The following is a 71,020-nucleotide window of genomic DNA, read 5'->3' as shown; positions in this document are numbered from 1 at the left end:
AAAAATGTACACACTTGGACTGAGGTAGAGATGGACATAGGAGACGGAAGTGTTGAGAGTCTCTGGGTTAGGCTAAAAGGGGTAAAAAACAAGGGTGATGTCATGCTAGGAGTCTACTACAGGCCACCTAACCAGGTGGAAGAGGTGGATGAGGCTTTTTTTTAAACAAAATCATCCAAAGCCCAAGATTTGGTGGTGATGGGGGACTTCAACTATCCGGATATATGTTGGGAAAATAACACAGCGGGACACAGACTATCCAACAAATTCTTGGACTGCATTGCAGACAACTTTTTATTTCAGAAGGTTGAAAAAGCTACTAGGGGGGAAGCTGTTCTAGACTTGATATTAACAAATAGGGAGGAAATCGTTGAGAATTTGAAAGTAGAAGGCAGCCTGGGTGAAAGTGATCATGAAATCATAGAGTTTGCAATTCTAAGGAAGGGTAGAAGGGAGAACAGCAAAATAGAGACAATGGATTTCAGGAAGGCAGATTTTGGTAAGCTCAGAGAGCTGATAGGTAAGGGTCCCATGGGAATCAAGACTGAGGGGGAAAACAACTGAGGAGAGTTGGCAGTTTTTCACAGAGACACTATTAAGGGCCCAAAAGCAAGCTATTCCGCTGGTTAGGAAAGATAGAAAATGTGGCAAAAGACCACCTTGGCTTAACCACGAGATCTTGCATGATCTAAAAAATAAAAAGGGGTCATATAAAAAATGGAAACTAGGACAGATTACAAAGGATGAATATAGGCAAACAACACAGGAATGCAGGGGCAAGATTAGAAAGGCAAAGGCACAAAATGAGCTCAAACTAGCTACGGGAATAAAGGGAAACAAGAAGACTTTTTTATCAATACATTAGAAGCAAGAGGAAGACCAAAGACAGGGTAGGCCCACTGCTTAGTGAAGAGGGAGAAACAGTAACAGGAAACTTGGAAATGGCAGAGATGCTTAATGACTTCTTTGTTTCGGTCTTCACCGAGAAGTCTGAAGCAATGCCTAACATAGTGAATGCTAATGGGAAGGGGGTAGGTTTAGCAGATAAAATAAAAAAAGAACAAGTTAAAAATCACTTAGAAAAGTTAGATGCCTGCAAGTCACCAGGGCCTGATGAAATGCATCCTAGAATACTCAAGGAGCTAATAGAGGAGGTATCTGAGCCTCTATCTATTATGTTTGGAAAATCATGGGAGACAGGAGAGATTCCAGAAGACTGGAAAAGGGCAAATATAGTGCCCATCTATAAAAAGGGAAATAAAAACAACCCAGGAAACTACAGACCAGTTAGTTTAACTTCTGTGCCAGGGAAGATAATGGAGCAAGTAATTAAGGAAATCATCTGCAAACACTTGGAAGGTGGTAAGGTGATAGGGAACAGCCAGCATGGATTTGTAAAGAACAAATCATGTCAAACCAATCTGATAGCTTTCTTCAATAGGATAACGAGTCTTGTGGATAAGGAAGAAGCTGTGGATGTGGTATGCCTAGACTTTAGTAAGGCATTTGATACGGTCTCGCATGATATTCTTATCGATAAACTAGGCAAATACAATTTAGATGGGGCTACTATAAGGTGGGTGCATAACTGGCTGGATAACCCTACTCAGAGAGTTGTTATTAATGGTTCCCAATCCTGCTGGAAAGGCATAATGAGTGGGGTTCCGCAGGGGTCTGTTTTGGGACCGGCTCTGTTCAATATCTTCATTAACAACTTAGATATTGGCATAGAAAGTATGCTTATTAAGTTTGCGGATGATACCAAACTGGGAGGGATTGCAACTGCTTTGGAGGACAGGGTCATAATTCAAAATGATCTGGACAAATTGGAGAAATGGTCTGAGTTAAACAGGATGAAGTTTAACAAAGACAAATGCAAAGTGCTCCACTTAGGAAGAAAAAATCAGTTTCACACATACAGAATGGGAAGAGACTGTCTAGGAAGGAGTACGGCAGAAAGGGATCTAGGGGTTATAGTGGACCACAAGCTAAATATGAGTCAACAGTGTGATGCTGTTGCAAAAAAAGCAAACATGATTCTGGGATTTATTAACAGGTGTGTTGTGAGCAAGACACGAGAAGTCATTCTTCCGCTCTACTCTGCTCTGGTTAGGCCTCAGCTGGAGTATTGTGTCCAGGTCTGGGCACCGCATTTCAAGAAAGATGTGGAGAAATTGGAGAGGGTCCAGAGAAGAGCAACAAGAATGATTAAAGGTCTTGAGAACATGATCTATGAAGGAAAGCTGAAAGAATTGGGTTTGTTTAGTTTGGAAAAGAGAAGACTGAGAGGGGACATGATAGCAGTTTTCAGGTATCTAAAAGGGTGTCATAAGGAGGAGGGAGAAAACTTGTTCACCTTAGCCTCTAAGGATAGAACAAGAAGCAATGGGCTTAAACTGCAGCAAGGGAGGTCTAGGTTGGACATTAGGAAAAAGTTCCTAACTGTCAGGGTGGTTAAACACTGGAATAAATTGCCTACGGAGGTTGTGGAATCTCCATCTCTGGAGATATTTAAGAGTAGGTTAGATAAATGTCTATCAGGGATGGTCTAGACAGTATTTGGTCCTGCCATGAGGGCAGGGGACTGGACTCGATGACCTCTCGAGGTCCCTTCCAGTCCTAGAATCTATGAATTTATGAATCAGCAATAGGATTGCTGTACTCTTTTCTCAGAACCTGCTTGTGGAGAGCAGCAGCAAGACTGCATTTTCTTTGGTTGCTTTCAGTCCCAAAGCTAAGCTGACAGCCCTCCATTGGCCAAGAATTTCTTGTTTAATTAGTACTAAATCATGAGAGAAATGGCACAAGCTTTAATTGCAGCAGCTGGCTCAGGTAAAAGCCATGAGCATCCTGCTCTTAGCAACTGCAGTGCCTATGCACTGTCCTGAGGGGTACGAAATAATGTCCCTCACAGGGCTTGGTGTGCTAGGGTCAGTCTGGGTTATAAAGGGGTTAGGAGCCACACTGGGAATAGGAATAGGACAATGCTGGCTGTGTGTTTGTTATAAGGCGAGATAGCTCGGGCAGACAAGGTGGTGGGGCTAGCTGTCTGGAGGCATGACTGCCCATCCTTGGTGCTGGGGAAGGATAGCTGGTGTTTTGGGGGTACCAGGCTGGACCTCTGCTCTACAGGGAGGGAAAATAGAGTGGGATGGGTGGAGAGGACCCTAGGCGCTAACAGAGGGCAGGAGGCGAGAAGTCCAGCTGGATGAACTCTCCTTCATCTAGGCAAGATTGCACCTTATTCACAAACAGGAATGGGGGAGACAGAAGGACAATGTTACACGTGGAGTGGGGAAATCTTTTACCAGAATAGTGAGTGTCTGGGACTTTATATAGCCTTTGCGGTTCTAACAGCAGCCTTGATATCAGCTGGAATAGACCCTCTACAGTAGCTCACACACACAACTGGGGCCGGGGGAACAATAGTGGAACAAGTATCAGAGGGGTAACCATGTTAGTCTGGATCTGTAAAAAGCGACAAAGAGTCCTGTGGCACCTTATAGACTAACAGACTTATTGGAGCATGAGCTTTCGTGGGTGAATACCCACTTTGTCAGATGTGGGACAGTAATTTATTTAGCACTTCTCCCAAACAAAACTAAATGGGAAGGAAACAATGGCAATTTTAAGCTTATGTGGAATAAAGAGTGAAACTTTTCTGCTGATGTTCACCTTACTCCTGAGTTGGAACATTCTTTACTGCACCCACCTCCAGAAACATACAGGATCAGGTTTGACTGGAGGGCAGTGCAAGCAGCCTTGGCATTTAGCGAGTGTCTACATTGGCAAGCCTTTGCTCAAATTTCCCCACCACAGTGACTTCCGGTTCAGCTCCAGCCATTGCAGCCCTAATACAGACTCCAGGTGGCCACAGAGCTACCTGACACAATGCTTTAAATGCCAGCAGCCGCACTGTCTTCTCTAGCACTCTCACTGTTGCTACCACCTGTGGAATTGTGCCGCTGGGAGCAATGGAAGGAAATGTTAGCAGAAAACTTTAGCATAGAGAGAGCCAGAGATGGTTAGCTCCTTAGGGCAGGTACTGTCCTGTATGCACAGGGGCCAAGCACACCATTGGCATTTTGACAATTAAGCTGTGCAAAATAATGCGAGACAAACCATTCTTTATTGTTTCCTAGATTTTAAAGCCAGAAGAGATCAGAGTAGCTTATCATAACACAGGCAATATCAGGCAGACTTCAGATCAGCATATTTCTTGACTGGCAAAGGAGGATAAAAACATTAAACCAACAAAACAGCTTTTGAAGCTCTGACACACAAAGCTGGATGGTTCAATTAAGCAATTGGTGTAGTGGAGTCACAGTCATTTTGCTTAAAAACAATTTGCATTTCTGCATTGACACTAAGAATTGTGATTTGAGGGGCTGATAGGCCAGTGCTCATGCAGCTCCCCATGTTAGGATTTCAAGCCTTGGGATCTAGGATTTTTGTACATGTTCATGAACAAAATGTTGCTAGGTGAATAGAGACAAAAACACTAGAAATAAAGACAGAAGGGGATTTTAGGAGCCTGTTTCTCACTCTGTGACTAGGTAGCATAGATAACACAGGTATTTCTCTCAGTTCACCATGCTGCAGTGTCACTGGCCCAGAAGAGGTATTTCCAGGAAAGATGATTTCAGTGCTAGTGAATCAGAGCTTCTGATGGCAATAACAGGTCATCTACCATTCCAGAAATGATATAGAAAAAACCATTACAGAACAACCATTACTTCAGAATTAAGAGGGTCACAAACGTTTTGTTGATGTTTCTGGGTAGAAATGTTTCTTTGTCAGTAATGTTTGTATTACTGGCAAAGCTGAAATCTATTCCAGTAGCTTGCATACATGTGGTATTCTTAAATGTGTAAGATTTAGGGCATGCATGCTGAAGTGTGAAAGGCTGCTAGCCGACAATCTCCAAGCGTGATCTATATTGCATCTTATTCTTCTTGGCAGACATAAACCTAACATCGTTGAGTAGTGAAAGTCCTATGGGCCTCGGTGATGTCTTCTATGTTCGTCCTATTGTTCATTTCTATTGGGAATTGGGACATTCTTTCATTGCTGGGCCAACATAGAGGTCGAATGGAGGGTTGTAAAAGCAGCTTTTTGATCTAGACTTTGTAATGAACCACAAGAGTCTTTTGGTTTTTTGAAGAGCATTGAGTGTTATTTTTGATTTGCCTTTCATCCGCTGGCGTTTGAGACAGGGGAATCTCTGTTATCCGGCCAGCTATCTCAAAGTTTTGGCGCTCTTTTGAATTGAGAATGTTTTCAGTACGCTGAGGGAACGGTCCACATTTTACTAAAGTGATAAAACACCTGTAGAACTAAAGAAGAAGAAAAACTGAAAAACTGAAATTCAGGAGAGCGTATGCTAAGAACATAGTCTCGAGCAGCCCCTTAAGGATCACATCACACAAACCTGAGAGAGGAAGAATAAACTTCATATTATTACTAACTCCCTGCACTTTATCCTGTGCATAATAAATCAGAGGAACTGGCCGAGAAGCCTGTTAATGTAACCCACTCGTCAATGTGTGTTACAGGTCCCACTCCATGCGCCATCCACAGAGAACACAACTGTGTTACAGCCCCCACTTACATATCCCATCTTTTTAATTCAAGATTTAGAGCCCCATGATTTTAGCTCTGGACGTCCACAGTTTAATCCCTACTGTCAGCCAATATGAGGGCCATCCCCTTTTTAATCACAGCTTTGCTACCAAATCAGCTGACAGAATGTGGACTCTTTCAAAAGCAACCCCCTCCAGGGTGCAGGAGGTGATGGGGTAATGAAGCCGGCTATAAAAGGGAAGGCGGAGTCACTGTGGAGGACCAATATACCACCGCACACAATGGAAAACCAAATGCAGACCCCAAGACAATCCACCTCCCTACTAGAATTTTTCAACTTTGCTCATAGATATACAGCTTTAAAGATGGATTTCCCTTTATTTTGATTGATCTTCTGTTCAGACTTCCCTATCAAGCTAGAGCTGAGCTCCACATGAAGCACAAGGACAGAATATAGGTTGCTTGTTTTTAGGATCTACTTCCTTCAAAAGGAACTCTTCATAAACATGGACTGAACAGACCCTAATGCATCCCATTCACTAGGCTTCTGACTCTAATGCAAGGGTTGAAGATCCCTTTCAAAAGAACCTCACCCCTCTTTTAACAGCAATCCCCGTGGTCTAGGAAATGTGGCAGGCTTTGGTTGAAGTATTACATATTTGACACAGATAGAGATGATAGCAACAAGAACGGGCCATTTGCTGAAGAAAAAGAAACCCACATACAAAACCACCCAAACCGAACTAAAACCGAAGAGGCCAGTTTACATTAGTAATAGAACCTCATCACTAACACTGAATTTAGGCTACAAGTCAGGATGACAGCTCAGAATTTGGTTGACCCTTGACCAGAACTTTGTTAATGTAATCAAAGAAGGTGCCTAAAGAAAGCCCTGTATGAAAGAGAACTTTGATGTAAGGACAAGAAGAGCCAGGGGTGGGAAACGTCACCATTCCAGAGACGCACAAGTTACAAATCTATCACCGCCAACTTTTATCACTTTCAGTGTAACTGAACATTCGGCAAAACCCTCATGGCTTTCAATATTCTCATGGAATTGCTCCCTTCTACCTCTCTCTCTTGGTGTTCCCCTATAGCCGACCACATTCATCCCCATGTTAGCCATCCCTCTATTCCCTTCTCTATGATTCTTCCATTCTTTCCTTTCCTCAGATCACTGAGACACTTCCTCTCATGAAACTAAACTTGAATCTTCCTGTTGGTTTTAGCCTCTAGTTTACTCTGGGCAATGTTCAATACAGTGCATTCTTCCATCCCCACTCACTATAACTAGGATGTCAATATATATCCATGTAAGAGCACTGGGAGCTCAAGGGAAAATAATGCAAATTACCTTTCCTTAGATGGTAAGCTCTTCAGGGCATGGACTGGCCCTTCCTAAAAATTTTCATAGAATCATAGAATATCAGGGTTGAAAGGGACCTCAGAAGGTCATCTAGTCCAACCCCCTACTCAAAGCAGGACCAATCCCCAACTAAATCATCCCAGACAGGGCTTTGTCAAGCCTGACCTTAAAAATCTCTAAGGACGGACATTCCACCATCTCCCTAGGTAATCCATTCCAGTGCTTCACCGCCCTCCTAATGAATTTTTTTTCCTAATATCCAACCTAAACCTCCCCCACTGCAACTTGAGACCATTATTCCTTGTTCTGTCATCTGCTACCACTGAGAACAGTCTAGATCAGGGGTCGGCAACGTTCGGCACGCGACTCGCCAGGGTAAGCACCCTTGCAGCCGGGCCAGTTTTATTTACTTGCTGACGCGGCAGGTTCAGCTGATCGTGGCCCCCACTGGCTGCGGTTTGCCGTCCCAGGCCAATGGGGGCAGCGAGAAGTGGCGCGGGCGAGCGATGTGCTGGCCGTGGCTTCTCGCCGCCCCCATTGGCCCGGGACGGCGAGCCGCGGCCAGTGGGGGCCACAATCAGCCAAACCTGCTGCGTCAGCAGGTAAATAAAACTGGCCCGGCCCGCCAGAGTGCTTACCCTGGCGAGCCGCATGCCAAACGTTGCCGACCCCTGATCTAGATCCATCCTCTTTGGAATTCCCTTTCAGGTAGTTGAAAGCAGGATCAGGAAATCAGAAATGTGGCTTATTGCCTCCATTGCAACTCGCACGTGTAACTCGCAGGGCAACTGTGAATCAGGATTAGGGAGCTATAGACAAAGTGGAAATGGGAGGGACCATTCTATGGACCCTCTCCAAAAAAAAACTTAAAATAAGGACAGAAAGCTACTCCCCATCTGTAGTGGGAGAGCAAGTCAGCAACACAAGGACATTATTAGCCTTCTCTTGGGTTACTTTTATTGACAAGAACTATTTTTTTTAACACCAGAGCACAGTTCAATAAGAAAATGCATTTACTGTGTGTGATGCAGGACAAAGCATATTAGTTACAGATTGTTAATACATAACTGCACTGCATGCATCACTATGAGAAGGGTGATGTCACAAATAGGGGACAAAGAGACTCCGGAACAAGTCACCACTGCAATTACGTCTTATCAAACAGAGCACACACAGAATGGGCACTGGCAGTGCAAGCTACCCCAAAGTGACCCCACCACTGTGCCCTACTTCCTAATGATCACCTCCAGAGGAGTGAAAAGACGGACTATATGCCAACTCAGCTAAACCTTTGCTATTTTATCTGAAACTCACTTCTAAGGAAGCCCAGCTGTAAGACTGGGTGTTGTAACGGGACTGAGACGCCCCAACTCATTTCAGACAGGTCCCCATACAAAGTTGTTACATATATTTTAACAATAGTACTTACTGATCACAAATCTAATATGAAGGAGCAATTGTATTCCAGAATAAATAAACAAAGTGAACTTCTTACCTGTTTGTTCAAGAGCACACAGAGAACAGGATTAACAAATGTGCTAGTCTTCGCCAAAACGGATGGGACAATGCTTACTGTTGGAGTGATTATTCCTGGCTTGCCAAATGTTGCAATCAAAGATACTATCCCATACGGCATCCAACAGAGGAGGTAGCAGGTAACCATGGATACCACCATAAAAAGTATGTGGTGTTCCGTCTTCTGAACAGTTGTCATATTAAACCTAGAAACCTGCTAAAATAAAGTACTGTTTTATGAAACTCAGAAGTGGGGGGTTATTTCAGTCCTAAATTCAACAAGTTTATAGGTGCTGAAGGATTATGTGACACCTGCCAATGATTTTGTCACGTAACTATCCTGATGTTTGCAATGGCACAGCTATTCTGTCACTAATATTCCTACTCATATGGGCAACATGAAATCTTTTGTATAAAAGAAGTCCGTTTATCTGTGCCATTTTTCCTTATCGCAGGGTGTAACAAGCTGAGAACATACATCTCTAAACTTAGCACAGAATACATGTCAACAGTGACCTCTACTGGAATAGGATAAGCCTGTTTTGATGTACAACAATGCAATCTACTAGGTCCTGTGAACAGCAAGGACCTGAGCCACCCAGGACCCAGGAGCACCTGGATACTGCAGCAAGAAATGTGTTCACTATATAATAATAGTCATTATCCTCACTTTCCATAATCTGGTAGATATTTGTTGCATTCTATACAGTCTTTATTGCTAGTTCTCCAACCTATGCTCCAGAGATACACAGCAGTTTCCCCGGCCAGTTAAACTGGATTTACAGTTGCGTTGAGTCTAGGAGCAGATAGTGAATCTAGACCAATAGCTGCAAACCACAACTAAAGTAGATTGAGGCTGACTCAGACCAAGGGCTTTTTGGTGCAGGGATCACCTTTCTATTACATTTATTTACATAAAGGGGCAGGCCATTCCCTGATAGAGCCTCCCAGAACTACCACAATACATGCAGCATTTGGCATCACTCAGTGTCAAAACACCCATTGACTTCAGTGGGAGCTGGATCATAGCTAGGGTGACCAGATGTCCCAATTTTATAGGGACAGTCCCGATATTTGGGCCTCTCTCTTATATAGGCTCCTATTACCCCCCACCCCCGTCCCGATTTTTCACACTTGCTGTCTGGTCACCCTAATCATAGCTCCCCACATATTGCTTTATGGCAGATTTCATTCCTGATAGGCAGACATGGGTATCACATGTCCTGCAACAGGCAGAACTCTAAGAATATCCCCATTCAGTACAGAGAAAAGAAGAATGCAGTTACAACCATCATATGTTAGAGCAGCGAGAGAAGATACTTACCATTTTGATTGCTCTCACTATTTTCCCATAACAATAGATCATTGTCAGAAGAGGCAATATAAGGCAGAAGATAAAGAGGCATATGATGTAAGAGATATTGTTAGGAGACCTGGAGTGCCACTCTACTGAGCAAGTGGTGCCCGGGCCTTCGGGACCGTAGCTGCTCCAACCAAACAAAGGAGGCAAAGTCCAAAACAAGGAGTAGAACCAAGAGCCTGCAATAAAGAGACAGGATTTCTGGTAGCTGGACACGTTCACTTTCATGCGCCTCCTGAGCACTGTGACATAGCGTTCGTACGAGAGGATGGAAAGGGAAATCAGAGAGACAATGCCTGCAAGGAAAGAGATGGACTTGGTGTTAGTGAGTCAGAAAGATGAAAGGGGGTATTCCCAGGGAGCCAAGTCCTGCAGTCCTTACTCAGTCATGACTCCCACTGCAGGCACATGTCAACTCTTGCTGACTCTGGCCCTGCAGGATTCACCCCATGAGAGCTCAGTATAGGCTTTTCCAGATTCTCCCACTAGGAGAGAAACAAGCACGCAGGGTAAGGATAGATGGAAAGTGCACAGTCTCTGACCAGGCAGCCTGTTAAACCCCTTGGGGCCGATCCTGATGCCCTTCCTCTCGTGAGTACTCCCTTCTCAGTGAAGGGAACAGCTGCAGGATCAGGCATTTGAAATGGTCGTGCAATAAATCTGAGATTTTTAATTTCAAACAAATATCCTGCTGCAACAGCACAAAAAAAGCCAAAAAAGACCCCATCAGAATGCCTGCAGTACAATGCATCTGGATATAACAATATCAGTGCCAAGCTGCTCCTGGCAGCACCACTTTCTGCTGATCACTTGTTTATTCCTGTTGACAGACCATGGGGCTGATCCTGCCTCCACAGAGGTCAATGTGAAACTCCCACTGACTACAGACCAGCGGTTCTCAAACTGTGGGTTGGGACTCCAAAGTGGGTCGCTGGCTTAGACTTGCTGGGGTCCGGAGCCAAAGCCCAAGCCCAAGCCCAAGCCCGAGGGCTTCAGCCCTGGGTGGCAGGGCTAAGGTTTCAGGCCCCCTGCCTGGGGCTGAAGCCCTCCAGCCTGGGGCAGTGAGTGGGGCTTTGGCTTTGCCCTGCCCACACCCGGGGTGGTGGGGAGTGGGTGGGCTCAAGCTTCGGCCCCCCCTCCTGGGGTCCTGTAGTAATTTTTGTTGTCAGAAGGTGGTTGCGGTGCAATGAAATTTGAGAACCCCTGTGGTAGACCATCATCCATATTGACCATCTCTGCATTGTTCCCATGTGTTTGTCTTAGCTATAAAATCCCATATCTGTGTAACTCATAGCTACATTACTGGTCACAGTTATTATATCTTATCTATATGAGGAAATTGACCCAAATAGCTATTGCAGATAGCTCCCATGTGGATACTCTATTCCAGAATAAGTCGTTCTATTCCAGAATAATTGCTTTGCTTTGGAAGCACGCTAATTTTTCTGAAATAAAGTGATTTATTCCAGAATATAGTATCCCCTTGGGGAGCGACCACAAAACAGCCATTCTGGTCTATTTCCCCATGTAAACAAACCCTAAGTAAAGGGGGGGAAACCGTGCTAGCTTTGATACCACTAGGTGGTAGCTGTTAGCAAATGCTGCCATTTTAAATGCAGACCTCTTTCTGTAAGAGAGCTGGGTGGAGAAAAGCAATTCAGTTTCACAGAGGATTTTGATATTTGGTAGATGGCATGGAAGGACTCTTCCAACAGCTGGAGTGAATGTGAAGTATCAGGGAACTAGGTCAAAGGTGAGTGAGTCTGGGTGAAGTGATAAGGGTTAATGGGTGATTGCCTGGAGGAAAGGGGGCTGGAGTGCACAGGAGTGTGAGAGCCATGTGCTGGTCTCCCCTGTAGGCACTTATGCAATACAAATAAATATCAATAATAGTAAGTGTGATTGGCTTGTGAGCCAGTGATAACAGTAAATTACAGGCCGGAGAATCTGGTGCCTGCTTAGCCCTTCAGTTGTGCCCATAATCCATACTGACGTCAACTGACAGGATGAGTAGGCTCCAGTTGTATACATTTAGTCGAGGCGGCCCCAAAACTCCATGATCACCTAAAACTCAGAACATCTATAGATGACGTGTCTAGCAAAGCATTGCCGGGATAAGGGGGGGGGGGAGATACATGATAGAATTTTTTGTTAAAGCAAAGAGCATTCTTCCTGCTTGTTTCAAGTTCAAAAGGCACAGGTCTTCAAACTTCCCAGAAACAACTCCTCTTTGAGCAAGACCAGGCATATGCAGTTTCATCCCATAAGGAACTCTACTGGGCAAGTGACAAATGAGCGGAAAGAGAGAGAGGGTTAGCATGATGGAGGTAGGGTTTCACACCTCTGCCACTGAACAATGCTGGAGACGTGCACAGAACTATGGCCCAACATGCAAGGATTTAAAAGAAACCTTTTAGACAATGATGGATGACTAAAACCCATAGCAACCAGACTCTTCTTTGGAAACCAACACACAGGGCACACTCAGCAACACCTGCCTTCGACTTCACCTTCTCCATCCCCAAACCACAGGCAAGCAAGGCAGTTTGTTCTGTTATTAATCAGACCCTCCACCAAACACTAGAGCCAACACTTCCACAGTTAGGTGCCTTCAGTTCGTCTCCTACACCCATATGTAAAAGAAGCTTGATTTGCAGAGGTGCTGAGCACTTACATACTGCCCTGAACTTCACAGGAGTTGTGCTTGCTGGGCATCTCTGAAAAATCAGCCCAAACTTTTATGTAGGTGCCTAATTATGGATTTAGGAGCCCAAATGTAGACACTCTTGTTTGAAAATCTTGGCCTAGAGAAGACAGAATAAACCAGCACTAGCAAGAGGGCCTAGTTGTCTTGTCCTAACAGGTCTTTGGCCTTTGGGACCAGGTTTTCCAGTGGGTGTAAGCACACACCGCCTTCCCTGCCAATCTGTATATTTCTGCTCCGGCTGCATGCAAGGTGGGGATCCTTACCCCAAGGAACCCGGGGCCTCTGTCCCCGTCAGCGCTACGCTGCCAGCGCCCTAGAAGAGGAAGCGTGGCTCAGCCCCGAGCCCGGGCACTGTCGTGCGGCTCCCCCTGCCCCTGTGGGCTGTGGCAGGGCGGTTTCCTCCCCTAGTTGCGAGGGGGAACTGGGCAGCCGCACCTACCGAAGAGGGCGTTGGCGAAGCCGTACCACTTGCAGCCGGCCTCGCCCAGGAGCCAGCGGCCCCGCAGGCTGGCGGCCAGGCTGAAGGGGGTCCCGAAGATGCAGACCAGCAGGTCGCTGAGACTGATGTTCAGCAGGATCAGGTTAATGGGGGTCCGGATGGACTCGAACTTCAGGAAGATCAGCAGGACCAGCAGGTTGTTCAGGCAGCCCAGCACCAGGGTGATGCCCAGACACACGGCCACCGCGCTGTGCCCCGTGCGCCCCAGGCCCCCCGCCGCCCAGGCCACCAGCGGCCCCTCCAAGCTCAGGTTGCCGGAACCCCCAGCCCAGCTGTGGTTAGTGAGGTTGAGGCTCCGCTCCGCCAGGACCAGCCTCATGTCTACGGCGCTGCCTGCTCCCCCCTGCGCCCTTTTCCCTTGCGCGGGGGTCTGGTACAGCTGCGCCTTCTTCCCTCAGCGCCCTGCGCCCTTTTCCCTTGCGCGGGGGTCTGGTATAGCTGCGCCTTCTTCCCTCAGCGCCCTGCGCCCTTTTCCCTTGCGCGGGGGTCTGGTACAGCTGCGCCTTCTTCCCTGAGCGCCCTGCACCCTTCTCCCTTGCGCGGGGGTCTGGTACAGCTGCGTCCTCTTCCCTGAGCGCCCTGCGCTCTTCTCCCTTGCGCGGGGGTCCGGTACAGCTGCGCCTTCTTCCCTCAGCGCCCTGCGCCCTTTTCCCTTGCGCGGGGGTCTGGTACAGCTGCACCTTCTTCCCTGAGCGCCCTGCGCCCTTCTCCCTTGCGCGAGGGTCTGGTACAGCTGCGTCCTCTTCCCCTAGCGCCCTGCGCCCTTCTCCCTTGCGCGGGGGTCTGGTACAGCTGCGCCTTCTTCCCTGAGCGCCCTGCGCCCTTCTTCTCTGCGCCAAGGAAGGCTGCAGCTCGCCACCTTGCCCCTTCTAGCCTACAAGGCAGTCAGGTACTGCTGCGCCCTGCGCGCTTCTGCCCAGCGCTGGGCATCTGGCACCGCTGCGTCCTTCTCCCTTAGCACACGGCGCGCGTCGCCCAGCCCTTTTCTGCCCTAGGGCCTCAGAAAGGGTCCCCCGGCCACGCGTCTCCTCCAGCTCCTGGTGGGGAGACTGGACTTCTGCACCTTGCGCGCCTCTCCTCATCGCCTGCAGGGCCGAGATCGCTGCGCCCTTCCTTCTGCCCCAACCCCCCGGGAATGGGGGGGGGTGTCCAAGACCTCTGCGCACCTCTCCCCTAGCGCCCAAGGGAAGAAGGGGATGCCCCGCGCCGCGGCGCCCTGCGCGCTTCTGCCTAGCACCCGGCTGAGATAGCAGGAGACTCAGCCCGGAGCTAGCAGGGCTGCGCGGCGGCGGCTGGAAGCGGTGGCTGGCTCAGAGAGTCCTGGGCGCTGGCTGCTTTATATCTTAGCGGGTGCTCGCTGCTGCCAAGATGCACCGTGGAAGCAGGCGGAGAAACTCCTCGGGGCGGGAATGGGGGCCCCTGTCTCCGGCCAGGGGGAGGCACAGAGCCCCGGCCCCCGGGGCACCCCGCCCTCAGAGAACTCCCCTGTCTCGCGGCAGGGACCTGCCTGGGCTGCCCTGGCGCAGCAGAGGATCTGGAGGGATTTCTCCCACCTCCCTGCGCGCAAGCGTCCATCACTCCGGCCCCTGGGCTCAGGTGGCCCTCGGCCTCCGCCCTTCCCGGGCTCAAACGTCGGCAAAACAGAATAGCGATGGAAGGAGCCGCAAACACTGGAGCAATCCTGCCTGCTCGGACACATGCGGACACCAGTCTGCGCTGCCAGGTGCTGGTATGGAGCGAGTGGAGCTTGGAGCCTTCAGCGGGCTTTCGCCGGCGGATGTGGGGTTCCTTGGGCGCTCTCCCCCGGGCGGGCGGGCAGGCGATCCGTGGGGCTTGAGACCCTAGCCTAGGAAATAGTTTCCCTGCCAGAGGGAAAGAGCTTAGCAACTTTACACACACTGAGTCCAGGGCACTACTCGTGTGTGCAAGGTTATTGAACTGTTTGCACGATTGGGATCTTAACTAGTAACTTGAGCAGGAAGGTGAACTCAGGGGAAGGTGCCACGTGCGAGTTCTTTGCCCTTCACAGGTTGGGGTTTACAGTGGGGTCAGCACTGCCCGGCCAGAGAGATACTTCTCTCTATCCTGTAGGATACTGTATCTGAGGCTACCAGAGCGGTGAGGGAGTAGAGAAAAGGGAATCTGGGTCTGTCTGATTCTCCTCTCCGTTACTCTGGTATAAATCAGAGGTGATACCATCCCCGTGTAAAACCAGTTTGAGAGCGGAATCAAGGCCACTATTTTTGCATTTGCTTGATTCAGAATTAGGAGCCAAACTTTGCTACACTGGGTTAGCTCCAGTGAAGTCAGCAGAGTTATGTTATGTTTTCTCTAGCTTTATCGAGGGCAAAACTCCACTGTAGACTGGGAAGGAAAGATAGCATTAGAGATCAACCAGGGACTGAGGTCAGGGGAGTGCTGAGTGGGGGAGACAAAGGGAATACATTTTTTTTTGAACTGTGACTTTCAAAAGTTCTTGCCCGTTTTTTCCTTTACTGGAACCGCACATAGTATAGAATAGGACACAATATGATTTAAGATTGCAAGTGAGGAAGTGCAGAATGATTTGGGCGTGGGGGGAGGGGAGGAATGACAGATTATTCTTTTGAGGCAGACGTGTCCATGTACTCCTATTTCTGGCTAACTTGAATACATCAGCCCTTGGCTGTATTATGAGTAGGTCAATGGGAGTTTTTCCCGTTGATTTTCTAATAGGAGTTGGATCAGGATCTTTGTAAGGTGCATGCTGGTAAGGGAAAGGCAAACAGACTGTCTACTGGCACAAAGAATGGATCTGATGCTAAATTCTTTTTGCACCCAAAACTCCCATGAATTTGAGAACTTTTGAGTATGCAAGGAATGCAGGATCGAACTCTGTGTTTGCAATCCAAACACTGAGGCATGATGGTACTGTAGGAAAACCTAGGATCTGATTATGCAGTCAGTTAAGTTGACTAGAAAGTGTAAAAACAGTGAAAGGGACTAATCTATTTTCCTTGTCCTAGCTGAGAGCGAAAAATAAACAATGAATAGTGAAAAGCCATTTAAAGTTTTCAAGTTTAATAATCTTCTGATAGGTGTGATTTGGAACATAATACATGTTAAACTTGACTATGTCACTTTAACTATCTACGGTGATTAAATAAGTTCAGATGTTTCAAGCTACAGCTTGGGCAGTGATCCTGCTCGTGCCCTGGGCATGTGCTTGGCTGCACCTGTGAGGAATTCTGTGCAGGACTGGGGTCTAAAAATGTACTAACATTCATACAGATGATGATGGGAACCCTAAATATACCCTAATGATCTAGAGTATTTGATCCTGCAGTCTGTATGAACACTGAAATTAATACACCTTGGTGATACCTGTAGTGTTTTATAATGTGTAATTGTCTCATTGGACCTGTTCTTGTAATTGATATTGTTGTTCACTCCAATGAAGCAGTCCCACAGGTGTAAAGTTGCAGGATTGAGTCCAGTAAGGTGATCCTACATCTCCATCTCTCCCTCAGTACCCTCATTTGTAAAGTGGGGGTACCAATGCCCCTCATAGAGGTGTTGCAAGGTTTAATTAGCTCACTGTAAAGCACTTCGAAAATAAGTCTTGCTATTATTACCTCCTGCCATGAGTTTTAATTGTATTACCACTAAACAGAATGTGCCTCTATTAGCGATTTCACTGATGTGGTCCACTGCCTGCCTGATGATCTGGGAAAACTAAGAGCCACTGGAGGAGAAGAAAACACACACACAGACCACAGATCCCTAAAATAAACAAGCTGTCTTGATTTTCTGAAAGAGCATCCCTTCCAAAAGATGGGTCATGTTGCTCAGGCGGTAGCTGGAGCTCGTCCTGTGTCTCTTGAGAGTGACAGGAGCCAGACTGGTTGTACGATGATTAGATGAAGCCAGATTGATTTTATGAGGTTGTATGTCAGGGCTCATGTCAGTTTCTTAGAATGATCACACACTGAATTCAGTTCTTGGAAAGTCTGCCTGCTTTAAGGTTGTAAGCACTTATAAACATGCCCCCACTCACACTGAGCCAGGCCACTGTTTCACTTCAGCCCGGGGAGGGGCACATTGCATGTTCCCAGTGGGGCTGCCTCAGGGGGAGCAATAGTAGGAAATACACCAGCCCCCAATGTGTGTGGTGTTCAGTTATCCCCAGGAAATGGTCATTGTCAGATCCCTTTATTGCCATTGTCCCAAAGGTGTCTGAGAAGGCTACGCTTTCCTTCCATCATTAAAATGACGATCGCTGTCTGGGAGCTGACCTCTGGGTGACATCTGACGTGTATACTTTTGAAAGCAATGTTTGATCGTTTAGCGATTCTTATTGTAACCCAATTGTACCTGCTGCTTCAAAAGCAAAGCCTTTTGAGAGCAAAGAGATCTTCTCCAGAGAAAAGTACCGAGCAGCAGGTGAACATCTTGCTGTGTTACACCTGTGCAGATCTTAGCTGCAGGCACTTTAATTACAAAAAGCAGTGAGTAAAAGAAACAGATGAGAAGAGCAGGAGGAAAAAAGAAGAATGCCATACATGTGGTTAGACAGATCTGATTTAGACACTAATCACTTAAACAGAGCTATTTCCAATTTGGGGGGGAGAAAGGACAAATAAAGCTCAGGAGTGATGGTGGAGAAAGGCTGGTCTTGTGCCTAAGGTATGTGGCTGTGAGTTAAGAGATTTCCTTCCTGGTTCTGTTACAGACTTTCTGGGTTACTTGCAAGTCACTTCATTGCTGTGGCCCAACATTGTCAGGACAGGACTGTTTGGGAAAGAAAATGCAAGTAGCATTGTGGAGATTCCCTTGCATTGTTCTGTCAGAGAGGGAGGAGGTGGCCTTCTGCAAGAAAGTCACTCCCAGACCTGGCCAGTCCCCACCATCTACAAAACACCAATGTCAGCTCTGGTTATTATTCCATTTGACCTATTGCAGTCTTCCTGCTCCCAACTAGGCCAGTAATCTGCCCCGTTCAGAGACCTGGCATTCCGTTAGTTTGACATTGCTAAGTCTCTTGTAAGTTTCCCCCCCGGTGTTCAAATTAGTAAATTTAGCAGAGATTTCCTCGGTGTTGTTTGTCACAGATGGGATGGTTTCCACAGCAGAAAGTATCTTCTTTGGAGTTAATTGCCTCCTGCGATGCTGGGACAGAGAACTCCTCTGCTGAGGGTTGGTAGGTGCAGCTGCCTGTGTGGTGTCCCTCCGTTTGAAGAAGATCCAATGATGCGAGTGAGAGTGGTAACACCACATTCCACATCTTTGGGGATTCTGATGGTCTATTTTCTTTCTATTGTTCAGGGTAAAACCTTACTTGAGGAAGCAGGAGCTCCTGATTCACTCTTGCGCTCAGCTCCCAGCTCCAGCCCTGTCCCTGCACTTCAAAGGTTAACTGACTTTGTAATCAATCATTGGTGGCAATGATAGTTTGTGTCCACACGCAACCCCATGTGTTTAAAAAACCATGAGAGTGGCTTAAACATTAGGAGACTTTAAATAATACATCTTGGGTTAGGATGATTTGCCTTCTGGTTTTGTACCTCCAGGGTTTACCTTTTCAAGCTTTTCTCCTCAGTTATGAAGGTGAGTAATGCTTTGCTTTTTTTAAAAAAAAAAAGCCAGGTTTTCCCATAGTAACTTAAGCTCTTAGGGGCAGGGATCATTTTTTTTTTTTTTTTTTTTTTGGTCTGTGTTTGGGCAGTGCCTAGCACAATGGGGTCCTGGCCAATGACCAGGACTTCTCGGTGTTACTGCAATACAAATAATTAATAATAATCTAATTCCAGGAGCTGGGGCTTTAAGAAAAACCTATATCTGGAGCCCTTGTGATCAAATCAGGAAAGTGGCGACACTGGGTGCTGATCCTGCCGTGGACTATGCTCGCGTGCCATCAAGTGGTCAGCTGCAGGTTCAGGACTTTATTAATAACCATAGCCTCAAACCACAGGTCACCTCCTCACAAGGCCAAATGGCTCAGGGGCAGGAGGAGGCATTTAAACTACTTCTAACTGTGTTTTCAAAACTGGCTGGAGTTCAGGTTGACTGTGTTCATTTAGCCTCACCTTTTGGGCTACTTTATTTTGGGCTGCTGTTATGGAGATCTAACAGCAGAGGACTCACAATCTATTGTTTGAAACAGGGGGGAATGAATGGGGTGGGGGAAGACTCTATCTGTGATATTTTGCTTGGCTGTTATCTGTAGTTCTGTCTTTGCACAGCCCTTGCTTATAGTCTCAAAGTGGTGCAAAGCCTACACTGGTACTGAGAGTTAACAGGAGCCTGAGTGCTCAGTCAACCCACCAGCTGGCACTTGGGCGCTAAGCAGGTCGATTAGCAGGTCCACCTGGAAAGGAGTCGGGTTTCCTGAGAGAGTTCAGTGAGGGGAGACCCAGGAGAGGGGAAGTTTGTGTGTGTGTGCTGTGGCTGGGATGGCAGAAATCAAGAGACTTGGGGAAAAGCCTGAGAAAGCAGAATGAGCTCCTATAGGGCATGACTCTTGGGAGGCACTCCTGGAGTGTTGGTGCTCAGGTGAGGAGCTGCATATGGGGGAGGACTAGTGTTCAAGTCTGGGAGGGATGGAAGTGGATTGTGGTTATGCTGTTGGTTTGGGGTTTGTTGGAGAACTCCAGGGAGGAATCCTGTGACCCACAGCCCTGAAGGAAAGGTGAAACCTGAGGCCTCAGGGAGCCTGAGATAAACCCTGGTACTCTGTGAGCCCAGGGAGGGGTTGTGTGAAAGACCTGAAGACCGGCTGAGGTAGGAAGAGGATGCAGGGGGCCTGAATAGCCAGATCTTGCCTGTTTATTACAGGGGTTCTGGGCTGGAACTCAGAGAAGAGAGAGGGCCTGGGTTCCCCTACTAGCCACTGGACTGGAAAAGGTGATGTGAAGACTCTGGAGAGCCTGAGACCTGGTTGGAGGACTGAGTCATGAGAGGAAGCAGACCACTGCAGGGCTGGAGTGACCGCCAGCAGGGGGTGCTAGATGAAGAGAGCCTGCTATGTTATGCCCAGCTATGAGGGGCTGAAGCAGCGGTGAGTCCACTTCTCTACAGGTTGTCTCTTTGTATGTGTTTGGAAGGTGTCTATCCTATGCATTGTATTGTGGGTGTTACTGCAATTCAAATAATCAATTCTCTCTTTTGAAAGAGGCCTCGAGTGACAAATGGAAAACACATTTTTTGTTTATGAAAATAGCTTTTTTCACTAGGCCAAATTAAGCTCTGGAGTAACTGCACTGGCTTCAAACTAGCATTACAGCTTGTGTTTAGGAATTAGTCACACTTTGTCTATGATTACTGATTTGCCTTCACAAGCAATAGGAAGAAGGCCCTTTCTTAGAAAGGGAGAACACACTGTGTGCAGGTTAAGAAGATGAAGTGTGTTATTTAGATCTAATTTGGGAAAGTGGAGCCATTAAACTTAACGTTAACCTTAGATTATAGTTAAGTCAAGTCTTAAAATTCAAATGAAGTCTGACTCCTGGGTGCTGTGCCAAACAAAAACTTGCTGGCTACTTTGTGCTTTTCCTAAAAACGGTTTCTTTTCAACATGCATAGGAATACTGCATAAATGGTACGTGTTGCATTTTTGTACCCTTAAAATCTATAAGCTAGTGTCCAGTTTTGTAACTTGGGCTACCAAATGCTAATTTTATCGCAGGAAACAGAACAAATTCTGTATAATGTGCATGTAATCTTGATCCTGATTGATACCTTATTTGGGTAAACCCAAACAAAAAGAGAACAAACACATTGTAGAGGTTAGTCACCTTGCTTAAAGCACTACTTGAAAGTGTTCCAATACTTCAGTGAAGAGAGTGGTATAAGAACCTGTGTAGACTAGAATGGATCTTTCCACTGATTGCAAAGACTGGCCCTATGTGTCATTTACTCAGAAATAAATTGCTTTATATTAATACAGTGCTGATATCAAACGAGGCTCAAAGTACTAAAAATCTATGGAAAAAATGCAATCCTCTACTGAATTATTGTTTAAAATACATTTTATAGTTCAGAAGTGAAGTTGGGACAAACAGCCCTCTGCATAATTACAATCAGCAATAACTGTTGAGACCTTAGGGGGGAAAAAAGACTCTTTTGATGCTAATGCTTTTTGAAAACATGGCACTAATCCAGCATCAATAAAACGGTGCCTGGTAAGTAGAACTAGTACAATGTCACCATACATCTGAAATATCGTATTTTCTTTGGTAGTTGCTCTAAAGCCAAGAGACCTTAATTAAGATCTGCTTTTGTTTTGTTTTTTTGTTTTTTTTAAAGTTGAAATGTCCAGCGAGGGACTAACTCTAATTGTCTACAGTAATTGTTTTTAATTAGCATTTATATTTTTTCAATGAAGCAATTTGAATATGTATACAGATGGACCGGCGAAGTATCGGCACAGTGTGCTTGACTTCGGATAAGTTGTACTTGTGAGAAGAAGAGACCAATGTGTTATTAACCCCTCTGTTATTCCGGGTTAAACCTACCCCATCTTACTATTGCATCCTTGGTATGCTGCTGAGGTTTGTCTCTCATTTGGGCAATTATAGAGAGTTGGGCAGGTCTAGAATATCCATGCCCTGCCCTCCCCCCTTGAAAACAATCAAACAGGAAGTTGGCTTGAGTAGTTTACTATGTGTTTGTGATAAAACATTTATGTACCACTTGACAAAAACAGGCCCCCAGATTCCGATGCCACAGTCAGATCCAGGCAGGCTTGGGGGTCTGTTCACATGGCACTGTAGAATGAAGGCCCTAGGTAAGGCCCTATCTATTTTACAGATGTAAAAATCACATCATGGGCAGTGAAATAAGCCCTTCCCTGGAAATCTGATCTCCCCTTGCTGCTAGGAGCACTCCAGCCAGGGGGCTCCTAGCTCCCACTGGGCTGAGAAGGGACACAACTTGTCCATCTCCTGCACAGCTGCTCTGGGGGGGGGGGAGCTCAGACTAGGGGCGGCTCCATGTATTTTGCTGCCCCAAGCACAGCAGGCAGGCTGCCTTCGGCGGCATGCCTGCAGGAGGTCTGCTGGTCCTGCGGCTTCGGCGTACCCGCCTCCAAATTACCACCAAAGCCGCGGGACCAGCGGACCTCCTGCAGGCATGCCACCGAAGGCAGCCTGACTGCCGCCCTGGCAGCGACCCAGCAGGGTGCCCCCCTGTGGCTTGCTGCCCCAGGCACGTGCTTGGGGCGCTGGTGCCTGGAGCCGCCCCTGGCTCAGACCCACCTCCGGGAACCTCCTGTGGCTGCAGGAAGCTCCACGGTTGCTGCCTTCAGTGTCTATCAACAGCCCCCCCCCCACACTCCTCTGTTGGGTTGAGACCCCCACCGTTACAACACCATGACATTTCAGATTTAAACATCTGAAAACATGGATTTGCAAAATTGGTAAATTTCTACGGCCGTAAAATTGACCATAATGGACTGTGAATTTGGTAAGGCCCTAGCCATAGGGCTTTGCAGCAGAGTAGAGGCACCCTCTCATTTATACCAAGGGGCAATCCAGTTCAAAGGCCTCTGCAAATGTTTGGCCAAACTGCCTGTCACCTGGCCAGATAGTACAGTGACAGGTGGTCATATAGGTACCCCATTACATAGAAACTATGATTTACTGACAATGCAGATAGGCTTGAGTAGCTTGGCTTAGTCTGATCCCAATATCCCCTTAACTCAGAAATAACCATTCATAAGATTTTTGTCTCATACGCTCACCTTTCCTAGCTGTGAGTTTTCAAACACAACTCACCATCACCGCCTGTCCGATTGCCTGTGAGAAAGTACTTCCTGAATAGACTTCAAAACTATCCATGAGTGAAGAGTGGATTTTAAATGGTTTGCAAATAACAACCCACCTGTAGCTACTAACCCAAGTATAATAACTACAGACTCTCTTGAAGTGGTACCCAGTTTATTCTGCTCAAACCATTAGCAAATTGTACCCCAATGCCGCCAAGCAATCGATGTGTTTGGATCCCAGGCATTTGTCTGTAAATGAATAATTTGTCTCTTTGAAATACTTTTGTCTAGACTTAAGATCTCACTACTCAACTGGAATGGCTTGTTCAACACTAGCATGTGGTCTAATTTCCTCTTTGCAATTATTCATAGGTCCCTGCACATGCTCTGTATTAAGAAACTGGGCCCACTTCTCAGTTACAGAAGTGGGGGGAGAGGGCAAAGGTAGCTTCAAGCCATCTTTGTGTTCCTTCTAGTGTGATGCAGACAGGGGCCTGCTCAGCTCTGTGTAAACTAGCAGAGCCCACTACCCCTATCCTTTGGGCAAAGAATGAGCATGTGTGGAGCTCTGAAATCCCAACACTTCTGAGCACGTTCAGGTCCCAACCATAAGACAGTGTAGAAAAATGTAGGAGATTTCTTCAAAGGCACAAACCTAAGTCAGGTGCCCTGACTAAGTACTTAGCTGCCCTATGAAAATCTCCCCCTTAAACACAAGTATTTTATGATTTTGTAGCAAATAAACCTATTTAATGCTCTTCTCTCAATTCTGAGAAAATTCTTCTTGTCCCTTTTCTTAGTATATCCCATGTGCAAACAAGCCCGTTACATTGATCTGAGAGGTAGTGGGGTTGAAAATATGACTGAGGTTAGCAGTCTAGACTCGGCTTACCTGGGGGATTGTAACTGACATGTATTAACCTTTTGATTAACCAAATTCCACATTGTGCTTCAAAGAGCACAGCTTGGTTAAGCACCAGTGTGATGCTTTATAAAGTGCCAGATCTATAATTTTTTCAATTATTAGAACCCCAATGCCCATTACTCAGCCCCTGCAGAATTCTAGTAAACAGGAATACTAATGTTTGTTAGAACAAAGTTATTTTTAGTTTGTCTTTGAATAATCTGGCTCCCTGCATCAGTTCCAGGGGAGACATTTAATGATAATGGATGGACGGATTCAGTGTCTGTCTCTCTCATTAGATGCTCAAAGACTCCACAGGGGGCCGTGTGATGTGAGTACAGTTCTGTTGGCATTGTGTCTGCTCAGCAGTAACGCTCAGGATTCTTATTATACAAACTCCTGACAAAAGAAAGGGAGGCACCTGAACTATTCTTCCTATATAACACATCCCCACAGACCTGTTCTCCCTTTGGAAACAATATGCAAACAAAAGGGACACTGCAATGATAAGAGGGGTGATCCTTAGTAAGTGAAATCCAAGCTTATTAGGGAAGCAGGGCTTTAAAAGAGATCCTGACATCTGTTCCTCAAAGGCCAGCATGCAACATATCCCACTACTGGTTTGGCATGGACCAGGGAGAGAAACCCAGCACACTCCACTGTCCTGGGAGTTTGTTCTAAACGGCATGGTGTTTAGGGTTGGCATAGAACCAATCCTGCGATCAGCAGTGACAGCTTCTCTGCAACTGTGCCCACTACTGCTTATAGGATGCAACTGAGGATTGGGTGCCCAGTGCCTGATGCACTCATTCATTTAACTAAGAGACCCCAGAGCAGGGGGTAGAGAGCTCTTAGTTACATGTATTACCTAATGCAGTTTGGATTCCAGCTGCGTTAACCAGGTTCAAATTGGGTTACAGAAGATGAGCTTTACTCACAAGGATATATTGTTCAAGTGACAAAGGGAAGTGACCAGCTGCATGGGAGATGTTAGGAAATTAGAGGTATCTATCTTTTTGCCAGTGGCACAACAGGTGTTGATGTTTGTATTCCAAGTGCTTGTACTACAGATACAGCTGTCTATACTTGCATGAGACCACCAAGAGCTGTGAGTTTCATGGATTTCTTTTAATATATTTTTTAAAAAAAAAAGTAAATGCATATTACACTGGGGGTGGAAAAAAATAAATGTAAAGAACATTAAGATGGCAAAGTCAAGCACTCAAAAGTTAGGAAATGTCTAATTTGCCTAGATAGCGAAGGGATGTTGAGACTCTGGTTCCATTTCAGAATGTGGAATGGAGTCTACTTCAGTGCTGGTAAACCTTCAGAGGCTCTCGCTGCAAACTAGAGAGCCCCAACCTACTGGTGGGGAAATGAAGCCACAGCAGAGTAGTTTCTTTGACCAAGGCGCCACTGCCATATTTAGCTGACCTTTCCCAAAAAATTCAGCAAGAGGCAGATACCTGGCATGGGAGAACTTCCACCCAGATGGTTAAAGTTTGGCAAAATTATAAATGACTGAAAACAGGGTCTTATAATGGAAAGTCTGAGGCAACCTTAGCCATACGCAGAACTACCTCTGCCACCTATACTATAAATAGAGACACGGCTAGAATATAGGATTGGCTTAAACCAGGATGAATGGACGAAGAGAGAGGTCGGCTTCTGTGAGAACTCTTTTTTTTTTTTTTTTTTTTAAAGAACAAAAAGCATTGTTAAGCACATCCTCTGAAATAACTTGCTCTTTGAGATCTGCTGTGTAAGCCAATCACGCGGGTAGATGTATCCACATTCCATAGGAGAATTGGAGACCATGACGAGGAGCTTCTTTCCTAAAGTCACATGGCAACTCAGTGAGAGGTCTCCATCTCCCACAACACTGTTCTACAAACTAGACTGTGCTGCCATGTATGGATCAGAGAAAGATGCGATTCAGAAGTCTCCTAGCCCACTGCCAATTGTATCTGAACCCTCTGTTCCTCCAGTTGTGTGTGTGTGTGAGAGAGAAACTTTAAGATGATCTGCAGCGTTGAGTGACAGCTCTGATAGGAGGACCACGATCAGGTGTCATGAAGATAAGAAATGGCCCAAGAGCTGGAAAGAATTGGGTTGAATAAAGTCTGATGGAAAAGGAGGAAACTTTTTTTCCACCAGAGATTGTTGTGGCAATGAACTCCATGACTGCTGTATGATCTCAGGGCAGAACCCTGGGCATTGAATGTAATGTATAAGTTGATTAAAAAATAATTAATTAGCTCTCAATACACTGAAAACATGAATATGAAAAGTAAAATTAGGTAATGAGCACTGAACATTGTATAACTAGTCTATACCAATGCATTAACTGACAGTTCTCCAAGCACTAAACGAAGGCTTGTAATAATTGATCCAGGCAGGATTATTTTTGACTCTGCTTGATTACAAGAGATGCACTTTAGACATTTAGTACATCCAGCTTCCCTCCAACAATTCAATTTATTTTTCCATTTGGCAACGTGGCATACTGATGCTATTTTGAGCTCAGTGTATGTAGTTTACAATATATAACATGCATTAAGACTTAGTGTGGAATGATCATGCCCATGGGGTAAAGAGGGAATATGTGGTGATATCTCCCCAGTGCCACCCACTTCAGGTAACAAAATGAGACTGGTTATTCTCCCTCTCCTTTCTTATTTAAGGCACAAGTGCTACAGTAGCACAGCTGGAGTGTAGATTTCAGCGTAGCAGCCGTGTTAGTCTGTATCTGCAAAAAGAACAGGAGTCCTTGTGGCACCTTAGAGACTAACAAATTTATTTGAGCATAAGCTTTCGTGGACTACAGCCCACTTCATCGGATGCATAGAATGGAATATATATTGAGGATATATATGTATATATATATATATATATACTTACTTAATTGGCCTCTCATAGTTGGTAAGACAACTCCCACCTTTTCACACTCTGTATGTATATACACACACATACAGAGTGTGAAAAGGTGGGAGTTGTCTTTCCAACTATGAGAGGCCAATTAAGTAAGAGGAAAAAACCTTTTGAAGTGATAATCAAGATAGCCCAGTACAGACAGTTTGATAAGAAGTGTGAGAATACTTACAAGGGGAGATAGATTCAATGTTTGTAATGGCTCAGCCATTCCCAGTCTCTATTTAAGCCTAAATTGATTGTATCTAATTTGCATATCAATTCAAGCTCAGCAGTTTCTCGTTGGAGTCTGTTTTTATAATAATAATAATGGAGATATCCCATCTCCTAGAACTGGAAGGGACCTTGAAAGGTCATCGAGTCCAGCCCCCTGCCTTCATTAGCAGAACCAAGTACTGATTTTGCCCCAGATCCCTAAGTGGCCCCCTCAAGGATTGAACTCACAACCCTGGGTTTAGCAGGCCAATGCTCAAACCACTGAGCTATCCCTCCCCCAGCTTTTTTGTTGCAAAATTGCCACCCCCAGGTCTGTCCACGGATAGTTCCCTCTAAGGTGTGTGCCAACAGAATGAAGGACCACCCACCTAATTAGTGGAGCCATGCAGGCATGGCTCCACTAATTAGGTGCCTGGACCCATGAGAAGATGCACATGTAAGGTGAGGTGGTGGCCTTGGGGAGGAGTAGCAGATAGATGGGAGGGGGCAGTGGGGTGAAGAGGGGGTGGGGGGAAATTTGGGATGTGCAGGGCTACGGCGGCCAGAGAAAGAGGTGACTTTCCCCATCTCCAGGGCTGTGGCTGCCAGGGAGAGATGGTCCTCTTTCCCAGCCTCAGCTCTGTGGAGGGGGAGAGACATTCCCCACCCCCCTCCTAGCCCCAGCTTGGGGACTGCTGCGGCAGGGGAGAGGGCACATCCATCGTATTAGAAAGGTAAGATTACTGATATTAAAATGAGTTGTGTGTTTTTATTTGTAGAACAAAACAAGTTAAGGTGGGGGTTTTTTTTGTTGTTGTTTTCTTATATATATATAGCACTTTTATCCAAAGCGCTTTACAGTAGTTAGCTAAAGGTACAAACAACATTTGGAAAGATCATTAAGTGGTCCCCCAAGACCCTCAACAATTTTCAAGTGGTCCACAGAAAAGTTTGAGAACCACTGACCTATTCAACTTAAGCTCACAACCGCCATTCCTAGAGACACAAAGTGGGGGAAGTAATATTTATTGGGCCAACTTCTCTTGGTGAGAAGCTTTTGAGTCACCCAGAGCTCTTCTTAAGGTCAAAATCTTCTTAAACTCTCACCAACAGAAGTTGGTCCCATAAACACTATTACCTCTCCCACCTTGTCTTTCTAATGTCCTGGGACCGACATGACTGCAGCAATGTTGCATACAACAGCCATATCGAGCAGCACATTAAAGGATCTCCTGGCAGACACGGCTCCAGTGTATCTGTCTGACAAAGAGGCTCTGTTGGTAGTCCATATCTGGTACAAGAGCCTGACCTGAAATCTACTGTGTATCTGGTGTACATGGCACTTAATACAGTGACCGAATGGACTTTCCATAGTTGTAGTAAATCCACCCCCTTGAGAGTTGGTAGCTAATCAATTGATTATTTCTTCTATCAAGCAGCTGTATGTACAGTGGGGTTTGGCTCGATCTATATTGTGCAGGATTTGAAATTTTTCACAGCCCTGAGCTATGTAGCTAGGTTGACCTAAGTTTTGGGATAGACCCGTCCTGAGGAATGAAATAGTTAACAATGCTGACATTTCAAATTACCCCATGCCCAATGAGGGTGTCTATGCTGCACGCTAAACCAAGGTCTATGGGACGAAGGCTTGTGGACGCAGTGTTTCCAAGCCCTCACTTGAGCATCCACACCACAATGTAAACCTGGGTCTCACGGCCATGCTAACAAATCCATGCTGCACTACACAGACCTGTGTCCCCGCTGCAAAATGACAGGTCTGGGACCTGAGTCACAGGGAGACTTGGGCTCTGACCCATCCCCTAGCAGGGTCCCAGGGCCCACATTCTGAGCATTTGCTGATGTGAGTCAGCCTGACTTGTGTGTGGGCAGAAGGGAGGTTTGGGCTCAAACCTGAGTCCGAGCCCAGGCTTATGCAGTGTACTCCCTCAGTGAAATGAATGGGGCCATTTACCTCTGAGGATATGACTTCACTACCAGTTGGATCAATGGGCAGCAATCGATCCAGCGGGGATCAATTTATCACGTCTAGTCTAGACACAATAAATCAATCCCCGGTGGATCAATCGCCGCCGGCCGGTAGTGAAGACCTACTCTGAGATGTCCCTGCATCTGTTTATACTCGGGTCACACGTTTGAGGTTTTTCTTCACAACCATGAGAGCTAGACACTTGTTATCTTATTCTCCATTAAAAAGCTCTTTATAGAAGTGGTGGTATGTGGTACTGGCTATTTCCAAGGCCTGATCTTATTCCTCAATGGGACTTTCTGCAAAATAAAGTACTATCTCATTCTGAAGAAGGATAGTAGAATCTGCAGATTGCACGTATCCAATAGCTGGCATTGTAAAGAGCCTGGGGCATCGTAAATTTCTATTTAAATTAGCTGTATGCATCAGCTGTCATTTCCAGACAGATACAAAGGATATTCAAATTACTATTGAAGCATAACAATGGCATGTTTATGAAAATGGGGCTATTCCCTTTAAAAACATTTAATTTTGTTAAACAGGAGCATTATAATAATAACTTCATTTCCTAGCTGATTTTTGTAGTTCGGTCAAGCCTACTGCCTGGCTTATAAACAATCCCTCTTTTTTTTTTTTTTTTTTTTTTTTTTTAATATTTCCTTTTTTAGCTAAAAGTCGTCTGTTCTTGATGGGTTGCATGTTCAACCATGACAACTACTGGGAGTAGTAATCGGCATTTAAATCTGATACCCCGCGCTAAAATAAGGGAAAGGTTAATGGGAATGTGCCTTTTTAACAAGTTACATAAAGTTATTTAAAATAAATCTATGGCAAATCACAGCTTCCTTTTAGTTCACTTTCTTTAATTTAAAAAAAATCAGGCAGCCTGGGGGTGAATTAATCTTAGAAATAGTAATACTCAGCAATAACATACCACTTATTTTCAAAGCACTGTGCGGTCATTTATGACATTGATTATGGGTTTACACTGGTGGTGTAGCCATGTTGATCCCAGAATATTAGAGACAAGGTGGGTGAGAGAATATCTTTTATTGGACCAAATTCTATTGGTGCTTGAAAGCTTATCTCTTTCACCAACAGACGTTGGAACAGTAAAAGAAATGACCTCACCCACCTTGTCTCATTTATTACGGATAACTTTTTGACAGTTATACTCTGAAAAGTGACTAAACTTTTAGTCAGGAGTGTTCATCTTTATTGATTCTCTGACACTAAAGCAGATTTGGGCTGTATCTATGCTACACAGCCTCTGTTGGTATAGGTATACTGACAGAAGGAGCTTTTCTCCCAGTGAAGAAACACCACCACCTGAATTATGTTGTTTATGCCGACAAAAGCACTTCTGTCAGCATGGCTGCCTTGACTCCCGGGCTGACTCCTGACTGACATAGCAAAGCCAATATAAGCTTTAAGTGTAGATAAGCCTTAAGCAGCTTGTGTAAAGGATGAATTTCTAAACAGCCAGCCTCAGAAGCTTAGCCTAGTGTCTTGGAGCTGAGGTGATGAGCTAATAAAAAAAAAAAATCTCCTACCTAGTCACCAGCCACACCTATAACTAGGTTGCAATCTAAACTGTATCTCTCAAGATACAGTTTGTGCTGTTGGAGCCTGGCTAACAATTCCATTGGTAATGGATGGGCAGGATTAGGATTCAGCTGGATCTCCCCCTCACCTGTAGCTGGATCAGTCTCAGCAGGAGAGAAAAGCAGTAACGCCTGTCTGTCCCTGGACCTGCATAGGAGGGAACAAAACTTACCCCAAGCCGTATCCCATGCCACATATGTTAGAGCAGCACAGTGAAATAAGAGGTGCTGGGAACTAATGCAGGTAAAGCTGTTTGGTAAACGAGCGCAACTTGACATAGTTGGAACCACCTGCTGGGCACTTGGGCTAAGGCCTTGCCTGCACAGGGAAGCTATTGAGAAACAAGGTGGATATGAGTTTTTTTTTAAATGTGTAGCAGCTATCCTGCACTAACTCCCCATGTGGGCATTTCTTTTCACACTGTGGTTTACTGCAATCCACTTCCAAAGTGGATTAAGCCAAACTGGACGAAGGCACTCAGTGTAGAATGAGTGTCCATGTGGGGAGTTAGTGTGCGATAGCTAATCTGGACTATCAAGCCCTTAGTGTTTCCAAAGCACCAAATGACTTTGGGTGCCCAGCTTGAGATACTTTATCAAAGGGGCCTGGTTCTAGACACTCTTTGGTCCAGTGGTTAGGACACAAGTCTTTGGCTTTGGAGATGGGCGTTCCATTCACCATCTGCAAAAGGGAGATGATTGCGCTCCTGTACCTCACAGCGGGGTTACACTAAAGCTTGAGGCACTCAGATGCTATGATAGGGTGAGAAATATAAGTACTTAAGATGGATGGATGGACCTAGAATTTGTGGCAAAGTACACTGTATCTGAACTCTCAAGCACCCAGTTTCTTCCTCTTTAAATTGCATTATTTTTGTTGGCTTCAGAACATTAGGACCATGTCAACAAAGCAGATGGATACTGGCTTTAGCAAAACTGTGATCAAAAGTGCTTGCTTACTCTCTGTGCTAGGTTTCTGTGCCATCTAGTGGTGCCTCTAGACATCGTTGACCTGAAAGCTGTTTGATGCGCCTGCTGCTTCTGATCTCGTTTGCCTCCATTTTACACTGCTGTTCCTCCATTGCTTTCAGTGGAACTAATCCTGATTTACACTGGTGGAAGAGCAGAATTAGGCCCAGAGTCTTACTGCATGAGTGAATTAGCAGAATAAGAGGCTATAATTCTGTGAGCGCTCGCTTGCTTTGTCAAGTGCGCTCTACAGCATAAGAGGCTTTGAGCCAAAATTAAAACAAGTGCTAGTCGATGTGAAAGAAAGGATTGAAATGTAAACTTCAACACAGGACTAACTGTGCACTAATTTAAAAAATAGGCAGTATGTGGTAATAAGAGGCAATAAATTTGCCATTACAGCCCACTGTCAAAGTTGGTTGCTTTGCTGTAATGGGACACATTGACCCAATAGCATATTCCCCTCCCCCTTAAGCTTTCAGCTTGTTTTGCTAGTAATGAGACTCTCTATCTGCAACTACAGCAGGAGACTATTTTTAACACTGTTAACAAGTGATTAGAAGACGGGGTGGAATATCGAACCAGGTTCCAGTCACCCATGAAAATTATCACATCATAACAGCAGGAGTTGGAACATAGTCATCTCACCCATGAAGGAGTCAGAAGTCTGCCTGCCTGTCTACAAATATAAACAAGCAAAAGAAAATTTCAGACTTCTTTGGTAATATAGTCTTTTAATTTGATCATTTGGCAAGAGTGTATTGTAGCTTCATATACAGCGATCACTGGGATTACATATGAAACAATTGTGAATAATTTAACAATTCTTCAACTTGATGCCTTCTAATAGGGCTGGCAGAGCAGATCGCTTTGCCACAGTGTGTAAGAACTTGTCTGGAATACTGTGTCATGAGTCTTTACAAGAATTTATAACAAGTCCATTTATAAATATGGAGAGCCTTCATCTGATCTTCACTGATCCTCATCATGTAGAGTTTGTAAATTGATAAACACAAATACTCAGCAAACTGGTATTTTAGATCACTACATTCTCTTCTTTCCCCAAAGACTGAGTGCAGGGATTTCCTTTCTGGGATAGTTTACAGGAGCCTGAAAACCTAATGATGTGGATTGCAGTGTAGTTGTATCTATGTTGGTCCCAGGATATTTGAAAGACCAGGTGGGTGAGGTAATATATCTCATTGGACCAACTTCTGTTGGCAAGAGAGAAGCTTTCGAGCCACACAAAGTTCTTCTTCAGCTCTGGGAAAGGTACTCTGTGTCATCGCTAAATGCAAGGAGAAACAGAGTGTTAAAATCATGAGGAGTTAACACATGTTGCAGTGCAAGAGACCATTCAAGGTGAAGTGGGCAGCTACCTCCCGGCAGTCATAAGACAAAGGCAGGTTACAAATTGTTCTAATGAGCCATTGATCCAGTGTCATTACTAAGTCCGTGATTTTTAGTATCTAGCAAAGTTATGAATTAAGTGCCTAGGATCATCTTTGGAAGATATCATACAGGTTCTTTGAGGACAAGGACAGAGGTCAGAGTAGGGTGACCAGACAGCAAATGTGAAAAATCGGGACAGGGGGTGGGGGGTAATAGGAGCCTATATAAGAAAAAGAACCCCAAATCGGGACTGCCCCTATAAAATCAGGACATCTGGTCATCCTAGGTCAGAGATGCAGTGATTTGTTTTGTGAAAAGTGTTTGCCCAGGGGTGATATGGTAATTTTGTCATCACTTTTCTGTGAGCGCTTCATGCGAGAGCATAATGAATCTCATTTCATCTACAGAGTTTTTGGGGCATTTGATGCACTGGATGAGGTACACCACATATGATAGACATGTGCAGGACCCAGGGATCTTGAAAGGTGTGTTGCAGGGTAGGAAGGTGTATTGATCATCATAGCAGTGGAGATATGTTGGCAGGTTTTGCATCTGTTATGGCAAGGTCTAGTGCAGTGGTCACCAAGTGGTCGATTCTGGAGGATCTCCCAGTCGATCGCGATCTCCGGCAGCACAGTGTGGTTGCTGCTAAGGCAGACTCCCTGCCTATCCCGGCCCCACGCCACTCCCGGAAGCAGCAAGCATGGCCCCGGGGGAGGGGAGGGGGACACAGGTGTTTCCCTTGGTGCGCTGCTCCTGCCTGCAAGTACCGCCCCCACAGCTCCCATTGGCCAGGAGAGCTGTGGGGTCGGTGCTTGCAGAGAGGGGCAGCGCACGGAGCCATGTGCTCCCTGCCCAGGGGTCGCAGGGGTGCGTTGCTCCCTTCCGGGAGTGGCGTAGGGCTGGGGTAGGCAGGGAGCCTGCCTTAGCCTCGCTGTGCCTGCCGCCAACTGGGAGCCACGGGAGGTAAGTGCTGCCCGGAGGGAGGCTGCACCCCAAGTTCCATCCCTGAGCCCCCTCCCGGAGCCTGCACCCCAAACCCCCTCATGCATCCCCTCCCAGAGCCAGCACTCTGTTCCCCCTCCTGCACCCCAAAACTCTGCTCCAGCCCTGACCTTTTCCCAGAGCCTGCACCCGTGCCCCAGTCCTGACCCCCTCCCAGAGCCAGCACCCTGTACCCCATCCTGCACCCCAACACTGTGCCCCAGCCTGGAGCTCCCACCTGCACCCAAACTCCCTCCTACATGTTGCATCCCTCACCCCCCTCCTGCACCCCAACCCCCTGACCCAGGCTCAGCCCAGAGCCCCCTCCCACACTGCAAACCCCTCGGCCCCAGCCCAGAGCCCGCACCCACTCCTGAACCCCAACCCCCAGCCTAGTGAAAATGAGTGAGGGTGGGGGAGATGGGGGATTGGGTGGGTGGGGCTTTGGGGAAGGGGTGGGGCTTTGGGGAAGGGCGGGGTAGATCTTGGGTTGCTGTTAGATTCAAAAAGTCATCTTGGGCTAAAAAGGTTGGAGACCGCTGGTCTAGTGCCTCTTTGAATTGGTAGGGAGCTTGCTTCTGATGGTGCTTGGAGAGGTTGTGGGTTGTCTGAAGGCCAAAAGTGGAGGTTCATGAAATAAATCTTTCAGGATATGATCTCCATTGAGTATGGATTGTAATTATAAAGGGCAAGTCTTGACTACAAAATTAAGTTGACTTAAGTTATGTCAGCATATAGTCACAGCATCGGTTTTACATGACCACACTATGCTCCTTCTCTTGGCAGTGCACATCCTCCCGCTCTCCCAGGAGAACTTTCACTGATTTAACTGTCAGTGTGGGGGACGGACTGACAGCCAGAGCCCCGCCAGCGCCCGGGGCTGACAGTCTGATATAAGTAACAGTGTCCATACTGACACTGCGTTGACCTAACTACATCAACCTGAGCACTATGCCTCTTGTGGAGGTGGAGTTAACTCTGTGTAATGGGCCGGGGCGGCTCCAGGCACCAGCGCACCAAGTGCGTGCCTGGGGCGGCAAGCTGTGGGGGGGCCCTGCCAGTCACTGTTGGGGCGGCAGTCAGTGAGCCTTCGGCAGTGTGCCTCCGGGAGGTTGGCTGGTCCCGCAGCTTCGGCAGCAATTTGGCAGTGGGTATGCCAAAGCCGCAGGACCAGCGGACCTCCCACAGGCATGCCGCCGAATCCGCGTTACCAGCGGACCTCCTGCAGGCGTGCTGCTGAAAGCTGCCTGACTGCCGTGCTTGGGGTGGGGTGGCAAAATACATAGAGCCACCCCTAGTAATGGACAACTTACATTAGCAGGAGCAACATTGTAGTATAGATGCTTACAAACTCTGTAATGTAGACCACACTTTAATGAGACCTCATGTGGAGTGGTATGTGACAATCACCTCTCCCATCTTGTCTTTCTAACAATATGGCATGTCTTCCATCATGCTTTGCTGACTAGATCAGTGTTTTTGTGCATATTCTGACTTGGAAAAGTCACTTCCTTAGTAAATGGGAGGTTGCTACTGAGATTGTGCTGATCAAGATGTTACCTGTGACTTTAATGCCTAAGAGTATTTCCATTTCTGACCCCTCTTCCCCTTCTCACTCCCACCGAACAGTTTCTGCAGAGGAAATAGAGAGGTTTCACTAGTATTTAAGAAAATCAGAAGTCATTGGTTGATGTCCATTATTAGATAGGAGTGGACATGTCTCAGTACTCTTCTCATCACCATGGTGATTAATCATTTGGAGCTGAAACTGAACAGAAATGTGGGAAGCACCAGATGGTAATTACAGAATGCAGTATAATATTTTGCCAGGTCTTTTGTAGGAAGAGGATATGTAGTGCATGGGAATGAAGACATCCTCTCCAGAGAGAACAGTACATCAGTATAATCAGAAATACAATTGTGGATGAAAAGTCAAAAGGAGCAGCAAAAAATGCACTCTACCCTCAACCACCAACATTGTTGAAATGCAGAGGCATTGTAGCTGTGTGGGTCCCAGGATAGTAGAGAGGCAAAGTGGGTGAGGTAATATCCTTTATTGGACCAACTTCTGTTAGTTTGTCATAAGACTACAGGAGTGTTTAATAGGCCACTGCACTTTGAATGGTTCCCATAGTCTGTGCGAAGTACTTACGCTAATGCTTATACTTATGCTGTTTAACCTTACATTTAGCTGAGTACCTTTTCCAGATCTGTGGAAGAGTTCTGTGTAACTCAAAAGCTTCTCTTTCACCAACAGAAGCTGGTCCAATAAACAATATTGTCTCACCCATCTTCTCTCTCTAACATTGTTTAGAGGAAGAGTAAAACTAGGCATGCTACCTCCAGCTAACATGAGGCAAATCTGGAGAAGTATTGACCACTCCCTGATGGCCCAGGGAAGAAATTCCTTCTCCTAGAACAGTGGTCACTAACTGGTAGATCGTAATCACTGAGACTGAGAGAGACTGTCAGAGGCTCCACGATTGACAAGTCGATCGTGATAAGGTTGCCAACCCTCCTACAGCCAAACGGGGAGATTGGCCGCTAATAGTCCCGCAGAGCAGTGGGGCTAAGGCAGGCTCCCTGCCTGTCCTGGCCCCGTGCCGCTCCTGGAAGCAGCCAGCATGTCCAACAGTGGCTCCTGGGAGTGGGGTGGGGCAGGCGGCTCTGCCGCATGCTCCCCTCACCTGCAGGTACCACCCCTGAAGCTCCCATTGGCTGAGGTTCCCCGTTCCCAGCCAATGGGAGTTTCAGGGATGGTGCCTGCAGGTGAGAGCAGCACGTGGCGCCATCTGCCACTCCCCTCCCCCCCCACCACCCCAGGAGCTGCTGCTGAACATGCCGGCTGCTTCTGGGAGCGGCGTGGAGCCAGGGCACGCAGGGAGCTTGTCTTAGCCCCACTGCGCTGCTGCCGCCTGGGAGCTGCCTGAGGTAAGCAGTGCCCAGCTGCAGCCCACACCCTGAACCTCTCCTGCACCCCAACCCCCTCCCAGAGCCTATACCCTGCACCCCAACCTGCTGCCTGAGCCGCCTCCTGGAGCCAGCACCCTATACTCTATCCTGCCCCCTAACCCCCTGCCCCCCGTCCTGCACCCCACCCTCCTGCCCCGGGCTCAGCCTGGAGCCCCTTACAGACTCCACACCTCCTTGCGCACCCCAATCCCAGCCCAGCCCAGGCAAAGCAAGTGATGGAGGGAGGGGGGATGGAATGAGTGGGGTGGGGCCTCGGAGATGGGGCAGGGCAAGGGTGTTTGTGTGGTTAATGTTGTTTCTACATTTTCTTTGAAGTAGATCCTGGGTTGTACTTTAACTTCAAAAAGTGATCTTGTGCTTTAAAAGGTTGGAGACTACAATCCTTACCCATTACTGATATAAATACAAGTGCTCAGAGTTCTTGTACATACAAGTAAAGATAAAATCCCAGTATCCTGGAAATTTGCTTTCTGCTTAAATCCCTCTGTGTTTTCACATAGCTATGGTACGCTGTGCACTGCTTTGTATGTGCTTAAAATATCCTCTTACTGAGTGGAATGTTGATGGGTATATGGGGGGGGGGGGTGTCTAGAGAGAGAGAGAGAGAGAGAGAGAGAGAGGTGCATGCCTCATGTCATCCCAGTAAAAGATACACACCTTGAAAATGTTTTGGTGACAAATAAAAAGCTGGACAGTGGCAATACAACAACCTTTTATAGTTTTACAATTATTTTCAATCTTGACATTCACAGTTTTATAATATCATCTTTATATCTTCAGTTTTTTAAAGGAAAATCATTTTAACTATTGCAATTTCAAAGTTGTAACTTCATCTGAGTTGCTATCAGCTTTGATGCAGGAATTACTGGCTAGAATTCTATGGCCTGTGTTAGACAGGAAGTCAGTAGATTTCATTCATATGTTTTAAGGCTATGATAAAGACTCATTGCAATGTGAGCTGGAGTGGCCAGAGTAGTAATATCAAAGAAGAAACTTATTGGAAAGCTATACCTAATGCTGGATCAGAAGAAGAAAAACAGTTCTGGCTAAATATGAAATGTTAGTTTTCAGTGTTTTGTCTTTGCACAGCAGTGGCACTGATATAACAAATCAGTCAAACTGGTGCAACTTTTGTGTATAAATTCTTATGAGTTTAAAACCAGTCACTGGTCTTTGGCTCAGTGCAAACTTACCAGTGCAAGCTAATCAGCTATAAACCAGGATTAAACAGTGATGAACAACTTTTTGTGTGTTACACTCTTAACTAAATCAATATATAATAAAACCCTTAGTTCCATAGGTATGACTGTGGGTAGACCAGGCCTTAAAGACCATGGCCCAGATTGTCATCTAGTGTAAATGGAGCTAGGCATATTTATACAAGCTGAGGATCTGGCCTATCAGTTGCAAACTCTAGATTTTCAAGTGTAAAATTTGCTTATTGGTTCTGTAGAGATGGCACATGAAAGGAAGTATCCCTCTGTGCATTAAATGGGCTATCTTTCAAGGTAGAGAGTAAATATGGGGGAAATGCCCTATTCCTGCTATTGAGTAGTTGCTGACGAGTTCCATTGAAGCAAATGAGGATTACTGATGAGAAGAACTACTCACCAAGGGGAGTGCGCGAGGGGCCCTGTGTATTGGGTCACGTATTTTTGTCCACATAACTTTTGAATATTTTCAGTCCTCTGTCCTCTGAGCTTATTCAGCTCAAGATACCTTATGAATGGGAGAAATTAGTGGCATGACTATAATTAGGAAAATGTACACATTAAAAGATACTGTGGATCTTTACTTCCTGAATACTTTCGGAGGCCAGTAGAAAGCACTACCAGTTGTCCTACATTAGTGAGTTGGCTTCTTTCAAATGCCATGAAGGGTAGAGCTCCTGTACAGTATTTCTGCCATGAGATACTGCAGTAGTTACACATGTGAACTTGAACACTGTTCCAGTGAGATTTTTCCATGCAGTAAGCGCAGCAGACAGGTATGCTAGAGATGATCAGTGTGAAAGTTAAGAGATGAGTGTGTAATATCAACAGGCAGTAGGTCTTCTGGGCAGGCAGCACAGGGGAGTGGGCGGGGGGAGGGAGGGAGAATTCATGAATAGGACATGCTTGTGAAAAGAAGATCCCTCCAAGGTCAGAGGATTACCATGTACTGCAACCTGTCCAGCAATAATTACTCAGAAGTCATATTATTTAAGTTGCTTTAAAATTAAATTACGTAAAGCGCTGGAGGATACAAGTCACTATCAACAGGAAGACTGGGCCAATGACTTAATAGGCCATCCCCAGCTCTAACGTCTATCGCTGTGGAACACTTTCATCTTGCCCAATAAAGATCCAAAATTCCTACCAGATCCACTAATGCTACTTCACTGAAGCCCAAAGGAGCTGCATAGATATACCAAGGATGGAATTGGTCACTAAGGGACAAGTATAGCCTCAGAAATGACCCATCCTTGCTGATGTGGGGGGGGGGGGGGCAGTGAGGGCAGCTGGCTTCAGCAGTGTTACTGAGCATGCTCAGCACAAACTAACCAGTAAATCTTCGGGGGGGTATGTGACCCTGCATAGCCCACTGACCCTGCATTGCCTCCGTATAGCCTTGAGTCTCCAATGGATTAATTGAAAGTATGAATCCAAGTATTGGATCCCTAATGTTTCCAAATCTCTAAAGAGGGGGGGGGGGCAGAAATGAACTTAGCTATGTTGGCTTGTTTCTCATTTTCAGTCCCCTTGTAAACAGACTCACTTGAGTTATTTTAAACAAGTTCAAATCCAGCTGCCAAGTCAGGGAACTTGCAAGTGTGAGGACATGAAAGCTTGTGGCATTGAATGCATCCCTCTATAATGGTAATGGGCGGTAATTCTTTCCAAAGGATGGTAAACAAAGGGTTGTAGGGGGATTTTAAAGTGCTAGGAGTCTTTAGAGGGCCCAAGAGCAACTCTTCTCTAGTCAGATGTATTTCATTTATACAAGGCAAACTATTATGGTAGAATCACACAGGTTGGAAGTTATTTACTTAGAAGTAAATCACTCTCATTTACAAAATAGTATATTAGCATGTGTAGTCATGCAACTGGCTGATGGAAAAAGCACAGAATGGCTGTGGTCTATTTCCTCCTGATTCACAATTATAAAAGTTCACAGAAAGAACTCTCTAGGAATAAAGCAGAAATGTCCATTGGCTAAAAGTATAAGTCTCGTCTTCTATCCTGAGACTGGATACCTGAAAAATACAGCAATATGAAAGTAGTCAGTACAGCACGAGCATACATAAATTCTTAAAATGTTTTAAAGAAATTTTCTTTTTTTGGCACCTGGTGGTCATTTCATTGGGGCTATTTTAGTTCTGAGATAAATCACATCACTGAAAGTATAAAGAAGCCATGTGACCAGAGCAACCTCCCAAATGTGGGACAAAGACCTAAGGTGAGATACAGGCAATAATAGTGGAAGCCTGAAGGATCTGGGGATTATTGCTCTGCTAGCACTAACATTGTAACGGCTGCTGCAGGGTGTGGTGTTTCTAACCTCTCTACTACAACAAGGAGCTCAAACTAGAGTTGTGTAGGATGAAAGTAAATCTACCCTGGAGGTAGACAGTTGAGAAACACACCTCCTGAAGTGTCCCGACTAGCATAGCAAACCACCGTCTCCGCAAAGAACTATGCCTATTCTTAGAAGTATGTAACACACCTGGAACTACACCTGGTTGAAGATTACAAGAGCTCATTCCAATTTCATTTACACTGTTTTAATGTAACTGCTGGTTCCATTACCTACCTGAACTGGCAAGAGTGATGCTGGGGTTTCCTGGGCTTTGATAGGAGCTGCCTTTCCTTTCTTAATTGTAAGGGGAAAAAACATGATAAGCTGGAGTGGTACAACACTAAAAGTAGTTCTTACGTGAAACATTGTGCTTTTGCAACCCAGCTGTTGGCACAGGTGTTGCAGGACCATTGCACAGCATTCTGTGCTTTTAGAAATGTAAATATCAGCAGTTCCATAAAAAAGTCCCTAGTGCATTGAGAAGTATCCTCTCTTGGTTAGAGCCAAGAACTAGACGTCAGAATTCCTGGGGCCTGATTATAGACTGCAAGGGAAGTAGCTGTAATGACTGGGTGAACTTGAGCAAGTAACTTAATTTTTCTGTGTTGTTGATTGCCCATCTGCACAGTGGTATAGGTCACAGGGCTGTTAGAGCTTTTCAAACATATTAAAGCCTCCTGAGATCCTCAAAGGGAAGACAGTAGTTGGAGAATGGCAACCTTTTTTTTTTTTCCCCAACTGTTTTTCCCTGACCATTTGAATTTTTTAAAGTTTCAACCAGCTCTGGTGTTAGCAGTATTGCTTCTCTGTCCTGGCTCTATGCTCACTCACCCAGCCTTCATGAAATGCTTCCTGCTAGTGTAAGAGTGAGTTCCATATGCTTTAATACCCAGACCCACATTGACAGGCCTTAATTAGAATCCTATAAATCCAGAGCGCATCTTTAATATAGTAAGAACATCACTTAGTATTTGCAAATATTAACAATGGCAAACATTACACCCTGCAAGGAGAAATCTAGGAAATACATATGCAATGTCAACACAAAGCTAAATCCATCTATTAATGGACCTAAAGCAAAAAATCTGTTGCCGAAATACACACTGCATTTTCCATATGGGGTCTGAGAACAAAGACACACTCTGCAGTCTGACTTGAGAATCTCATCTCTCCTTTCCAGCTCCACTAATGTTAGTAATGATGGAAGCCCTTGCAGAGATGGGATGGCAGCCTGTCCAGGCAGACAGGAAGCTGAGTGTTCACCTGTTTATATTCATGGCTGGATATTTTTAAAAACACCCCCTACTCTAAATTGCTTTGTTAATATATCATTGCCCCTTCCTGCTATGGACATTCTGCTATCTGGCCCATAGCAGATGTGCTACACATTCCCCAGTGTCTCTTTAAGGAGTTCTAAAAACCATTTTCTTGTGAAATTAATGGGGAGAAGGGGCCAGATTGACAGCCCTGCAAGGAAGTCCTGTATTAACCCAGAGAACAGGGATAGCATAGGCAGCAGCAGTGCCAGCACCCCCCACCAGTGTGTCCAACCTAGCCTGGAGGGAAATTGTTCAGTCCTAGGTGGGTCTGAGACTAACAATGGTGCCAATTAGTCCCAACTGCAGTGGCTGACTTTGTGATGTGGGCGCCAGGGAAATGGACTAAACTCCTCTCTCGCGGGTCCCTGAATGGTGTAAATTTTGGTCACTAAGCTCTTTAAGGCAGGGACCATCTTTTTGTTCAGTGACTGGTGCCTATCCGAATGGGATCACCTATGGGTGCAACCATGTTACAAATAACTAACTACCAGATTTCCCTGGTGACCGAGTTTGTCTGAAGCTGTTCTGTCATACGTTTCTGGCCCCCATCACCATAGTATTGGAGCGCCTCACAGTCTTTAATGTATTTATCCTCATGTCAGCTCTGGGAGCATAGCAGTGCTATCAACCCCATTTTACAGATCGCTTCCCTGTCCCTCTGTTCCCTAACTGATTTGTCCAAGGTCACACAGGAAGGCTGTGGCAGAGCAGGGACTTGAACCCAGGTCTTCCAAATCCTAGCGTCTTAACTCCTGGACTACTTTAACCCCTTTTGGAAAAGAACAGGGATAGCCATAGCGTGAATTACACCCTGTCTATAGAGTCTACTGAACATCATGTTAAATATTTATTCAGTAGTGTTTGAAGTGAATATTAGTGCCGTTTCCTGGGTCTGGCTGGGAGACGAGCATGGCTCAAGGGCCAGCCTTTTACCCCAATTATTGTTGTAATGGGGAGGGGGAAAAAATTCTTAGGCACATGGACATTTTTCTTTTTTTTTTTTTTATGGGCACTGTGGTTTGTTACTATATACGGGGTATAATTAATGCCTACACCATAGTCAGATTGCTCAAATAATATCTAAACATTCCACTCCATTTATAGCCATACTCTGAGCTTCCAGCACACACCCAGCTGTTTGCTACCCACTTTGAGATCTACTGGTGAAAAGTGATATATAAGAGCTAGGGGCACTCACTCATTTATGTGTGTTCTGAATATATTGTAGCTCACTTACATATTTGGTATCGCCTCAACATAACAGAGGGGAAAGAAACTATAGAGGAAACAATTATGGTGCTACACTATGCAGCCAACACACAGTTCCCAAGTACTACATGACATATCATTGATGCTCTGTTGAAAATACTTCCAGCCAAGGGCTCTGAATTGTTAACTTATGACCTTGTCTAGTGTATCATTTTAGCTTGCTATAAAAGGGACATTATTGGGGTGTGATATTGATTGTGTATTGCTTATTGTGCTAAACATAAGGGGGCAAGTCGGAGAACACAAGTAATTGGATTATTAGGCTTTGCTATGGTTAAAGGCTGATTTTATTAGTATGAGACTTTGTGGAAGTAGTTATGCTAAAGGCTGAGTTTTAGTTAGAAGTTAGCAGGCCCAAGAAGTTAAGCCTAGGTCATTAATTCTGCACTCTTATTCTGAGGCTAGGTCTACACTACCCGCCTGAATCGGCGGGTAGAAATCGACCTCTTGGGGATCGATTTATCGCGTCCCGTCGGAACGCGACAATCGATCCCTGAATCGACGCTCTTACTCCACCAGCGGAGGTGGGAGTAAGCGCCGTCGACAGGAAGCCGCAGAAGTCTATTTTGCCGCCGTCCTCACAGCGGGGTAAGTCGGCTGCGATACGTCGAATTCAGCTACGCTATTCACGTAGCTGAATTTGCGTATCTTAAATCGACTCCCCCCTGTAGTGTAGATGTACCCTGAGAGAGAGAGAGAGAGAGAGATAAGTGACCACAATGGTACAATACATCACAGAATTATAAAAGTAATTCTGCAATAAGGGAGTTCTGGCAATTAGTAACTAGGCAGTTAGACTGCATTAATGCATAGGAAATTAAGAAAAGATGTTTGTTAATGATTAAAAGCATAATTTACAGAGATCCAGAATGCCACATATGAATAAGAGACTGGTATTAATCTTGTTATGATCCAATACATCACATAAAGATTGGGTATAAAAGTCTAGTCCAGTCTTGTTCCCTGGTTTTTGGCTTCCTGGACTGGTGTCAACTAACGCGTGGCCTTCAGGAGTGCTCTGCTCACTGTGTATTCATCTCTGTCTCTAAGTGTTGTAAGTATGCTATCGTATCTTATGGCTTAAAAGTAGTTGCTATGTATAAGGCTTTCTGCTGTTTGGTTATATTGATGAATAGAATTATGTGGTTTCTATGTAAAGGGTCAACCGAATATGTATATCTCGCTTGCAAATCAAGTCAGTCCTGTAATGAGAGAGAAACTTCTGTATAGCCCACTTTTTTGAAAGAACCTGTGAAAATCAGTAAGCGTGTGAAAGGTTTATAGTTTCGTTATTTGATCAGGCTACAGCATAAACTGGATTGAAGAGGAGCTAGACTGAATGAGTCTGCTTTTACCACCTTCAGGCACAGATTTTTATTTTTCATTTACAAGGGCAAATCACAGTAAAAGGAATAGTAAATATTTTCTTACCTCCCCCAGGAGTTAAACTTTGACTCATATTTTGTAACCTAGCTGATCCAGTAATACAGGCTGAACTAGAGCTTTGCTTCATAATAGATTCCTGGCTAGATGCTGGGCACCTTTCCTGTTGCAGAAAATCAAGAAGCGAACCATATTTCCCATCAGACATTGGTCCCTGCACCATCTGAGGGTCAGGCAAGGAGCGAGGATATCCTGAATCAGTAAGACTTGGATTAGCTATCGAAGGGAAGTGCCACAAATCTGCAGGCTGAATAGGAGGATTCCGCAAAACTGATGCCTGATGGTGGTCTGTAGCAGCAGCCGACAAATTCAGATCAGAATTTGATGTGTTTGTAGCAGGAGATGATTGATATGACTTGGTCCAATGAGAAGAGAAATTCCACTGATGGGGAGACATGTGGCTATCTAGTTTTAAAGAAAAGAGTGTTTGAAGCGTTATTGAAGTTCTTATTTACTTTTCCAAGACAAATTCCAACTGACTTTTATGGGAATTTCACCTAAGTAAAGGCTGCAAAATTTCATCCAGATTACATAAAAGGAAATTTACAATAATTGACTTATTTACTACAATACTAATTTTAAAAAACCACAAATCTACACTAAAATAGACTAGCTTAGAAAGTCACTACCACCTCTAACTATGAACGTGAAACATCTCAGGCATTTTTTCTGAGGGGTGGGTGGCATAGGGTTCCTCAATGGCTGAAATTTTTTTGTCTTAAATCCTGCAGCAGCTCTGATTAACTGCCTTCCCTACCTGCCCACCTCCTGGGGAAGAGAAGGCAATCAGAGAAGGTTTCCCTGCAGACAGGGCAGAAATTTGGGTGGAGGGCTGGAGCTTCTCGTGTCATGGCAAGACAGACTCTCTTCAGTTTAATTTTTAAAAAATGATCTAAAATTATGTAATACATCAGAAAGTGGAGACTTTCTTCATAAAGTAGGGCCCTGATCCTGCACTTGGACCCATGCAGAGATTCACTGGGGATCCACACAGGCGGGCCCAATGGCTTCCCCATGAAATCCTAGGTACAAGCTCAGGGCTTTGAAAGAATGATTTCACTCTTGATCAGAATTTGGACTCCTTTGTGAAAGTGGGGTTACATAGAAGTAAATGTGATAATTTGGGTCCTCAGTGTCTAAATGTCCCAGCATAACTCTCTAGTGAGTTAAACAGCAGCATTGCATTGAAACACACACTGATGGAAAACTGCTCACCATTCTTCAGGGTAACATCCTCACTCTTATGCTTTGTGCTCAGATCTTGTGGGTTCTTGGCATTGCTTAACGCTCTAGAAAAGTGTTCATCTATCACACTGTTAAGGTCCCCTTGAAAGTAAGTAAATACAACACTCTGAGACCCCCATTCTGTTTTCACAGGCTGTTTGCTTTTACTCAGTGTTGGAGAGTTTTTCCTTTCTGCTTCCATCTTCAGTAACTAGCAGTGCCTATGAACAAAAACAAGAAGGACTTTGGAACCAAAGTTGTATTGCCAATGTTGGGTTTGATCATCTCCGCACTGAAGCTAGTAGGACTTGAAGGACCACTTTCAGCAGAAGCAGGGGCAGATCCTGTATCTGGGCTCCTGCTTGCTGCACTCTCCCTTTTCCCACCAATTTGCACAAGGACCTACAAACCCTGTATGTACAGGGTTGCTAACTCAGATTCGATGGGTGCACATGGATATCGGTACAGGGATGCCAATAAAAGAGCTTAATGATGCCAACTGGCCAGGTTGGTCTTTGCAGTAAGATTTATAATCCATAGGTGCAAAGGGTGGTATGAGGATGGATAAATTTATCTCTGCTACATAATTTCTGAGCATGTGTAGGATCAATGGCTGGAGCTCCCAAATAAGGCAGAAAGAAGGGGTGGGGTTGGAGGGAACCAGTGACATGAGCTGTTCACTAAGCAGTCCTCTTTTGGAAGGCACTTATCTAGTAAAAATATTGCTTGCACACAAGCACATAGATGGATACAAGGTAATAGCTATGCCATACTAGCGTCAGAAGCATTTGCAGAAGCCCTAGATTTATGACCACATGTCTATATTCTCTGAACAGCTGCAAGTTAAATTTGTTTGTTTGGCGCACTCTACTCATTTTCTATCATTTAAAACCAGTGCTGGCAAGTGCCTGCTTGGCATTAGTTATTGTTCTCTAGTACCTCTGGACCGATAGTAGTACAGGAGCTATTCTTTGTAACCTCTGTAGGAGATGGCATGGTCTAGTGTTTAGCATGGGAACCTGGGAATCAGAACTACGGGGGTCCCATTATTGTCTGGTGCATGCATACAATTCCCAGAGAGGTCAATGGGAGTGGCATAGATGCAATAATTGAGCTCAAAAGTTCTATGCTATCTGGAACTTCAGCCATGCTCATGCCACAAATTCAAAAATGTCAGACAAAAAAAACCCAAACATAATTGGCCCCCAAATTGTGAGACTTAAATTTTTGTGTCTTAACTCCTACACCAGTCCTGGATGGCTACTCTTCCCCAGAAGGTGGGCAGGTACGGAAAGCAACTAATCAGAAGAGATTTTCCCTCCAGGCAGGGCTGAAGCTTCTCACAGTCATGGCAAGACAACTTCCAGTCCCAGCTGAAATCACAAGGGTTGGCAATATTGACTTACTGTGTGACCTTGGAGCAAGTCACTTGAACTCTCTGAGCTTCATTTATTCCATTAATAAAATGGGAGACCACCTTCTCCTAGCTCAGAGCTAGTCAGCAAATGGAATTTCTGTCCCCCAGGAAATTCAGACATTCTGAAATTTATTTTCATCCCAAATCAGGTCAAATCTCAAAATATTCCACAAAAGAAATTCTAAAATAATGTGATTTAGAAACATCAAAGTGACCTTGTCAAAACACTTTAGCCAATAAAATGAAGTTTAAAAAGTTTTTTTTTTTCAATCAAAATGAAATGTCTAAATTAAATACTCCACTTTGAATTTTTCCCTCAAATGTTGTCAAAGTTAACAGAGTCTCACAAAACACCTTGAATCTGACTAACAGCATTTTGCAATGAAAGTGGTGGTGAATTTTTTTGACCAACTCCGTTCTGAGGTATTAAGGTTGATTCACTAATGTCTGGGAGATGCTTTGAGATCCTTTAAGGAACAAATCTCAAAGAATGGCTCTGGCTCCAGAGTCTTGCTTCCGTCAACATAATGTTATATCAGAGAGGGAAAGGAAAACCCTGCACCATGTTCTCTTATGACACTTACTTCAGTGGAGCTTAGAAACGCAGTTCCTTACACATTCAGGTTAGACTATCAAGTGACAAACCAAACACAAACAGATGATGCTCTATATATTTTAATTTATATTTCATTTGGCAGGCGGGAGGAAACAAGCCTTGGCCCAGCTCAGATATTCAAGTCAGGGAATTCCCAAAGACTTTCAAATCCTGACTCAGGATTAAATCACATCTTGCCACACACAAATGACTGCCCCTATCTATATAAGCCTTTCCCTGTTCAAGACAGGCTATTTTAACTATGTATAAATTGCCATATGAGAAATCCTTTGATTGCCATATAGTGGACTTTCCAAGGCACTGGTAGGAGGGCATTTATTCATACTAGGCACACTGAGACCAGCATTGCCCTAACTCATTTTAAACAAATCTTTTGCTGGATAGGTGTAAGCACTGATGAAATTTGCCATCAGTTTAAATGTGAATCATTAGCAAAGGGACTGTATTTTGGAAAGTGATGCTAAAGAGACTTGGAGTCTGGTGGATAACCAACTCAACTTGAGCTCCCAGTATGATGCTGCAGTTAAAGCTAAGATCTATGGATGCATAAGCAGAGGAATATACAGTGGCAGCAGGGAGACGGTATTACCTCTTTATACAGCATAGGTGCAATCTTTAGCAGAATAGTGTGTCCAATTCTGGTGCCCACACTTAAGTATATTGACAAATTGGAAAGGGTTTAGAAAAGATTCAATAATGAGGTCTGGAAAACCTGCCTGACTGTGAGAGACTAAAGCAACTCAGTATTTATCTTATCCAGGAGAAAGTTGAAGAGGTGACTTGATCACAGTCTTTACATACTTATGTGTGAATTAAATTTCTGGTCCTAGCACTTCTGATCAGAAAGAGGTAATGAAATCAAATGGCTGGAAGTTAAAGGTAGACATATGCAGACTAAAAATTAGGTGCAATAAAAAAAAAATTTGAGACCATCTTATGTTTATACACATTTCCTAGTACAAAGGGGTCCTGCTTCATGACTGGGGCCTCTAGTGCTATCACAAAAATTAATAAATGGAAGGTTCATGCCTCAAAGAGCTTGGACTCCAATAACACCAGAAAAGCACACTATTCCTACTTGATTTTCCACTGTCCTTGTTCATATTCTGCACCAAACAGCACAGCTTTTACTTTGCCTTGATTTGGGAAATCTCAGGCCTACAGCTAGCTGCACCATGTAAATTCTAGTATGAATCATTAAGTGGGTCTCTCTCCATCTGAGTCCAAAGGTGATTTTTTCAGGCTAGTGGAAGGGATCATGCCCGGGGTCACTTGTTGCCAGAGCACTTGCAGGGATCAAATCTATCCCATGCCTCACTTTTAGATGGATGGCAAGCACGCTGTGATTGGACTCTCCCTCATGAATGCTCCTTTAAAAACACCTGTTCCAAGATGATTTCCTCCCTGTTATTTGCGATTACACGTTAAATTCATTACGATTGTAAAGTCAAGCACTCAATTTCCAGGCCAAAGGACTACTTCTCTCATTACAAATCACTGATAATGTCCCTAGGTCGCCCTAGTTAACCATCCTCAATCTATTCATGACTCTAAATTGCATCCCGAGGCAAGTGTGTTTTTCCAGTATGAGTGCTCAGACATCTTCAACTCCTCTCACTTAGTGAAAAGGGCTGCGTAGTTACAGCACTAGACAAGATACAACAAAGTACTACGAGAAAATAATCAGTATCTATCTAGTTTTCCATACCATGCTCATACCCATGGTATCGGTGCACCTAAAACCATGAAATATTGTTTGAAGCCAACTTGTGGCAATAGAATCACGGCTGAGGTCATTTCTATCTCTATCTACCCATCCCCTAGAATGAGCCATTTGGACAAGGTTTGGGTGATAGGGAGGTTGACAGTATAAAGGCAGGGCCAAGATTTGGGAGCACTGTAGGGTATGTTAACCACCCCAACCTTAACTTCCCACTCCTCCATCTCCAGCAAGAAGACTACAAAGAGGTAGCATACATAGCTTCCAGGGCAAACGGTCACAGAGCTGGAAGCCACTAGTTTGCTTGCCTACCACAAATTACTGTTAAAATGTGTTTAAGAGGAATGTATTGATTCAGGGTGGAAGAGTACAAACAGGGTAGGATTTAAGATTTTTTTCTAAACAACCTATTATTGAAATACAAGGACAACAGTGGCCAGTGCAGGTGCCCCAGAGGGAATGAACAGGTAATCATCAAATGATCCATCCCATTGCCCATTCCCACCTTCTGGTTGTATAAAGTTCAATTGCTCTTTGAGAGCCAAGGTGTGTAGCTAGCAAGTCCCTGGGAATCCAAATGGTCAGAGTTGCTGCAGATGACAAGGCTCTGCGCTAGTTCTCAGACAGTGTCTCATGGAGCAACTTTGTCCTCTGTTCCCTGCTGCCCAGAGATCCAGAACTGCCTGGAAAAAAAAATTCTTTTTCTCACTGTTTTTCCAAGCAGCATACAAACAGCTCAGTGAAAGTCTCCCCCTTTTCCAATGTAAAAGTATTGATACCACAACAGGATTCTCTTACCTTATTTTACTGCCTTCAATTGAGCCGCACTGGGAGACTATCCACACTCTGAACAGTCATGCTGTGGTATGCAGTGGCGTCTGTGATCCTTTCCCAGCATGGACGTGCGCGCTTTGCAGGAGAATGCAGGGAGTGTGCATGACCTCCCTAGCTGCTTTCTACCCCTCTAGCTGTGACTGAACTAGGCGTTTCCTTCAGCTTGGTACTAAGAATGCATGAAATGCACTCCAACAAGTCAACCAGGTTAGGTGGTTTCAGGAATGAGGAAAATAGGCTTTTAAAAATAGGATTTTGTTGACAATGTGTACACAATCAAGGAGACAATATCTACATTGAAGAACAGTTCCTAGTAAAAAAAAAAATGTGGCAAAGAACCACTGGGTACGTGACCAGGGTCAAAAATGTTACCTTCCTACAAAAGGTCAGACATACCTGAAGTCACTTATATAGATTGTATTCAACACTGAAGAGGAAAGGTTGCTTAGATGCCACCCCCAGATGCCTTATTTTCCATTTTCCCTTTCTCCTTCCCCACCTTACATCCATCCCTCTGCTTTCTGGTCCCACTGAAGTGATAGCTACAGCCATGTATGTGGGTACAACAAAAAGCATCTGCTCAACAGAATACAAGAGTTAGGTTGCTTGCTTAACTTAACTTTCTCTGTCCTAAACACTTTCTACCCTGTCATCTTGATGCGAGTTACCCAGCAGAAGCTGCAATTCTGGGTGGAATTCAGTTTGGTTTTAGTCTGCCTATCCATTTTCAGAAACTTTTATAGCACAAGAGAAAAAATAGAATGTATAGATTGTAAAGTAACCTTACCAGAGATACAAAGTCTGGCTCTAAAATATCAGTGTATATGTACACATGCATTAAAATTACTGTTCAACCACAATTTATAAATATTCATTCATGCGGTCTGAACAAAAAACATTACAAAACAAATCAAACGCGGAATTAGCCTAAATACGTTCTTTCAAACACTGATCAGAGAAGCAAAGACTAGCTTGTTTATAAGTTTGTTTATTAAAAAGGTAGTATAAAACACAACCCCTTTAAGAAACAAAAAAAATTCAAGACAAATCAAGAGCTTCTTCGATTCTGTCACAGGGCTAGAAATTATAAGTATGAAGGAATATTTAAAAAAATATTTACTTTTCAGAATGAGAGAATTTTAAATGGTAAATTGAATTTAGCTCTAAGGGAAAGCCAATAAGAAAAACTCGATTTATTGAAAGATTTAATCTTACACTATTACTACAGTAGTATTACGTAATGGGTCAGTGCAAAAAATGTAACACTAGCCATGAAAGCCATTTTGTATTTCTATAACCATATTTGATAGCACTTTCAGAATACCTTAATACCAAAAACTTCAAGCCCTGCATAATCCAGCACACACTCACATCAATTTAACACAACTTCCTTAATATACAAAATTTAATTTATTTGTCATACTACAGCATATTTTCTCAAATTCAGAAAAAAATAAAACTGAGTCCAATGAAAAATCTAAAGCGGTGTGATGTCTTAGAAAGAATTTAGCCAGGTTGTAATATAGAGTTTAAGATGTGGATACTGATTCACTGTAGTATTCAAAGGTCAGTGTAGTTTTATGAAGCATCTAATACCTGTACACTTTAGTGAACTGGGACTAAATATTCAAAAAAAATTAAATAGTTTAGCCTTGTGAATGAAATCTGGGACAAGTTTTTAGGTCAAAATGCACTGCATTTAATACATTAATGATTTTAAGCAAATTGCAATCCCTGTACAAAATAAAACATATTAAGGATTGAAATTCAGTTAAGAGTTAAGTATATCCAGCTGTATTTTAAAAGTTAAAGTCAGCAGGAGCAACAAACATTTTGATGCAAAATGAAACTAAACTATCCCTACACCTCCTCTCTTCAGACATATACATGCAAATGTGAAAAACACTTAAATCTGCTCCTTTGCAGCTTTTTCCCCTTTTCCAGTCTAATCTTTGCATAGTACTTAATTGGTTTAGTTTTACCACCTCTTATGCACATAAGCATCTGTGAATCACTAGACTATTATTCAATTATAAAATGACAGATCAGTATGATTTGGCCCTTCAATACAAAATAATGAATAGAATAGAACTTGGCAATATTATCCACACTTTATATAAGAGCAAACTATTTAATATTCCCCCCCTTTGTATTTAAATTCTTTTAAATACACGCAGTGCTTTGCCACTATCTAAATCTACAAGCAGGATCTTCAGAAAGCAGCTCTCTGAATTTGAGCTACATTGATTACTGACCAATCATTTCAGTTTACTGCGAGACCAGAAACAGTTGGCCTTTTCATAAGACACTATAATATATTAAAAAAAAAATAAAAAAAAAATAAGGGCGGGGGGGGGAGAGAACTTCTTGAAATTTTCACTTCTGACAAGACCTGTTTTCTCTGCTAACTAACAACTTCATACAGGTATCCAGGCAGAAACAGCACAGATCAGATTAGGAAAACGGCTTTCAAAAGCTAAGGTTTAAGGTAGGGTCTGAAAGCAAGCAGTATATTGACAGCACTTTGGAATGAAACATAAGGAAAACTAGAAACCCATATTGAATCCTGATCTTGCCATCTTTACTGAATTGAGAGGATCATGGACTCAATCCTATAAAACTGTACTCACAAGAGCAGTCTACTTCAATGGGACTGGTTATGTGAGAATTTTGTGCGTCTCAGGCCACGTGACAAGACTCAAGTTTTCTGCTACTTTTGGACTGTACCCATGTAAAACTATTTTAGGGGTAGATATTGTATTTTAGAAGTTTACTACTACATAGTCACTTGGCATAAAAACACTTACTAGAGGTCTAAAAAAATTATTAAATAATAATACATTCACAAGTTCTGCTCGTCTGCAGATCAGAGTTAAGAATTCCACACTGTCCACTAACTTATTCTACTGTAATATTAGAATTCATAATCATGTGCTTCAAATTCATGTTTTGTTATCACGTGATTCACTATAATCAGATGGCAAACTGTAATTTCCCCTATAAGCTAATGAATTATGAAAACTTTCATAATTACTGTATATAATAAAAAGGGAAAAGTACTCTAACTTAAAAACACTATTTACATAAACACCCCACTGGAAACTAGAAACAGTCATTTGTCTCGCTGTTTTCTATACATTCTCACAATTCTTGTATAGTTCATGGATAAGATGCTGCTTTAAAAAAAATATTTTCCCTACTTTACTGTCAAAGCATAAAAAAGGTAGGTGAAGAGAGGTGTACCAACTTCAATGTTAATGTCTCATTGTAGACCGTTGTTTTGCTAGAAGCGGAAACAAATGGTTCAGAATTTCAGGCAGTGTCATGAAAATTTTTATATTCTTAGAAATTATTTCAAAATGCCAGTAAAGTTGTTTTGTTTTTTAGGTTTTGTTGTTGCTTTGTTTCCAGTCTGAAATAAGGACATTTTAATTTCAGTAAGTGGGCAAGCCAATCAAATTTTAAATCAACTGAGAGGGAAGTTACTGTCCATACACCAATTCCTTAGTTTTACATGGGTTTTTAAGCATACTTTTAAATAGTCAATACTAAACTATATTTGATTTGACACTAACTGATAAGGCATTGTAGTACTGTAAAATATTCATTTCTTAAGCATTCTCTACAGCAATTTCAATTCCCCTTTTTTAATTGGTAAATTGAACTGCCCAGAATGTTTTATATAATTAATTAGGACCTCTAGAAACCTAACAAAGCATGCTAGCATGACAGGTCCAAAGCCTAGAGTTTGGGAGCTAGAATAGAGAAGCGCTGAGAACAGTGCCCATGGTATTAAGCTGCATGTTGCACACAGAAGCTTTAAGTATTCACATTTTTGCAACCATGACAATGGTTAAGTACATACTGTACCAGCGGAAACATTTTGTATAGAACTATATGGGTTAAAGATAATTTGAATTTGATACTATCCATAATTATATGCTAACCAAAATAGAATCCCTAAACAAATCAGAAGCACTTATTTTGCTAAGGTTTATAATTCATGATGTGCTCAAAGATGGGAAAAGAATCTACTGAGATAGTGAGAATTTAAAGGTTTCCTCTCAAGGGCATAATCAACTTTAAAAAAATCCCAAAAGGGTGTTTTATTTAAAATTAAATTGTCACACTAGTTTATAATTAAAGTATCCATCAATTTAATACAATCAGGGGGTTACAAGTCTGATAATCTTAACTACTATTCTCTTATCTAGGTTGCTCATAAAGAAATAAGATGCAACCACAATGGCAAGTATTATTTTATACAAACTTATTGCCATAACCTACATAAACACAGTGATTACCAAAAAAACCTAGCTAGTGTAGCTGTTCAGACAAATTCAAAAAATCAAAGATAAGTACAGTACAAATTAAAAACAACCAAGGTCTTCTATCACAATTGAGTGCTTCAAGTTGGAAACATGAGCACTAACACCCATAATCTTTCACAACCCACTATCTACTTTTTTCAAAAGAATCAACAATTCCAGTTGGAAGTTTAAAAGGTATCCTCAAATGAACAAATAATCCAGAGCAAGTTCCAAATATTAACAGATATGCTGAGGAACTAGGACCAACATTTTTAAACAGGGTGCCTAAAGTAATATTATTCAAAAATGCTCAGCATCCAAGCTGATCCACTGAAGTCACTTTTGAACTTCTGACTACTTCACACATCTAATTAAGAAGGCTAACTTTCGGCATTGTTTTGAAAATTGTTGCCTAACTGAACAGAAATGTTTAAGTCAATTTAATGGCTAGTAAAACAAGAAAATATAAATATAAAAGGGCAGATAATTTTTGAAAAACATGTTCCCCGATATTCATACAGTGTATGACAACCTTGGGATTAAAGGTTAAAATCTTTTAAATTTTATGAAGTCTTTGGTGGAAGGGGCCCCTCAGGCTGTGAACTAAACCAAAAGCATCTATCTCAAAAAGAATATGGTACATATTGACTCCCCATCCTACCAAAGAGAGAAAAAGCATTTCTTAGATTTAAGGCAAAAGAACCACAAAATGCCATATGTTCAATGTATAATTTTTACATGCTTTCAGCATATGGAAATACTTCATTCTACCATCTGAATTTAAATTGAAGATTAGAGGTCAGTTTTATTTACATAGTGTTCTGGTGTTGAAGTGTTTACGGGTGCTAATCTCCTCAAAATATTCACAACAGGTTTACATCAATGGAAGATTCAAGAAGGAGATGAGACCCCTCTATACTGAACATTCTGATTTTAAAATATCTGTGGCTCCATGTAGGCTATGGCAAGAATTTTCAGTTTTGTAGACAGACAATTTCATGCTCCATGATCTGCTATTTGAAAATGCCTAATATGGCAACGCATATTGGGCCTTACTGCAACAACTGTTCTGTAAAACTGTCGAAAGTGCTCAAGCCAGTTACTTTAATAGGAAGATACCAAGTTCCAAAAGTGTAGGGAAACCAAAGCAAACATTAAAATCGATTTTAATATCTTTGTATATTACTAAAATGTTTTTAGATTCTATGTAATTGTTCAAACACTGGAGTTCACACACACTTCACATTTATATAATTTAAACACGGACAAGCAAATATATGACATAAGAAGCCTGGTCAGTTCTGCTGTGCTCTTGGCAACTTGAGATATTTTGCTTGAACAATAGCCAATTAATATGAACTTTCTTAGATCTTCATTAACTACGGCTTTTAATGAAAATTTCAAAGCACAAGCTGATGACATCAAATATGCATATAAACACATGAACACTGTCTGTAGTCACCCTGAAGCACAGGATAAGAGAAATCCAAACATCACCCTAAAAAGCATGCTTTCATAAAATATTAGAGATGTTATGTATCTGTTTCATCATCACTGCCTGCAAGGCTGCTGTCTGTTGATGGAGTGCCATCTTCATTAATGCCTTCACCATTATCCTCTCTCTTATGAGCTTCATCATTCACATCACCTTTAGATGTGCCATTATCTTTTGAAGGCTGATCTTCAGGCAGTTGCACACTACTAGCTGCAGAATTTGAAGCAGCTGCAATTTTCTGCTTCTCTGCATCAGACTCTCCTAAAAACGACCCCCACAACTTGAGCCTTTCCTCTCTTTCTCTTGAGGTCTCTTCCACCTGTGTATAAATAAACCTTAATTAAAATTACTACAGAAATCCAACCTTTCACTTAGTGTAAAAAAAATTAGTAGTTGACACTTGGTAAAACTATGCAACAGCTACTTGATTACACCTCTACCCTGATAGAACGCTGTCCTCGGGAGCCAAAAAATCTTAACGCGTTATAGGTGAAACCGTTATATCGAACTTGTTTTGATCTGCCGGAGTGCGCAGCCCCCCACCTCCCCGGAGCACTGCTTTACCGCATTATATCCGAATTCGTGTTATATCAGGTCGTGTTATATCAGGGTAGAGGTGTATAATCAACACTGACTACATTAATACTGAGGTTTCACTTGAGTCATGGCCCATTGTGCTAGTTAACAATGTTTGTACAGCAATGAATAACTGAACAATTTACTTTCAGTGTACAATTAAGATAATCGGGGCCTTTGAAAATTGGATTAAATACAATTTTTAATAGAACAAAAAAATAGGCCTGCTAGGACCCCAAATAACTGGCATCTGCAGGTAAGCCAGGCTTAATATTTGTTCTTTGAAAAGAACATTTAAATTCCTGATTTCATTTAAATTTTATTTCCTCTATTTTTAAAATTAAATAGATTCACAGTTAAAGAATTTTTAGAAATTAAAATTTGGTAAAAAAAACAAAAAAGCAGTTAAGGATTACCTGATAATCTGTTGTACCATCCCATGTTTCAGCACTTAGCTGACGACCACCAAACCACCTTCCATGGAGAGCTTGTATGCACAGATCAGCTTCCTCTGGTTCTTTAAATGAAACAGAGGCCACACCATCTGGGTGTCGCTGTAAGAAAAAGACAAAACCCTCTGATATACATCACTAAACAGGAATTAAATTTTGTTCCAAAGATCTTTACTCTGCCCTTGTAAGAGATCAGGCACAGTTTTATATGCAGACATATGTACAAGCCTGTTCATGTGTATATACTTTTGAAATATGTATCCTTCCATTCTTTTCAGATTTTGAAGCAGCACCATCTTTAGTACTTCACAATTAGGGTTTTCAGCTTTAGGTTTTAAACAAAGCTACTTCAAATCTTTTTGTACACAGTCCAGTGTTTAAAAAAAAAAAGTTGAATTTCGCTATTTGCAATTTCATGGGTGCATGCTTTTCAACTTCTAATGCATATGTCCCCAAATCTGTTGGAGAAGCTGAATATTGCATCTAGACATAGGGGGAGCTGGAATATGCAGATGTGCAGTTTAACGTCACCTTTGTTAAAATGGGACGAAATTCTGAATTAAATTCAAGAACTGAAAATTTGAAAAATGAAATTAAGATTGCATGAAAAACAAATTTTAAAGAACCAGAAATCTTATTCATGATTTAAGGAGCATGAACATCTTGTATATTTGATTTGAGAAGGTGACAGTAATTATGACCATGCAACATAATAGAAAATACCTACATCAAATAAGAGAACCTTCTTTACTTCTCCAAACTTTTCACATTCTGTCCGTAGGTCTTCCCTAATCTCATTCAGTACTAAAGGATCTTCCTGTAAAGAAATACATAAATATATGGATTTGTTTTAAAAATAAGCTTTTTAAACAAAAAATAAAGCTGAAAATTCCCTTAAATGTGTGTAAGCTGCAGACTGGAATTCACACACTAAGGTCCTACAGTTTAAAGGATTTATAGTGGCAATGTATTATACAGGAAACACACTGGGTACTTTTCCTTATATAGTATGTTGCAAAATAATGACAATCCAAAATATTAAGAAATAAGCAGGGATTTGGAGCAATCAAATTTTTTAATTGCTCGGCTCCGGGCAAAAACCTACTGGTCTGTGCTCCAGCTCCAGGGCTCTGCTCGAAAGCCCTGGAAATAAGCATGAAGCTTTGTTCCAAACAAATAGGAAACAGTTTAAGTAACCACTCACAGTACTAGCAAAAGTCTACCTCTAGGAATCAAATACTGCATTCTTTTCCAGACACCACCTCCCGGGGAAGTTCAGAGAATAACAAAAGTGACCAGGGAGGAGCTGAAGGGCTTTAATGTGACCAGACATACTCACTTTTGAGATTATTTTGGTTTTAAGAGCCAGTCTACAAATCTCTGCTTTTACTAAAATAGGGATGGCATCTCAATCCCAAGGACTTCTGACTGTCCTTTTCCATTCCCATTGTACTACTCTATGTGCTTTAAAAAGGAGCATTGTCAGGTCCTGCCTCTCGGTTACTGCTCAGCTCAGACTAAATGTGTGGTGGAAGCATAAATCTATAAGAAAGAAACCCTCTGAGGAATGAGTGAGATTTAGTATTGTGAAATGGGATAATAGCTTGGAATAAAGGCAAATTTAGTATTGGTATCAGGGAAAGTTCTTGATTGAAATAGGATACAATAAAAGCCCCATTGATTGGAACACCTAAAGCTACTTAAAAATAGATTTCTAGAAAACAGTGAAATTATTCAAGAAACCACTCTTATCAGGCAGCCTCCTATTCTTGAGAGACCATGTCAAACTATCCCCAAATGCAGTGTACACATCCTATTGTGGCCAAACCCCAGCAATATGAAGAATACATATTACCTTCCTAATGCATGGTGCAATGTCTCTGAATATGCCCAAAACTATTAGAAAGACAAGGGGGGTGAGGTAATATCTTCTATTGGCGAAAGAGACAAGCTTTCAAGCTTACACAGACCTATAGCCTGGGACCAATACAGCTACAAGTGCAAACAAAACTACTCCAGCCACTATGAACTATACTACTTAACAGATCACATGGCAAACTCAGACCTAATTTGTGCACTTGCAGCATTCCTTTTCACATTATTTCTCAAATTCTGGACTGCTTTTTTCCAAACTAAATCTCACTTTCTAATTTTCTGTTCTTTCCTCCACTCAGTGATTTCTACTAGTATTTGCAACATCTCCTACTTTAGTATCATTTTTGAGTTTCATGAATATTGTTTACTCCCTCTTCCAAATCAAGATGTTTAATTAGATTACATTTGCTACCAATCCCTTTGGCATTCCATTAGATCTTTCCATCAAGATGCATTGCTGTTTATCACTGTCCTTTGTGTATGGTCTTTCAGGCCGAGTCTTCACAGCTAAAAAGGTGAGATTTTTATCACAAGGTAACTTGCAAATATTAGTTCTCAGCGTGTAAACACAGAGATGACAATGCACTTTAGTTTTACTGCAAGGTTAAACTGAAGCAGTGGCATAGTACTGACCTCACCTAGTTTACCACAAATGTTAGTTATGGAGAGGCTAAAAAAGCACCACCTAGCAGTGAAGACAAGGTCTCAGCCAGTTTTGAACTCACATGATGGTTTTTCAACCAAGCCATTTTGATTTAAGAGTATAAGAATCTACCTAAAATTACTAAACTGCAAACACTAAAATCTCCTTATTTCCCTTCATCCACTGAATCAAGTGAAATTACGTGTTAGAACTTAAAATCCTCAGTATTTCAAGGGATTCACGCTAGCTGCCAAATCAACATTATTGGCGTGTGTTCTTTTGGGCAACTTATTTTTTGCAGGTGTAATTTTCTTTATTTTACTGGGGAAAAGGGAAAACCCACTTTCCTTCTGCCTCCCACTCAATTGCCAATGGCAACCAAAAAAACTGCATGCTGTTGTCAAGATTACAACAGTGAGCGTTAAGACTGCTTTCAGTCCAATGCCACAGTTTAGTTTTAATTAATTTTTTACCTCAAACTACTGGAGGAAATGGAATACCACTACGGTATTTGTGGGATGGGTTCTCCATGATACACAGGGATAGTTTTGGAATTTGGCATGCAAACAAATTTAATTTTGAATCCTAAACTCGAATTAGTCTAGTTCAGTGAGATTTTTAAAATACGGGTCTTAAATACATGGTGCTCCTCATTAAAGGCATATAAAGTACTATAGTAATGGACAAAATGTGTTTTGAAAACTGGAGCACATACCTCTAGCTTTTCAGAGTTCACTGGAGATAGCCATAAATTTTTTTGGCATTTCAGGAGACAATTTCTGAATTAAAACATTCTCACCTTTCTTCAATCTGCCAATGTTCCTAGTTTTGTCAGCGAAAAGGCAGCTTTTGTCAACAAAACAGTGGAGGTGTACACGCTACAATACTCCTCAAAATAAAACCACCTCAAGAAGAGATGCAGAGCTTTTTGCAGCAAAGTTAGATTGACAAAACATCAGTGTAGACACTGTGTTCATTATGTTGCCGTAACTGGCCTCCAGGAGGTATCCCACAATGCCCACTGAGATAGCTCTGCTCACTGTTTTGAACTCTGGTGCCCTGCATCCAGCTGCACATGCATGTGCCCTTCCCCTTGCAAAACTCCAGGAAGTTCTGAAACTGAGCTCACATAGCTACTGTCCAGCTGAGCAGGCCAGCTCCCAGCAGCAAACACAGTGTCTGGATACAGGGGAGGGAGTGGATCTCCTTGGTCTGTGGGGAGAGGAGGCTGTGGGAGTAATCGGAGGGAATTACAGAATCAAAACATGAATGTGGACTCCTGCTGTCCCCGGCACTAGGACCCACAGCAGCAGGCTGGGAGCCCAGGCTGCTGCTTGCGGGGGAGAGACAGCTGTGCAGATCCAGGGAGGGCGGCAGGGGCTGATGTCGGGGTGTCCTGTGTCCCCGGCCGGTGTACTGGTCTTCAATGAGCTTGGGTGGGGGGAGAGACACCAGCTGATGCAACAATAACCTCCAGCAACCAGGAGCAACAATTGCAGGGCAAGTCCTGCTTAGCCCCACCAGCCCAGGGATGGAGCATGCTCAGCGCAGATGGTATCTTCAGAGTATTTGCTACCAAAATAACAAGTTTCTATTGAGCATGTGCGAAGTGTAAATTTTCATATTTTAACTTGGTCTTATTTGGGTGAATTTCCATGGGGATGGCAAATGGCATCTATGACAGCAGAGACACACGCACAGCCAAATTTCAAGCCCCTGCTACAAACCATGGAGGCATTAGAGCTTCTCAAGGAAGTAGCTAAGATGTTTGTTTGTTTTTAAAACATGGGCAAGGCAATATTTTTCTCTAGCTTTGTTCGTGGAAGCAGATGAACCATGTTACCTGAAATTTTCAAAAACATTCAGGCTGAGACAGACACTTGGCATGGAAACTTTTTGCCTGAACAGTTAACATTTGGCAATGTTATAAGCAACTGAAAACAGGGTCTTATAATGGTAAATAATGAGCAATGTTGACTATTGCCAGCACTACCAGCTTCACCTATTATTTAGTTTTTCCTACCTCAAAATCCTTTGGGTGGAACATGTTCCTGATGATAACAACACGCTCATGTCGCTTTCGAACTGTTGCATCTTTCTTCTCAGGCCTCCAATCCAACTGTCTAATGAAATGAAGCAATAGTTAGACATGGTTGCACCTTTCTTCAGTTTCTACAAGTATTTGTTGAAAAAAATCATTAATTTGACATACAGATTTCAGTAGTGATAGCTACTTTGGTTTTAAAGAATTATTTAAATCTTCTAGAAAACAGAATGGAAAGGTGATCGGTAAGTTAATCACTGTTCCTCTAGCAAAGCAGTTTCAAATACCATAAACATGCACAAGAATGTCATAATACAGAGACAGGCCCAATTTAACTTCAGCGGTCAGTGTAGCCTACTGAACATTCAGAAATATTCTGTAGGCTGCAGCTGAACTGGAGCATGGGATAAGAAAAGGAGGCCGAGAAACATAATTGGGCTATTAAGTACCTTGAACAATTTAGGACAAAGTATTTGAAGTCACCTAATGTCACAGTTCAGACTAGGACTCACTTAAAAGAAAAAAGTTAACAGAATACCAGCTTTAAAGTACAACATACATCTAAAGATTCCCAAAAAGGTAATTCACCTCCACATAAGAAATTTTTTAAAATAAAAACATTTGAATGCTGAAGGCAGATGTCCGTGTATAAACAGGCAAAAATAGAAAGCAGTGTACTTGTTCATTTACTAATTGGAACTTCATGCTAACTGCTCTAGAATTTTTGTAAGTGTAATGCAATTATTAAATTTAACTAACAGTAACATGCAGGTAGCTAAACAGTGCTGTCTCCTTATAGGATCAACGTTAATCACGAGATAAAAGCGACTCTACAGGGTTCTGTAGATTCAATAACTCCAGAAGGGAAAATTCCATCACATTTAAAAAAAAAAAAACCCACAAAAACACACACCAACACTTTCTGCCTCTCAGCTGTAACACCCCATCCAGAAGAAAGTAATGGAAGTTTTTGGTTTTCTGTGGACTCCAACCAAACATGACAATCCAAGGGACTTTCAAGATGCCAGAATTTAACTTATATTCCTCACCCCATCCCAATGAAATAACTCTACATATAATCTTTGAAAAACTGTTTTAGCTAAGACATTTAGAAAAAACATTTTACTGAAAAAGTTACAAACTTTTGTTGTTGAGACAGCCTCTTCTTGTAGTCTTTGCATTTCTTCTTCTTTTTGCTTGCATCATACTCCCCCTTTAGTTGAAACTTTGCTACTTCAACATGCAATTTGTAGCCTCTAATCTCATCCTCATCCAGAAGTCTTAATGCAAGCTCAACTGATTCTCGCTATTTGAAGATAAATCAAATTATAGTAAGCCTTAAAACAAGCATCATCAATGAGAAGGTTTTGATTAAAAAATTAAAAATGAATTCCTCTATGCCCAAACAAAGCTTAAACCTGTTTTCAAAAATTAATGTTGAAAGGGGGCTACTTTTAGTATTGCTTGACTCTGGCCCAAAAACACATATTTCACCAGTGTAGTTAACAGACTCACCCCCCCAACTGCAGTTCACCAAGTCACCACTTCTCTTCATTCCAATCGTTTCTAAAAACTGAACCGTAGTGACAGTTCCAGTGAGCTACTATAATTATAGGGAAGAATTTAAAAAGATAAAGATAAAATTTTCGAAAGGACCTAAGTTCCACTTTCAAAAGTGACAGACTCAGAAGCTTAAACCTCCTTGAAAGTCAACTGGAAAGATCCTCATAGTTAAATATTTTGCAGCCTGCATTCTGAAAATACAAATCGTTAACAGAATTCAGAAAAACTATCTTGACAATACTATGACCATAATGTTGTGATGCAGCTTTTCTGAATTCTGCCCCTGGGTATTAATAATTTAATGTTTGTAGTAAATAGTATCCCACTGTGGAAGACACTGTACAAACATAACAAAAGATGGTCCCTAACCCAAAGAGCTTGCAATTAAGTAAAATGAGTGAAAACAGGTGCATACAATGGACTGTGAGAGAACAAGGTAAAGACTGTGAACAACACTATGATCAGTGGTCATCTTAAGGCATCAAAATGCCCATTCAGAGCGCTCTATCAGCAACATCTAATAAAAACCAACAGTGGTTGGTAAGTGTCAGGAAAAGTTGCATACAATGTTGTAGCCATGCTGGTCCCAGGATATTAGAGAGAGAAGGTGAGTGAGGTAGTATCTTTTATTTGACCAACTTCTGTTGGTGAAAGAGACAAGCTTTTGAGCTAGAGAGTTCTCCATGTCAGAGAAAAGTTGCAGCCTTTCATATTTGACAATAAAGAACTACTTTGTCATGAAGCAGAGCCAACCAAAAAAAAAAAGTCATTACATTGAGTACATCACTGACCTTGAGATAACAACAGAGGCCATCTCCTTTAAGATTTCCTTGCTTGTCTTTATAAAGTTTAATTTTATATTCTTCCGTCTGAGGATCTCGCATAATGATACCACACTTTGACATAACCTGTATAAACTCATCCTTTGTAATGTCTGGAGGCAAACCTGAAAAGTAAATTCAACCATATCAACCTAGAATGTATTTATATAGTGAATTCCAAACCCACTTTTTCAACACCACTAAGCCCATTTTAAAAAGGAAACAAGAATGAATCAGTTATTAAATGAAAAATACCTGTCAGTGCAATGTTATGGGTGAGATTTTACATGCACAAAAATAAATGTATTTTTGTTAGTTAATTTAGTTTTGAGCATATGTTTTATTTCCTGTTAATTGAATGTTTGGTAATCTTTCTGCTTTTTAAGCAAGTGAATTGTGGAAATGTTATGGTTTCTTTAGTAACCATTAACTACATCCACAGATCAGAAAACTGTCTGTCTGTCTTTTTGAACTTAAGTTTCCTTAACATCCCAAAACAATGACATAGCAAACACATTAACCTATGTGCAAATAAATATATTAACTAATGCACAGTTTTTCCCGGTGCACACATTTAGGTATTTACACTTTAATTGGGACAGAAAGTTAGACACTGCATAGCCAGCACACTTGTCATTCTTACCATTTTTGCTAATTTAGTACAACATGCATTCATTTAAGACTTTGCATATACTGAAGTTTGAAATGTTTAAAATTTCAAACAAGTGAGTTATTTGAGCAGAAGAAAAACAGCATTTGAAATATTTTTAAATTATGAAAAATTCCTGAGTTAGCCAAGCCTAGAGAAAGGAGAGTTCCATGTTTTAAGATATGCTGCTTCAGGTGCATGTTTTCTTGTGCTCATGTAACTCAAAAAACAGCCAGTTGTGTTACCTTTTCAAACCAATTCATCTTTGGGCTAAGAACAAGCATGAGAAGATGCAAAAGATATAACATTTGTGAAACTACATTATATTGCTGCAAAATTGTCTTCCCTTCCCCTATTCATTCTGTTTTTTTGCCTCCATTTACTGTATCTTGTCCTAGTCTAGACCAGGGGTTCTCAATCTTTTTCTTTCTGGGACCCCCCACCCACAACATGCTATAAAAACTCCACAACCCAGCTGTACCACAATAACTTTTTCTGCATGTAAAAGCCAGGGGCCAGTGTTAGGGAGCAGCAAACAGGGCAATTGTCTGGGGCCCCATGCCACAGGGGCCCGCATTGCTCAGGCTTTGGCTTCAGCCCCGGGTGGCGGGATCAGGGCCCCAGGCTTCAGCCCCATGCAGTGGGACTTTGGCTTTCTGCTGGGGCTTCCAGTGAGTCTAATGCTGGCCCTAATTGGCAGACCCCCTGAAACCTGCTCACAGCCCCCTAGGGACTCCCGGTTGAGAACTACTGGTCTAGATGAATGATTCATGAGTTGTGTCCATGTATCACTGCAATCTATGGAGCACTTGCTGGTGGTTCTTGGAGTACTAGCTGGCCACACTGAGCTCTCTCCCCCGTTTCAGCCAGCTAAATTGTGTTTAAACAGGTAAATTTATTCAACGCTTTCCTAGTACTACTTTTCCATCTCAGCAACTGCTGTAGTTGTCACAGAGCTGTTATACAATCATAAATGTGAGCATAAGTAGGCCGTCCAATTATGAAGGTGAGACTAGGGAGTCAATGAGACAATGCCCTAAAACGTGATCCACACTATTAAGTGTTCTGGAGCAGACTTATTTATATAAATTGCCTAACACACCTTTGGCACCATATTAAAAAAAAAAAGTGATGACTTACCCGTCACATACACATTTGTGTTTTTGTCTTCTTCAACATGAAACCATCCTAAAAACAGAATTATAATTGTAAAAGTTGTGCTAAACCCCTAGAAATAGAACAGGATTTTAAACACTAAGCTCTCATTTATCAGTTTCACTAACTAAATTTCCAAGAAGCGTCCACTTAACATTGAGAGCTCAGAACACTATTAGTAACTTGATTATATTTCACATAAGAAATATAGGTTTTTAGAACCTAATAAATGCTATGCAATTTCAGAAGTGTTTCAAGAACTGATGCCTGAGCATCTCTACTGTGCATAATACTAATGCACAATTACATTTGCTCATTGTTTCTTAAATATTGTATATTTTCCAGCTTATGCAAAATGGAGACCCTAACCTGCGTCAAGTTTTCTTTTTTCTCCTTTTTGTTTAGAATCTGTTTGTTGGGGTGCTTTTTTATTTGTTGACTGCGGTGCTCCTGCTGTCCTTGAATCCACAGCTGGCTTACTTTCAGTCTTTGAAGCAGAGGAACTGTCTAAACTATCTGTAGGGAAGCCATAGTTAGCATGATACGTTGCCAGGAAGTCTTCAGTCACCTAGAAAAGAAATGTTAAATATTAATCTATAATAGAGTTCAAAGATAAACCCCAGGGCACAATTACAAGTTTACTGGTGGTGAATTTCTGAAGATAACTACTAAAACAATAATCCAGATGTCTTCACTTACAGAGGAAAATATAAAGGCTCAAATGGACACTGCAGTTGAAAATTTATAAATGCCAGATATTAGTAAAGCCATACTGAGAAGTCTGCACACGCTATTCAGTAACTTTTTTCTATATTGCAGACAAATTTAAACACTTTTCATTAGTGTCCCCTCTTCCAAGGGGAAACTTTTAATACTTTCACTTACTGAGTTAGATTTGTCTGAGGCAGAAAGAAACCCATAATGTAATACTAAGAACAGAACTCAATTGCTCTCAACCATGAGCAAGGAGAAGTGACATTGACAGGCAGCCAAGAACCAAAACACTGACTATTAAATTGACTAACACTTGTGGGCCCCTGTCTTCTTGAAGAAAAATTTTCAAAGAAGATTGACTGGTGTTAATAGATATTGCCTATACTAAGATTTACACTATGCACTAATACACGATTAAGTCAAAGATCATAATCTTTGGCTCAGACTATTACCTGAATGTTAGCGGTTTCCCTCCCAACCAAACCTCCCTGTGGAGAGTGAGTGTCTAAGCAGTGCCTAAATCTGTCTTTAATGCAAAAATTTGCTATATTAGATTAGATGCAAAACTTACAATAGCTTATTTGTTGCTAGATAAGTTTTAGTACTAAGGTTTTTACAAACCATTTTCGGTACTGTATAGTTGTAACAGGACAAGAAAATATACTAGCTGAAGTTTAGTTTGACATTTTAGTGTCACAAATAGGTTACAACCTCTCATTGTTTAAACCAACTTTTCCACTGTCAATATGGTCAAGTTTTCAGACAACCTTTTCAAAGACGAGAACTCAGCTTTGTAAGAAAAGATTAGGTTTTCCTGAACTAACCCATACGCTAGGAGTTTCATCTGTGTTCAAAAATACAAGAGTGAGATAGTAGGGATTCTGAGTAACTCCATACTTGCATGATAACTGGTAACTAATTAAATCACTACAGCCTCCTTGAACTTTTATATAGATTATTTGGGTATCAACATAAATGTTTTGTTTGGAAAACTCTTAGCTTAACAAGGACATGCCCATGGCAAAGAAAGAGATGCAGAATTGTCAATGACAGTCATCTTTCTCCAACACAGAATTAATCTTAATATAAAGCTTTCTGGAGTTTAGTAATTTGCCACATTACTGCAGAATCACATAACACTAAATTCCAATGTTTAGAAATCACTAGTATATCACAAGTGTAAAAGTTTGGTTACACAATGAAAAGTCTGTAAAAAGCAACAGAGGGCCCTGTGGCACCTTTAAGACTAACAGAAGTATTGGGAGCATAAGCTTTCATGGGTAAGAACCTCACTTCTTGCATCTGAAGAAGTGAGGTTCTTACCCATGAAAGCTTATGCTCCCAATACTTCTGTTAGTCTTAAAGGTGCCACAGGACCCTCTGTTGCTTTTTACAGATTCAGACTAACACAGCTACCCCTCTGATAAATGAAAAGTCTGTCTATCTAAAAAGGCCCAGGCCTAATTTAGGAGGGATGCATTGACCTTTGAAGAATCTTACATTAACGTGCCACCGGACTCCTCGTTCATAAAGACTAACAGATTTATTTGGGAATACGCTTTCATGGGCAAAAAACCCACTTCTACCCCTCCCATATTACAGTAATCTGCACTATATTTGGCTCCAGCCAATCTCAACAGTTCATTACTTTCATGGGTGCTGAATTTGATCTTAAAGGGTTTTATTAAATTGTTTTGAAATTTTCAGTGAACAGTTAAGAATTTTGTTTATCAAATAACTTAATAATAAATCAATGAATCAATACCCCTATTTGTCCTGCAGCAGCATGATCTTTTTAGATTTGAGTGTGAAGAAAAATGTTCCAACAAAATGAATTTAAAATTACTTCCGAATACATTACCAACTTTGTTTTACTTCTTGAAACTGGACTGGTTGCTAGTGCAAAACAATTTTTGTTAAAGGGGTTATTAATAAAAAAACCTCAGTGGAATATTAGTATATCTGATATTCTATTTACCCCAGGCCAGCTGAGACATATTATTCCAAACCAGGAAGATAAAGGGAAAACAACTGTTGCTGGGACTGATCTTCTGGAATATTAAGCGAACAACTTTATTATAATACCAGCCATGAACAGAATAGCAGCTACTGTACTCTTTAAGAGTGAATTTTCATAACTGTGAAAGGTTCCAATCAAAGCATTAAAAACCTAAATCCTCTCTCCCCAGTACAATTAAGTGCAAATTCTCACACAATTGCTGACCAATGGCCCTCAAAGTTTGTTCCACCAGAACAGGATTAAGAGATCATTATTTCAGTGCACATCTAGTCATCAGGTTCATTTAGGAGAAGCACAAACCATAGGCAAAAGAATACTGGAAAATATACTTGTCATCTCTTAAGAAATCAAAAAACTTAAAATGATTAGGTATGATCTACGCACACAAAAAATGGGAAAGCATACCAGACTCCAAACATGGACCTATGGTTACATCATGGCTAAGGAGAAAACCCCATATGCAGGGCTCTATGAAAGGGTGGGAAGTGGCTTGCAAATTACTGACCCACCATACAATTCCCTATCCCTAATGTCTGCATCTGTACAGCAGCAGAAATTCTGATTGAGTGTGAATTCAGCCAGTCACCTGAGCCGCTCTCATAACTGGTTTCAGAGTAGTAGCCGTGTTAGTCTGTATCCGCAAAAAGAACAGGAGTACTTGTGGAACCTGAGATTTGTTAGTCTCTAAGGTGCCACAAGGACTCCTGTTCTCATAAGTGGCTTGCCCAGGGATTAACGACTCCTGTATTTAATTAGCTCTTAATGCTATCTTCCCACCCCTCTGTGGGAAGTCTTATCCCACAGTATATAATAAAAATGTTTTACTCCAGGAATTTCTGAAACGTGTAAAAACATTGCTGCAGATTGATGCCGAGACAAAAATCATCTGCAAAGGCAGACTTCAATGAAACCCTAAGAACTCCCAGAGCCATTTGCCGCCGCCCTCCCCCCATTTGTTATCACCCAGACACCAAAGCCCCCTGAATGTCATACAAGGCAGCACCGCGGGAAGAGAAAGCCGGGACACAGCAATGCTGAGATACCTGGGGCGAGGGAAGACTGTAAATTAGACACGAGTTTGCAAGAAGATACAGCAGCTAAAGACGGCCAATGCTTTCTGGTGCTGCAAAGCCATCAGCCCCTCTGGGGCTCTGGGGCGCCTGCCCCGGGGCTCGGCGCTGCGTGCGGCCCTGGGCCCCGCTCCTGGACGGCGTTAGCCGCCGGGAAAGGCTCAGGAACCCAGAGGGAACCGGGGGCACCTGAAGCGGCGGCTGCCCTCACGCCCCCAGCCCGGGCGCCCCGCCCCACGGGAGGCCCTGGCCCGTGCGAGCCGCCGCCCCCCGGCCCGCCTTACCTTAGGGAACCAGGCCTTCTTGTCTCGGTCCCACTCGTAGGCCGTCCCGTCCGCCGGGTCCACGTAGGTGAAGGGGTCGGGCTCGCCCTCGCCGCTGCGGCGGGCCTCGTACAGCTGCTGGAGCCGCAGCTGCTGGTAGAACTCCTCGTTCCCGTCCGAGCCGCCGCCGCCGCTCATCGTGCACGCGGGGCTCGGCGCCGCCTCCGCGGGCCCGGGACACAGGCCTCGGCTCGGCGCCCCTGAGGAGCCGCCGCAGCTCCGCCGCCGCGCGAGCAACTAGCCCCTGCCTCCCCTCAGGGAGGCAGCCGCTACCCACCGCGTCCCGTTTATTTGCCGCCCGGCCCGGGTCTCAATGCGCAAGAGCGGAAGTGACCTCTCTGCACCCGGAAGAGAAGGGATGGGAGGAACCATTCTGAGAGAGTGTAGGTGGGTACGGGTGGAGGGAATGGACGTGCTCAACGGGCAAGGGCTGGGCCCGCACGTGGTCAGCTGCGGGCCAATGGGAGGCACGGAGAGAGCGATGGGCCCCTTCTTGGGAGCCAGCAGGCCGTGGCTTCTTTTCCCGCCTGGGGCGTGGCTTAGCGCAGGGTTTCCTCAAGGGCGGGGCCTGGGAAGGTTCTAGATGGGTCCCAGACCAGTTCAGGGCGGGGTGGTCTGGTCTGGTTCCTGGCCTAGGCAAACATGTATTTCCTGGGGGGAGCCCACCTCACCCCCCAGCAGCGCCCCTTTCCCAGCCACCTGCCCCAGGCGTGACCCAGGGCAGGAGGTGGTGCTGCTGCTGCTTGGGTCAGGAGGGCGGCCAGGCCAAACCCCAGCAGCACGGTGACCTGCCCTGGGCAGTGAGGCCTGGAGCAGGGAGCCGGGCCCAGCCCTGTGGGGCAGGCTGCTGCTGTGGGGATGAGCTGTCCAGCCCCTTCGCTCCCCTGTCGGGCGGGAGCAGGGCAGAGGGTGTGAATGGGTAATGGTGAGGCGCAAAACAAGGCAAAGTGCAGCTGGTGGGTTGCCTTCGTAAAGGATGTGGGAACCACTGACCTGGCGTCCTGCTCCATTCAGCTTTGGGAAAGGGGTCCTTGTACCTGCTGCTCAGGGCAGGCAAACCCTTCCTCTCACACTGGAGGTCCCTCGCCACACTGTGTCCTGCTCCTCTGGCCCTCGTTGTTCTGCGGGGGGGTCAACTCCCCAGAGTCTGCCCTGCCACAGGGCATCTCAGCACATTCCATGTCCTTTGCCACTCAGGC

At 43.4% G+C, this 71,020-nt stretch overlaps 3 protein-coding genes across 5 annotated transcripts; all 3 read right to left on the bottom strand.

Annotated features, from left to right (window-relative positions):
• Positions 1–4,161: 4,161 nt before the first annotated feature.
• On the bottom strand, positions 4,162–13,467 carry LOC128843555 (visual pigment-like receptor peropsin). The gene is made up of 4 exons (XM_054040468.1): positions 12,971–13,467; positions 9,789–10,120; positions 8,445–8,681; positions 4,162–5,336 (listed from the first exon to the last, which is right to left on the bottom strand). The coding sequence occupies exons 1-4, from the start codon at positions 13,347–13,349 to the stop codon at positions 5,121–5,123; spliced, it is 1,164 nt and encodes a 387-aa protein (XP_053896443.1). The 5' UTR covers positions 13,350–13,467; the 3' UTR covers positions 4,162–5,120.
• Positions 13,468–37,406: 23,939 nt separating this feature from the next.
• VGLL1 (vestigial like family member 1) lies at positions 37,407–51,407 on the bottom strand. 3 transcript variants are annotated; one of them, XM_054040934.1, is made up of 6 exons: positions 50,076–51,407; positions 49,783–49,960; positions 45,516–45,745; positions 44,289–44,705; positions 40,504–40,563; positions 37,407–39,946 (listed from the first exon to the last, which is right to left on the bottom strand). In XM_054040934.1, exons 3-6 carry the CDS (start codon positions 45,724–45,726, stop codon positions 39,906–39,908), a joined length of 729 nt encoding a protein of 242 aa, XP_053896909.1. In that variant the 5' UTR covers positions 45,727–45,745; positions 49,783–49,960; positions 50,076–51,407; the 3' UTR covers positions 37,407–39,905. The 3 variants fall into 3 exon arrangements, with proteins under 3 accessions (XP_053896909.1, XP_053896908.1, XP_053896911.1); XM_054040933.1 differs by lacking the exon at positions 49,783–49,960; XM_054040936.1 differs by lacking the exons at positions 40,504–40,563; positions 49,783–49,960.
• A 4,163-nt stretch (positions 51,408–55,570) lies between these two features.
• HTATSF1 (HIV-1 Tat specific factor 1) lies at positions 55,571–70,134 on the bottom strand. Its single transcript, XM_054040932.1, has 9 exons — positions 69,783–70,134; positions 66,064–66,262; positions 65,680–65,727; positions 63,861–64,015; positions 62,649–62,812; positions 61,486–61,585; positions 57,672–57,761; positions 56,909–57,046; positions 55,571–56,235 (listed from the first exon to the last, which is right to left on the bottom strand). The coding sequence occupies exons 1-9, from the start codon at positions 69,957–69,959 to the stop codon at positions 55,954–55,956; spliced, it is 1,353 nt and encodes a 450-aa protein (XP_053896907.1). The 5' UTR covers positions 69,960–70,134; the 3' UTR covers positions 55,571–55,953.
• Between the last annotated feature and the right edge of the window lie 886 nt (positions 70,135–71,020).

The sequence above is a fragment of the Malaclemys terrapin genome, chromosome 9 (genome assembly GCF_027887155.1).
Source record: "Malaclemys terrapin pileata isolate rMalTer1 chromosome 9, rMalTer1.hap1, whole genome shotgun sequence".
NCBI lineage: Eukaryota > Metazoa > Chordata > Testudines > Emydidae > Malaclemys > Malaclemys terrapin.
The sequence above is the reverse complement of the archived record's forward strand: the minus strand, read 5'-3'. Positions and strand labels throughout refer to the sequence as shown.

Excerpts from the sequence above, each read along its gene's own strand:
- LOC128843555 (XM_054040468.1), bottom strand. The coding sequence starts at position 13,349 with ATGAGGCTGGTCCTGGCGGAGCGGAGCCTCAACCTCACTAACCACAGC. Across the intron at positions 10,121-12,970 it reads CTTCGCCAACGCCCTCTTCG|GCATTGTCTCTCTGATTTCC; the intron begins GTAGGTGCGGCT and ends CTTTCCTTGCAG. Across the intron at positions 8,682-9,788 it reads TAGTGAGAGCAATCAAAATG|CAGGTTTCTAGGTTTAATAT; the intron begins GTAAGTATCTTC and ends ACTTTATTTTAG.
- VGLL1 (XM_054040934.1), bottom strand. The coding sequence starts at position 45,726 with ATGGAAGCAGAAAGGAAAAACTCTCCAACACTGAGTAAAAGCAAACAG. Across the intron at positions 40,564-44,288 it reads AAGTTTAACTCCTGGGGGAG|AAAGGAAAGGCAGCTCCTAT; the intron begins GTAAGAAAATAT and ends CTTACAATTAAG. Across the intron at positions 39,947-40,503 it reads CATCACTCTTGCCAGTTCAG|GTATCCAGTCTCAGGATAGA; the intron begins GTAGGTAATGGA and ends TGTATTTTTCAG.
- HTATSF1 (XM_054040932.1), bottom strand. The coding sequence starts at position 69,959 with ATGAGCGGCGGCGGCGGCTCGGACGGGAACGAGGAGTTCTACCAGCAG. Across the intron at positions 61,586-62,648 it reads AGGCTGTCTCAACAACAAAA|ACAGTTGGATTGGAGGCCTG; the intron begins GTTTGTAACTTT and ends TCATTTCATTAG. Across the intron at positions 56,236-56,908 it reads ATGGTACAACAGATTATCAG|GTGGAAGAGACCTCAAGAGA; the intron begins GTAATCCTTAAC and ends ATTTATACACAG.